Source organism: Chenopodium quinoa, unplaced genomic scaffold (assembly GCF_001683475.1).
Source record: "Chenopodium quinoa cultivar QQ74 unplaced genomic scaffold, ASM168347v1, whole genome shotgun sequence".
In the NCBI taxonomy this organism is placed as follows: domain Eukaryota; kingdom Viridiplantae; phylum Streptophyta; class Magnoliopsida; order Caryophyllales; family Amaranthaceae; genus Chenopodium; species Chenopodium quinoa.
Window position 1 is genome coordinate 1326734 of NW_018742980.1, and position 72089 is coordinate 1398822.

Below are 72089 nucleotides of genomic sequence, written 5' to 3' on the forward strand. Positions count from 1 at the left end.
GCGATGGCGCCTGGCCAGGACGCCGCCACCGTGGCATTGGCGTCTGGCCAAGACGCCGCCACCATGAAAGCGGCGTCCTGGCCAGGCGCCATCGCCACGGTGGCGGCGTCCTGGCTAGACGCCATCGCCACGGTAGCGGCGTCCTGGCTAGGCGCCACTGCATTTATTTTTTTTTTTTTTTTTTTAATTTAATTTAAAATTTTTTTTTTTTTTTTTTTTTTTGTGTTAAAATTTTTTTTCGTTTTTTTTTTGTTTTATTTTGTTTTGTTTTTAATTGTTTTAAAATGTAATGTAAAATTTTGTGTTTGATTTTTGTGTTTTTGATCGCTATGTTTTTTATGTTTATGTTTTTTTTTGGTTTTTATTTTTTATTTAATCTAAAGTTTTGTTTATGTTTTTTATTTTTGTGTTTTGTTTTTTTTTTTTTTTTTTTGAATACTTTTTGTTTATGTTTTTTATTTCTTTGTTTGTTGTTTATATTTTATTATTGTTTTTGCTTTTGTGCTAATGTTGTGTCAAATGTATTAATTTAATCTAATCTTATGTGATTATATTTATATGTTATTGTTGCAGGATTATGGTGGAGACGGAAATGATTATAGTGGGATTTTTGTACACGATGGTCTGTTCGAAGATGCTCAACAAGCGGTTGATTGGGCGAAACATGTTGCAATTAGATCAGGTTTTTGTTTAGTAGTAGCAACTCATAAATCTCAACGGGATGGTAGAATGGATCGCATTTTGAGATGCGACCGTTATCGCAAAAGGGAGGAACGAGATTTCAGTCAAGCGATTCGGTTTGATACAAAGCGGAAAGGTTGTGGGTGTCAGTTCAGAGTAAAGGTTCGACAACAGCAAAGGGGTGACGGTTGGGAAGTGAAGAGTTACGGTAAATGGGGGTATCACAACCATGAGATGATCGCATATGAAGTGGGTCATCGACAGTTAAGTGGCCTAAGTCCTGGTGCGAAACTAATTGTAAAAGAAATGAGTGATGCTCAAGTGAAGCCTGCTAAAATATTAGCATCTGTGTTGGAGAAATTTCCTGAAGACCAGCCAAACCGAAGACACATCTACAACGTCAGACATAAATTGAGGTTTGAACGGTCAGAGGGAAGGAACCCTATCCAGCAGCTTCTACACCAGGCACAAGCACGTGGTTACCTGTACTAGTTTGAATCTGATGAAGACACATCGGAGGTGACTCATTTGTTCCTTGTGCATCCTGATTGTGCTGATATGATTTCGTCTTGGCCATCTGTGATTCTGATCGATTCAACGTACAAGACAAACAAGTATAAGTTTCCACTGGTTGAGATGGTTGGGATGACTCCAACGAACCAAAACTTTTTGATTGGTTATGCAGTTATGAAGGATGAGACGGTTGCGAGTTACCGTTGGGTGTTGGAGAAGTTGAGAAATTACATCGGCCCAAGTGTTCAGCCATCGGCCATCGTCAGCGATTGTGAGGGAGGTCTCTTTGCCCCTATAGCGAAGCTGTTTCCGGAGTCGAGCCATTTACTGTGCACATGGCACATCAACAACTGCGTGAAAGTCAAAGCCTACAACCTTTTCAACAAGAACTTAGATTCAGCAGAGAGATTGGTAAATGGTAAGTGGCGGAAGATCCTGCAAGCTACTACGGAGGCAGAGTACGACCGAGCCTTGGATAACTTCAAGGATGCATACCAATGGTGCCCGGCAATCGTAGACTATGTGATGCAGCAGTGGGTGCCTCAGAGGGAAAAATTTGTCAAATATTGGACAAACCAAGTTCTTCATTTTGGAAACACTACTACATGTAGAGTTGAGAGCGCTCATAGAGCTCTGAAGGACTGGATTGATTCTTCCACCTCTGCTTTGGATACACTGTTCGGGAGAATAAACAAGGCTATTGATACTCAGAGGAACGGCATCAAGAACTCTCTCGAGGACTCCAGACGGCGACATGGCACGATGTATAGCCATTTCATATTTAAGATTCTCCATGGTCGTGTGTCACACTACTGCTTGGGGTTGATTCTGAGCGAGCACACCAGGATGAGGGAGTTGGGTGATGAAGTGGCTATTCGGTGCGGATGTGCTTTATCGGTGACTCATGGACTACCTTGTGCATGCACCATTCACCGCGTAATTACGCAAGATAGGGCGTCGTTACATGTTGATCAGGTTCATCCATTCTGGCGGACGCTCGTTATCGGAGAGCATGCTGTTCCACAGACAGTCAACCGTGAACAGGAGGAGTTGGAGCAGTTTCGTTCGATGTTTGACCAAGTGTCCTCCAGCCACCCTTCAATCATTCGTAGTGCTACCCACGTACTTCATGACATGTTCAACTCGTCGTGCTTGGATCATGAGGAACCTGAGGGGGTCGAGCGACCACGGGGCCGACAACCAAACGCCGCCGCCCAAACACCGCCGTCCAGCCACCAGTCGCCGCCGGGCCACCACCTTTTCCGGTTTTTTTTTTTTTTTTTTAAATAAAAAAATTTACAAAAAAAAAAAAACATACCTTTCCTCCTCCAAACCCCCTTGCTCCGGCCACCGGTGCCGCCACTTCCTTGCCTTGCCGCCTCGACATTTTGAAAAAATATTTTCGGGAGAGAAAGTGAGACTACAAAGTTAAGAGAAGATGAGAGTGTGTTTTTTACTAGAGTAGAGAAAATATAATTTTAGTTCGAGGGCAAAAGAGTCATTTCACTTTTAATTTGTGGGCTTTATGTGGAGATTTGCGGGCGATGTTTAGCAGTTCACTATTAATAAGGGTATATATGTAAATACACTTTTTGAAGGGTATAATTGGTAGCACGCTATTCATAAGAGTAATTTTATACTTTTTATAAGGTAGGGATTAATGGGTACGAGGTTGTGCTCTGCGATTTAGAGTTAGCAAAAAAAAAAATTCATAATCCTGTTTGATCTATAATCAAAATCTGCGATTTCTGTAATTAAATTGTGCTTTTGGCATTTACCTTTTATTTAGTGAGGCCATTACCTATTAATATAGTTTTAATTTTTAATTGGAATTTGCTTGTGTGTAAGGCATTAATCTGTATTAGTTATGGTCATTACGTACAAAATTAATTTTTATTTTTTTTTATTGGAATCTGCCCGTGCTTAGGCATTCGTATGAATTACCTAGCAATTGCGTTTTCATTTTTAATGGAAATCACAATTTTACTATAAGCATATTCAAAAATTAAATAAATAAATAAATAAAGATTTATGTTTTTATTTTTTATTTTTTTTTTTTTTTTTTTTGAGGAAAGATTTATGGAATTCTTATCATATTATTTTAGCAAAAAAGATTCATTGGGATTTTTATCTTATTATTTTGGAAAAGATATTTTTGAAATCTTGGGCTTATAAATTAGTATCTATAATTTTGGTATATTCCTATTTGTATTTTATTCACCTTGTTGTTTTTATGTTATTAGCTATTGTTCTTCCTTCTCAAATCCTGCCACGTTCATTTGTAGAATTTTAATATTTATTTTTCCTTTTTCACTTACATATGTAGAATCATAAGTCCTTCCATCAAAGTTGTTACTGTTGAACTCCAGTCATGGTGAAGAACGCATATTTGTAAGGAATCTGTTTTGATAATGTGTGTCCATGGACACACGTTAGAAAAACCATAAAGTTATTTACCAACAACCTACTTTACTTATAGATATCACTTAAATTTACATTTAATTACAACATTTGCAATTACATAGAAAAATCATGCAATTGTATATATTGTAATTGTTATTATAATTTAATCGTTGTTCCTATTTTGTTAACATCTTCTCCAACTTATAGCCTAAATTTCCACCAACTTCAACTAAATAAATAAAAACAACTTAACAATTAGTGCGTGGTCACTCACCCTATATGTTTGGTATTAACCAATATAATAATATAGGGTTATTACCTATAAACTATATTTATTACACTAATCTAAATTAAAAATGTCATCTTGTTACAAAATTTAAGATTAATCTACATTAAATAGGCTACAACCTAACGTTTGGGGCTAATAACTCCACAAAGAGTTATGGGCTATAATTCATATATGGCATATGAAGTTTGCCTTTGTCTATTGAATGACATGCTCTAAATGGAGATTTCATAAAGATTGAGTATTTGAGTTTATCAAACTACAATAATAATACATATACATATATAAATTGTGATGAGTCCAAGACCTTCCATTATTTAAATTCAACCAACTTCTGATAAATAAATTACACTACTTAACAGTATCTTATATCATTGGTCCTCATTCTGATTTTTTTGGTTATAACCATTAATTTAGAGGGTTATTACCTATAAATTGTATTCATTACAATAATCACAACAATAACACCTTATTAAAAGATTTTGGGTACATTTTTTATCAAAAATTAAAGAAACTAACTATTGGGGCGAATAACTACACAAATATATTGGGCAAAAATTACAATCATTGACACCAACTTTTTGAAGTTTTGTAATTATTGACACCAACGTATATCACCTGCTAAATTAACACCAACTAGCTACAAAAATTACAAAATTGACATAAATGACACTGAACAACTAATTTTACGTAACTTTCAACCCTTGTACAAGTATAACATTTCTTTTCAACAATCATTTGCTTCAAAAAGTTCTTAATGTGTTGGAAAGATAAGACTATATACATGTCATATGTAGAGTATTATTGAATATTTAGTGCCTTTAATGTCAATTTTATTCTTTTTTGGCCAAGTTGGTGTCAATTTAACAAGTGACACAAGTTCGTGTCAATATTTGCAACATACTCTTAAGTTGTTGTCAATGAATGTAATTTTGTCAATATATTACTAGTAACAAAAGTAATATTGGGTACGAAGAAAATACAACACTATGGATAAACTGCTATATATGTTAGTTAGGTAATGCATAAATTAAATATAGGTGATACCGTAAAACATACAAATTTGTAGTAAATAATAAGTTTAAATTCATTAAAACACAAACAAATACCAATAAAATAAATTAAACCTTTAGTTTTAAGTAATGACCAATATTAATACAAATGAATGCCATAAGCACAAGCAGATTCCAATTAAAAAAATAAACATTATTATTTCGGTAATGCCCAAAGTAAACATAGGTAAATGCCTTAAATATAAACAGATTATATAAAACACTGTTTTCCTTATGTAATGACCAAAATAGTTTAGGTCATTACCTAAGCCACAAACAAATTCGCGACAAAATCATTAGATTTTTACGGATCAAATAGAGGGGGCTCGAAAAGAAAAAAAACGAAAGGTTGTCTTCTCCGATTATACAGACAGAAAAACGCCCATCATTCAACCTAAATCACTATGCCGCCAACCACCGCGATATTGCAAAACACCTATGCGATTCTTCCTTAACAAATACTATTGAGATTGTTGTTGAGATTTTTTAATGAACAAAAACCTAAAATCAAAAACTTCAAAAAACGAAACGCAAAAACACGATTGATTTACGAATTTTAATCCCGGTTTTAGGCTGAATTTGAGAACTTATCAACAATTAACAATGATTTTAGGAATGGGTGGCTAAGCTATGACATGAACGAAGAACATTGATGAACAATGATGAAAATTTTTAATTTTGTGATATTTAATGATAATTATAATTTCAAAAATTAATTAATGTTATAAAAATATATTTTCATCATTTATAATTATGTATTTCTTAAAAAAATAAATTTTTAAAAAAAATACAGAAAAAAATATAATTTTAATAAATTATGGACATTAAAAATAATTCAAAATAAAAATAAAAATACTATTTACGGGCCAATCAGATTCCGCCACATCAACAAATTATAATGCCTTTTTTATTAATGACATCGTAAAATTTTCACAAATCTCTTAGTCTCAAATTACTTGTTCATTTGTGCTTTTAGACTCAAAGTTCATCACTTGATCAGGCCATATGTTTCAGTAGCTATATATACAAGTAAGAAGAAAAATAATACAAGAAGTTATAATATATTATAAATTTAAAGACTATTAATTTTAATGTGTATATTCAAGATATTATCTTTATATAATATTATTATTACGCAATAAAAAAAATTCCAACCAAATGTGACTATAGGTTTTTTTTTTTTTATTATTATTATTATTATTATTATTTACTACAGGTTATTCATAAGCAAAATTAATATAAATAATCGTGATGTTTATATAACTCTCAATTTTACATATGATTAATTAAATTTTATATAGGAATACTTAAGTGTTTTTAATAATAATAATAATAATAATAATAATAATAATAATAATAAATATATAAATAAATTTCTGCATGGGAAACTACCTTATAAAAATCAACTAAAACTACCTTGTAAAAAAATATATATAATAAACTACGTTATAAAGTATAAAATGTTGTAAGAAGGCTACTTCTTTCCATATTTAGGGAGTTTGACTATTTTCACACATTGATTTCTTTCCCCTTTTTTTCCTTCTTGTTTACGACATTTTTATTATTAGATAGCTTTTCACAAAAAACAAATTTTACTCACAAAGTTTTAAATGTGGCCGGGTTACTTATTCAAGGGTTTGGTAAGTCAAAAGTTACTTGGTCAGGGGTTACTCAGTCGGTTAATGGTTACTCGGTCGGGGGTTACTTTTGGTCAAGGATTACTCGGTCGATCGGTCAGTGTTTTGGTGTGTGTCAACTGGCTACACAGAAAATGATCTTTTTTTTTTTTTTGAAACCAGAAAATGCTCTAATTTTTACTAGGAAGTTTCCCACAAAATTTTTTTTTTATAATATTGACAATATTATACGGGAACATTTATTTACTTACATATTAATAAATCTTACATTAAAACATTTACTACCTCCGTTTCACATTTTTTGCAACTTTGGAGTCGACACGGACTCCTACGCAAAAAATGAGAAATGGTTAATAAGAAAAGATAGGACATATGATTAAGGAAGGAGAGAGAAAATGGGGATAGATTATGCAAAAGCTAGCAATTGTAGCAACCACGGCTAATTAACCACCCTCTATAACACCCACCACACGGGCCACCACCTTGACACACCACCACTTCACAGCACCACCTAGTGCAAGCCGCCAACACCAACCATACAAGCACCGCCCAACCACCATGCACTCACCTCATAGCCACCACACACCCAAAACCTAAAACCCACCTCGTAGCCACCACACACCTGCACAGTACAAAACAAAAACAACCTAGCTATCCACCCCGCCGCAACCATACCACCCAAACTTTAAAACCCACCTCGTAGCCACCACACCTGCATAGTACAAACCCAAAACCATCTAATCTATCCACCCCACTACAACCATACCACCCAAAACCTAAAACCTACCCTACAACCACCACACAACCACCTCGTAACACCCCACACAAATTGAATCCAACCCACTTACCCTAGCCAACCAAAATCTAAACCACACCCTCTAAAACTACTTACCCACCGACCACCTGGCCTCTAGCACCACCACCTCATCGAAAAACCCACCAACCCAGCTCGCCCTAAATTCGTTCGTAAATGGCGATCGGTTCAACCACAACCATATATAAGGTGAACATTTTGTCTTTGTCGTCCACGCGTAGATCTCCGTCACCCTGGTGGTTTTTCTTCGTGGGGGAGAGAGGGAGAGAGAGAGAGAGAGAGTGTGTCTGATTGAATGAAGGATAGAGAAAGAAATTGAAGAAGAAGAACTTCAAGTCTTGGGTTTGAATTCTGGAAAGATTTGATGAGGGTTGAATGTTGTTTGGTGAGGTTAATTGGGGGGAATGAATTAGATTTTGGGAAAATAATTAGATTAATTAAGTTAGATTAGTATTTTATTAAGTTTTTTTTAAGTAACTAATTGAGCTTATGAAAATTTTAGTAAGGGTGTTTTAGTAATATCATTTTTAAAACTTTACTTAAAATGGAAAATTTTGAAAGTTGCAATGTGTAGCAGATGTTTTTGGCAAAAGTTGCAAAAAATGTGAAACGAAGGTAGTAAGTGAAATGTTTGGTAATTGATAGCTCCAGATAACAAATACATTCGAGCTTGATTGATAATAACATGAACATCAGATAAGACAATTAAAAATAATTTGTGGAAAACGACAACAACGAATAACAAAGCCTTAGTCCCAAAATAATTTGGTATTAGATAATATGAATCGTCATATGGAACCATTCTAAAAGGAAAAAAATATCATAACAAGATAAGCGATTGAACAAAAGTTGGAAAGGGAAAAAATTTGTGTAAAGCGAGTAACAAAAAGAGTATATAAATAATTTTAAAGAGTGGTAAGAGGATAAATAGGAGAGGTAAAACATAACTATGTAAGTATAAACATAAAGGTTTGAGAAAACTGTAGCAAAAGAAATAAGTAAAGTTCGCAAAAAACAAGTTAAGCAAACTATTAAATTAAATTAAACAAAAAATGCACATAAACTTCTTCCAAGTTTTTGAGGTCTTCTCATACCCCTCGTGATCTCAACACTTTGCCACTTTTCAAGCCTTCTAACGGGTGTCTCAATTAGTCTACTTTTTACATGGTCAAATCAGGCCACCTTAAACGATTCTCCCTCATCTTATATTATTCAATGGGTTTGACCCCTACTTTTTTCCTAATTATCTCATTTCTCAGTTGACCTTTTCTTGTATGGCCACACATGTGACACATCCATCTCAAAATATGCATCTCCGCCGCATTTATCTTATGCACATTCATCTTATCATATATATATATAACATAATGCATGTCTAGCTAATTGTTATTCTGTAGAATTTAACCTTCAATCTATGAGGCATGTCAAGATCAACTAAAAACCCCTAGCACTCTTACACTTCAATTAACTTGCTTTGATCCTATGCGCCACATATATCCGTCCAATTCTCCATCCTTTTGAATAATATATAGATCCTTGATATCGGAAGACCTCAACCTTGGACTATTTTCCCATCCAAGGTAATCACCCATTTCTCGCTGTTTCTCACCCTGCTTAACTTACATTCCAAATATTTCTTTTAACTGATCAATGTCTCAAAACAAGAATAAATCTATACACCAATACACCAGCAGAATATAAAATAGTATTTGAAATTAAAAAATTAAAATAAAAGTGCATGATTTCATATTATTGCGAAAAAAAAATGGTCAAAAATATCGGTTGAAAGAACCATATACATGGAAAGCTAAGGGCACCTGAACAACTTGATCCATATTACAATTGGTAGCATTAATTACAAAATAAAGAAGCTAAGGACAAATTAAACAATCTAGGCATGGCGGCGTGGAGGGCACTGGAAGCCATTGGGGAGATCACGATCACAATAGTTCACAAGAGCTTTTAGAGCAACATTGGCATGAACTGCTGTGCAAAGGCAAGCTGCAGCATCAAGATTAATGAGATTACCTACAAGACAGCAACATGAATCCCTCTTAGAAGATCCAATGCGAAGGTGAACAAGCTAGGTCAAGCACATCCGCGCATGCATTCAACTTAAGAGCATCTGAGGGACAGGATTTTAGAGGTCGGGCTACATATGTACCGAAAGCAAGGTTTAAGTAAAACAAGGTTTAATGCAAGAAAGAAAGCAACTGAGTTTGTGTTTCTGGCGGCCATTTCAAATAACTTGGATAAAATTTTCTGCTTTGAAGCTACTAAAAAGAGATTAACAAAGTAAATTATTTGTGTTTAATAAGGAGAAGCAACAAAATGTTGATTTATTTATAGATTTCAAAGATTTTGTTAATATACAAATGTGGTGGGTTATTTGAGACATTGAGTTGGCTAGATGAGTATGAATTATGGAATAATTAGATAATGTTTAGCATATTGTAGGTTGGACTATTGGCTGTTACTTTAAGCTAGCGCGACAAGGTCTCTATTCTAGATAACTATCAATCCATCATAGTACATATCATATTGTGCTATTTTAGGCATGTAATATAAAATGCTGTAATGTTATGTTCATAAATCATAATTAACACCAAATTAATAAATAAAAAATATTGTTATATGCATTTGTCACTTTGAATTGAATTTCCAAACAATTCAAGGTAACATTTAAGCATTAGTAATTGCTTTTGAATATGTAATGTAGTGTATTGTACATTTGTACGTAGTACTCGTAGTATGTTCTATACGACTATACGTTGCTCAAAGTAAATAAAAACATGGAGCTAGAGGTGTTGGTTGGGCCCTCATTTAAGGCCCTGCTCCACACCAATAACTGATAATTGGGTCGAACCCAAAGCATATTTATTGTAAAAAGGTTGGGCTCTTAATGGGGAGACCTTATACGGGCCCTTGACAAGTTGGTGCTGGCTCTGAAAGGGTCATTTCTCTTTATGTATGCCAAATTGCCAATTTCTCTTAAAAGTAAATAAAAAAGGATACAGGAGGGTTTTGAACTTTTAACGTGCATTCCTCCTCCCTGTCTCTCTCCTCAATCGAACTATACTCTGATTTCTTCATTTGTTTTTCTTTATTATCGCATATCAGTTTCACAATCTAGTGTTAATCGTTGATTCAATTCAGTTTAAGGTGGATTACTTATTGATTGGACTATGGGTTATATTTATTTTTTTAAGGTTGAAGTAATGCATTGACAGACTTAGTTTTTTTTAATGATGCAACTATTGTAAAATCAAAAAAGTACTATTAACAAGATTCACAAACTACATTGTTCCTGTAATACTTGGAAAGCTGCTCTTGCCCCTCGGGGTTTTGCCCTTGAAAAACTGCTCTAATGATAAAGACAATATTGGTTCGATAGGGTTATAAAGATAATTTGAGAGTGTTTAGGTTATGAAGAAATTATACCTTCAAAGTCATTTATGTGGAGTATTTATACAATACCAAAAGCAGGTGCCACGCCACATGCCACATGAGGGTCTTGTCAAGTGGATGGCAAGTATCTACGTGGCCGAAAACAGCTTTCCATATATTCATGGTGAATATAGATATGTACTGGTAGTGGACATGGTTCTAATAAAATGATCCAACCCGCTTACCTGGCCCATATTGATAGCCAATAACATCTTGTACATAGCTACATACACCATACCAAGTTGCGGGCTAGTAGTTAAGGGAGTACGAGTACAAGTGAGTAAGTGGGCTATAGATCTCAGTCATTTCACTACTTGGTGGGTGGGATAGGTCGTTGTAATCCATATATATACGTTGGTGCTATAGTGGTATATGAAAGGACATTATTCAACAGTGCATAATCTATTTTTTCAAAAATTACATGAGCCGAAAAGGTATCTATTGAGACATTTAATTATACAAAAAATAGAAATCTAAAATGCCATGTATATAATTATAAAGTGGACAAAATAAAGATTCAAGCCAGCAAAAAAGACAAAGAGAAAAGCATCGGCGGCTTTCGAGTGTTATTTGCTGCTAAAGAAATATAAAATTGATCAGCATTGGTTTTTTTGACGTCTGGGAATCATATGATTGTATCTGTCACCCATGCGAAAGGGCCATGATGCATGAGTTGTAAGGTTGTTACATTATTTCGTTACTTTAGTTACACCAAGTATTTCCAGAAAGGTATTCAACTGTTGGCTATAGTTGTGCAAGGATCCTCTCCACACCAGGAGCCTCTAGCCCTCTACTTCTCATAGGTGGGTCGTATGTGCATTGTGCAGTGCACACTATAGTACTAGTAAGAGTCAAACCTTTAAATATGATGGCCGGATCTGATCTGATTGTTAATAGGGTGGGATAGGGCCTTAAATGGGGCCCCGCCCGTTGAACATATCTACTACTTATAGTAATCCTAATGTGATTAGAGGCGAAACAGTTACCAAATCGAAATCTTACAGAGCAGAACTACTACTAGAGTCAATTGAGGTATTTCCATACAAATCTATATCTATATCATATTAATACTACATATTTTAAAAAGTAAACATTTTCAATAAGTCTTGTTAAGACAAACTTTTATTAATTTTATTAAAAGACGGTTTATCTAAGGGTAAATTTAGAAGATTCATTACAGGGAAATGATTAATTTGTGTTTTCCTTTTATTTTCCATTAATAAAATAATTAAATAACCAACATGCATTTTTCCACCTTTGTATTTTCATTTTTTTAAATCATCATAATCTTTACAAATTCTTTATAATGCTGGTCAACAGGTGGTTACTTTATTAGTATTATCGGAGATACTTAATCAGTGTTATAAGGGTTACTCGGTCTGTGTTGCATAATTTTCGTAGTTAATTTTATTTGTTTCATTTTTCGGACTTAACAAACTCATCAAACGCATTCTCTTCAATTATTTTTTTCAATTTTTTGATTTTACATTTATAAACAATGATGATAAATATATCTTCACATTATATATCCTTGTTTATTCGTATTTATTTCTATTTTTGGTATTCCCTACTAATCATTTTTCTAGCTTTATTTGAAGGGTTGCATTAACCCTATATCTTCTATTGATTAATTTTACAACTTCTTTAACCTTTCAAATCATTACAATATATTTATGTTAATTGTGCATATTCACAGTGAGTCACGATGGCCTCACAAGTTTAATGATTAATATATTTCGTATAATGTCTTGAATAGGATTCACAATGAGATGAATATCAATATGAAACAACTCATATATGAAATAAGGTCATGTTCACTTCATCTTATATTTGCTTAACTGAAATTAAATTTGCTAAATTGATATTATTTTTGCTGAACTAGAATTATTTTTACTGAACTAAAAAATTTTACTGAACTGAAATTATTTTTACTGATTCTCTATTGTATTTCTTCTATGAAGTTACTGATTTTTACTTAACTGAATTTATTTTTATTGAACTGGATTATTTTTGCTAAACTAAACTTATTTTTACTGATCTGAAATTATTTTTACTGAACTGATTACTGAATATTTTTTTTAAAAGATGAAGTGAACAGGGCCTAAGTGTATCTTGACTTTTAATATTTAAAAGTAAGCTTTGGACATCCGGTATACGATTTTTGAATTTTCATTTATGTTAGTGGGTACACAAGTTTGGAATTTAATGTATTGGGTGGATGGGCTCACGATGAAACATAATCATCCAATTATTATAGTCTTTAAAATCAAAAAAATATACAAATTATTAATCATTAAACTTATGTGTTAACAAATGTGTAATTTTTTTTTGTTTTTTTTTTTTTTTTGACGGGAAACAAACGTAATTATAAAATAATCATCTATCAAATAATACTAAAACATAACATGATGGCATCATTTTTGACACATGTCAAGTTATCATTAAAAAAAATTCTGTCAAAACAATGTATGATGTTTTTCTTTTTTATTATTATTATTCTACTTAGCTTATTTTTTGGAAGTAGTACATTGTATAGTTTATATTTTTATTAAGAAAAGTATGCATCATTAATGTAATATAATGTATGTTACTTTTAAATATTTTCAACACAATTAATCAACAATAAATTTTTAATCAAATTTTGGCTGACCTTATTATTTCATTTTTCTTATACACATTACATTTGAATATTCCACAATTAATTATTAAAAAAAAATTATTAATACAGTGCGTTGCACGGCACTAATCTAAGTGTCAACTAAAATTGAACTTAGGAAGTATATTACGGAGTAATAGGTAACCAAGAAAATTGGTAAAACAAATACTTTATAATTATTGCACTTATTTTAGTCAACCAAAATAATATATTTATTTTAAACTTAAAATTACCAACAAATATTATTGAACTTCTTGCTTATACATAGTTTTTAGTTAATTAAGTTTGTTTAGATAATGATTGTGTCAAATAAAGTTTGTTTTGATGATTAAGCAAACTACTCTAATTGTTGTTGTTTTTTAAAAAAAAAAAACTAAAAAAGTTCAAACAATCATAATTTAATAAACGAAATAGCTAGTCAACTACGGAGCACTGTATATGGGTAAACTACTCTAGTTGTTGGTTCATCAATTTTTGTTGTTATGGTGTACAATCATGATTAAAAAAAATAAAAAAATAAAAAATTGTTTAGAGAGCCATAAGAGAGCCATAAGGAGTTAAGTATCGGTAATGAAATAAAATACGGAGTAAGGCTTTGTTTAATTCAACTTATTTTTACTTATTTCAATAAGTTCAAATCAGATCAGATAAAAAAAATAAGTTCAGATCAGATCATCGTTTTATGTGCATTTTTTATCACTAAATATCTTTAATTTCGTAATGAAAAAAATTATGAAAATTACATATTAATAAAATACACAATATTACGAACCTAACAAGATCTCACTTGATGTATTTTTTCCTTACAGATTATTGTACACTTTATGTCAAAGTTTGGTCAAATCAGACAATAAGATCAAATCAGATCAGATAAGATCAGACCAGATTAGATAAGTTCATAAGCAAAAATAAGGTGAACTAAACAGACCTGAGTGTCTCAAAACACACACTGGCCCGAGTGACTCATTTTAATAAAAATTCCATAATCGAGTCCATAATAAACTAGCTCATTTTAATGATCCGAAACATCATTCACTCGTTCGCTTACATATAAATCCTTAAATATACAAAATTTTGTTGTATCATTTACGAATTTAATCTGTTTAATTTTTTTTATTTTTTTTTTTTTTTTTATGCTTGAACTTAACTTATTTTAACATTCATATCTTATTTGAACTTGTTTAAGTTTATCTTTAATCTAGATTATATTATTTGAAAAGTTCTCATTGTGTTTGACTTTTTTGTATGAAATTTGAATTGAAGGTTTGACTCTCGAATCGATTATCCGGGGTGAAAACATTAGATTTTACCAAAATATGAGGATTTTTTATAACAGTGTGTTTTGACAGGTGATTAGGAAGAAAAAAAAGGGTATGGAGGGGAAGGTAGGGGATGGAAAAATAATGAGTTTTTCTTCTAAATCTATACATTTTTGAAGACATTAATTTCTTACAATTTTATTCTTTTATTTCTCTCCCCTCTTATTTCCTTCCTTCCTTATTTATTATACTTCATATATTTAAATGAAAGATAATACATACCTTCATTTTCCTTCCCTCCATTTTCTTCAATCCAGGTGAAGTGTTAGGGGACTAAAACATAAGGAATATTATAAAACTGCTACGAGTATTAAATTTACCGAAAGAGATATGCCAGGTCCGCCAGAAGCAATCTGCTTTCTCATCATTTACAAGGATACAAATTCAAATCGTAGGGCCATACTCGTATTAGATTTATTACTAATAATAATAATAATAATAATAATAATAATAATAATAATAAATAATCCTTGGAATTCAAGTATCTTCTGTTATTTGATGTTTTGCAGCATCAAGTTAGTCTATGTAGTGGGGTTTTTAAATATAGATGATTAAATTTGTCAATTCTCTTCCACGGAGGGCATGGGTTCATGGATAAGAGTACATAATACATGGTTATATCTCCTTTCTGACTCATCGTAATCATATATATGTCGACCCTACATGGTTTTGATGATAATAAGTGATCTTTAATCTAATATCTTCTTAAGTATTTATGTGAAGACAGACAAATACTTAGTGAAAAGTCAAAGGGGAGCTTAGCTTGGAACATAGAAGACTATAAGAAAAACAAAGAGAAAATAAAGGAACCTAAAGCAAGTTGTAGAAATCCGAGCTATTTACTCGAATCTCAAGTTAAAATTATGACTTGATTGAATGTTTGCCTCTCTCTCTCACTAGCGTATGTTGGAGAATATTTTTCTTTGTATTTGTTGTAAAAACGGCGCTCAATCCTCTTGGGGATTACCAAACCTAATAGTGTACAATATATACAAGAAGCCAGTCACTAACAAGATAACACAGGCTGAACAAAAACAAAAAGAGCAGCTTAGAACAACCTGTACACTCAGCAAAGAAACAAACAAAAAAACAGAATAAGAGTTGTACATTAGAGTATAATACAACAATTACAACTTTCGCACATTCGTTTTCTTCATCCCCTCCTCAAGTTGGACTTGGTTGTGAGAAACAAGACCCAACTTGAAAGACAGAAACTTATGTTGTTGTTCTATAAGGGATTTAGTCATGATATTCGCTAGCTTGGAGAGAAGAGCTCACGAAAGCTGTGGATAGAAAACCTTATTCTAATCTTTCACGAACATAGTGACAATCTTCAGAAAGGTTCTTGGTGCGCTCATGGAAAACAGGATTGTCTGCTATGTGCATCACGGATTTGTTGTCACAATATAAGGGAATTGGCTTCGGGATGATGAAACCAAGATCCTCAAAAACTACATCCACCCAAACAACCTCACTTGTGGTCTGTGACATGCTTCGATATTCAGATTTGCAAGAAGACTTGGAAACGGTTGCCTATTTCTTAGCCTTCCATGAAATCAAACTTCCTCCCAAGAAGACACAATAACCTGTTCAAGATCTTCCAGTAAAGGCACATGAACCATTGTCTGCGTCACTGTAGGCAACAACTCTCATAGTAGAGTTGCTGGGATAAAATAATCTGTAATCTGATGTACCTTTCAAGTACTTTACGACATGTAATGCAGCTTGCCAATGTGGTTCTCGAGGCAACTCATGAACTGACTCAATTACTGCACTGAGAAAAAGATATCGGGTCTACTCAAGTTAAGATAGAGCAGCTTCCCTATCAAGCTTCTATATCTCTCAGGATCAAACATCACTTCTCCTTCTCAAGGGGATAGTTTAATGTGCTTTAGAAAAGGAGTTGTAGCAGGTCTGCAGTCACTCAGACCAATATAATCCAACACATCAAACACATATTTTCTCTGGTTCAACAGAGCTCCTTTGCAAGTGCTAGATACTTCTAGTCTAAGGAAATATCTCATTTCTCCTAGATCCTTGATGGTCAACTGATCATCTATTTGCTCCTTTAAAAAAGGAATGTAACTCTCATCATCTCCTATGATGAGTAGATCATCAACATAAACCAGGACAATGGTTTGCTTACTAGATTTTACACTTGAAAACATACTATAATCTCGGGTTGACTGATTGAAATTTCTTTCCTTTAGAAACCTTGTTAATTAGTTCCTTGCTCCACTGCTGGGATGCTTGTTTGAACAGCAGTAGTTTCATTTATTTCTTCTGCAGTATTTTTTCCAGTATTTTCATCATCAATACTCTCTTCACCCTAAAGTTCCACCTGAATATCTTGATTAATCAAAGGAATGCTATTGTATTTTCCTTTATTCTCATATTCTTTCCCTTTTAGGTGCAGAAAAGGAAAGATCTCTTCCTTGAATTTCACATGGACACTGTTAAACACCTTTCTTTTCTCAAGATCATAGAGCTTATACCCTTTTGTCCTAAGGGATACCCTATTAGGATGCATCTAATCCCTCTCTCAACAAATTTATCAGAGTTCTTTTTTGCTTCACTTGCATAACAGAGACAACCTATGATTCTTAGGTGTCTATGATCTGGTTTTTCTTCATTAACCTCTCAAAAGGTGTCACATCTCTCACAATTTCTTTATTTTTCAACAAATGAGCCCAAGTTGCTCTATTGTAATTATCCACTATGGTTAGAAAGTAAGTTGATCCATCTATATTTGGGAGTCTGTATGGCCCCCCACAAGTCAATATGTGTAGACACCTACTTCTAATTCCCTGTCCCGACCGAAAGTGTTATGACGATAAATAATTCCATCTTTGTGCTGGATTGGAGTGAGGAATGCTTATGGACTATTGATTAAGGCCTAAACACATAAACCAACTAGCTTGACCCAAAATGAAATGAACCAAAGCTTGTTAATACTAAGCCCGATCAGAAATTAGGTTTAATCCCAAGATTAAACCTAGTTTTGACGGATTTAGAAGCGCTTAAGTTAAAATCTAGGGCTGCCGTAGGAAAAAACGCGTGCAACTCAAGGAGTCGCGCTGGCCTAACGCACGCAACTCAAAAAGTTGCGCGTGACTCTCAGCGCAACCTCCAGAGATGCGCTTGCGGAAGATTCAGAAAATCATAATATACTGAATCGAATCTTACCATAAAGCCACGCGCAAGTTCAGAGGTTGCGCTGCCTAGTACAGTGTGCCTAAATCACTTACGCGCAGCTGCAGCTATCGTGCGACTAAATATATTGTTAAGTTGCGAGCGCCACCTGCTGCGGCAGAATGTGCGAAACCCTAAACTCACCCGTTCCCTATAAATAGAGGTTCAATACGAGCTTTGAACACACAGAAATTAGCCTAAAAAGTCAGCAGTAACTTTGTGAACTTATGCAATAATCATCCCACTTGTCCTAAACACTCACCCTATAATCGTTTTGTTCTTACGGTGGAGGTTCCTGAACAAGAAGGAGTCCATAAGTGTTCTAAACAAAGATCTAGCAAGGAATAGTGGTAAATTCCCGAGAACTTAGATAAATCACCTTTCTTTTCTTGCTTAAACAACAATTAATTAATTAATTAATTAGTGTTGTTTGATCACCTTAACTAAACTTTAATTAATTAATTTCATATAGTATTCTTGCATTCATCAATACTAGAATTTGAATAATCAATTGATTGTTTTATCACCTAAGCCAAGGCGAATATTGTTTATTTCTTGCTCTTTTCACGAATTTGAATAACAAAAAATAACGACATTCGTTGCAATGTAATCTTTATGTGATTAATGTTTGTAAATAAAATCAACTAACTTAGTTTTAGGAATCACCTTGCATATATTATTCGGTCATGAAACTGTGAATTAGGAAGAGCTAGTAGAGGCCGCACTTGAGCTAGAATAGCGATTCCTCCCTAAAAGGAACATTATTTTAGTACCCTCGCTCCCAAACTCATTTCTGGTACAAGTACACCAATTTGGGCATGGGTAAACTTATGATTCATGCTAAATATCCCTTGAACCCTACTTGGGAGAAAGGCATGAACGAGGTTTATGAGTTTTCCTAAAACTCATTGGCGACTCCTTACTAGTTTCTTACAAAAAAGAGTAATGATAGAATCAATTCTAATTCAAGGTCCCCCAAACAGTCAGAAATTCAAATCCTAACACACCTTCAAAAGTGTAAAGTCCAAGGCTTTTAAAGGGCCATCGGCAAAGACAAAGTGGAATCCCTAACGACGGGCTACCCTCCTCACAATATGCAGTAGATCAAAAATCTCAGAAGCTATACTGTTGCTAGCAGCTAAAGGAATTGAAAGGAATGGTGTCTTTCGAACAAGTGTATTATTCTGATAGAGAGTTCAGAATCAATTACAGAGTTAATTATTCAGTGAAGTCAAGTGATCGGAAAGTCGGGCTAGAGGCCATCTCCGATCAGTGAGAATTAATTATATTAATCTTACACCTTTCCTTTGACTGAACCCAACGGGTCACACCCAAACGTGCAACCGAACTAAGGCGACGAATTAAGCCGAAAGGCTTTAATACGTCAAACAAGAGGATACGTACTCCGACGTTGGATTCGAGCTTAGAGCGTCAAAACCGAGCGTCCTACGTCAAGTCAATTCTAGGAATAAACAAAGACGTAAAATAAGTTAATCAACACATCGTATTAGATACGAGGCCTTGCCGCACCATGACTCATGGGTCAAGGCTGAGCCATTTATTTCGCATGGGTTGGCGAGCCATGCTGCAAGCAATGGCCTAGCAGCGCACCGCAGTAGCAGCATCGCAAGCAAGGCTTGGCATGCTACTGGTTTGTGCTTGCGGGCTGCATGCTTGCGGGGCTAGCAAGCCAAGCTAGCTGGGCCTCGCATACGCTGGCTAGCGCCTAGCAATGGGCTGCCAGCTAGCGCAGCAACGACCAAGCAAGTTGGGCTTGCTGGCTGGGCTTTGGGCACAAGGCTGCCAGCATGCTAAGCCTTGCTGCCCAAGCTGACCGATGTAGTTGGGGAAGGGACCATGTTGCCTTGGTCTCCAAGCACTTGTGGTCCTCCCAACTACCCTCCTTATGTTAGTGCCAAGTATTGATTGCTTATTGCTTTTGAATATTTAATTTAATTTAGAATTAAATTAAATGTTAGATTTTCTCAACTTTGCAAAGTCCCACATTGATAGATTATCAAAGGGAAGGAGATGCCTCTCCTATATGTACCCAAGTATGCCTTGGAAACTATTTGCAAGAGTTGAACTCTATAAAAGGCATCTCTTTTGAGAAAACCTTATAAAGAGATCCTCTTCTTAGTAGTGTTAATATTACCCTGACCGGTAATATTAACCAAAGTTTAGGCGAGTGGGTGGACCGCGTTAGAGGAGTCGCATTTGAAGCTCTAGCTCCGTTCGTGAGTTCGTGTTCATGCTAAGTGGAAAACATGCTTCAAGGGTATGAACGTCTTTTCCATCTTCTCTCTCTCTCTCTCCTTTGTGTGTTTCTTGTTTTATTAATTATATGCATGTTTTAGTTTAGTCACTTTAATTTGTTCTTGCGGTCCTTGGGCGGGTTTTGGTTCCGCGCGGTGTTCGAACACCGTAAAACCCAACAGGAACATTATGATGTGTGGAGATAGAGCAAGTGTCACAGCAAAAACTCTTAATTGATTTGCAATTACTAAATGTTTCATCTTAGACAAAGAACCATGTCCAAGTCTAGCATGCATAATGTCTAAAGAAACAGTGTTATTACAACCCAAAACTTTAGAGTTATTTACCAAACTTGTTGTTAAGACAGTCTTGTTAGTTGCTTCTTGATGTTCCTGCTCTCTCCTTAAAGTGAATTTGTACAGATCATTTGTTACTCTCCCAAAAGCCAAGCTCTCTTCATTATTAACTATCTGCAAGCAGGTACAGAACATCATATAACACAATTTTTTATCCTAAATTCATAGTAACTATCTGCAGCACTCTTTTGATTGTTCCATCTAGTAAAATAACCTTTACTGGTCTTGTCAAACTTCTCAGACTACTAAATAGCTTCTTATTTCCAGCCATATGATCTGAAGCCCTGGAGTCAATAATCTAAGAGTTGCAGTCAAAATTTTCATGAAAGCTAGCAACAATTGAGAAGGAGATTATACCTGCAAAGTTGCTCATAGCATTTCCTTTTCCTTGAATGCTTCCTACTCCTTGATTTTCCTAGAAAACTCTCATGACTACCTTGACCACTGCAGACACTATCCCTATTTCTAGCCTCATACTCTTCCTCATCTAAAGAAGAATCCATTTCTTCTTCCAGCTTGCCCACATTTTCTACATGTCTCTTTCCTTTGTACTAGTCCAGATAGACATATATTTCAAAGCACTCAGACCTTTCATGCCCTTTCTTCTTGCAATAGTCACAAGTAGCATCAGCTTTTGCCTTCTTACCTTCCCTTCTTTGGTATCCACCTTTATTCTTCTTTCCAGGCCGAAATCCTCTTATTTCTTTCTGGACTTGAAAGGCTGATGATTTTGCTAACTCTTGCATCTCACCAGTCACTTTTTTTTGCTTCTCAGTTTTTTGCACCAGATGAAATGATTTGTTGACACTTGGTTAGGGATCCATGCTGAGAATGTTCTCTCTAACATTCTGGTATCCTCTATTTAGTCCCATTAGAAACTGAATCACCCTATTTGTTTTAATCATTCCCAACATCTTCTTGTACATACTTCATGTACACTTAGCCCACTATTCCATATGTACATTCAGGTATTGCTTCGATAATATATATCTCATCCCTGAATTTCTTCAACTTGCAATAGTAGTCTCCTACAGACATCTCTCCTTGCTCAAGCTTCCCTACATCCTTCTTAAGTTGATACAAGAGAGGTATGTTGCTATCTGAGTATCTTTCAACAAGCTCATCCTACAGTTGCTTAGAAGTTTGCACAAGGCTCAAACCTCCAACAACTTGGTCTGTTATAGATCTGAAGATCCAGCATCTCACCATATAATCATTCCTCACCTATCTGTTATAGTCTTTGTGACTAACTGCTGGTTTAGGAATCTTTCCCTCAATGAATCCCTTTTAAAAAATTCTTAGCTCCTAGAGCTAGCTTCACATTTCTGCTCCATATCATGAATTTACTTCCATCAAACAACATTGGTGTTAGAGAAGCAACATGATTGTCAGTCAGAATGTGATAGGAACAAGGGGTCTTGATAGGTCGTTTGAGCATTAGAAACTTCATTATCCGACATTTTGGAAGGAAGAAAGTAAGGAAAACGCAAGAAACTTGATTGAAGATTTAACATGGAAGCTCTGATACCATGTAGAAATCCGAGCTATATACTTGAATTTCAGGTTAAAATTATGATTTGATTGAATGTTTGCCTCTCTCTCACTAGCGTATGTTGGAGAATATTTTTCTCTGTATTTGCTGTAAAAGCAGCGCTCAATCCTCTTGGGATTAGCAAACCTAATAGTTTACAATATGTACAAGAAGCCAAGAAGCTAGCCACTAACAAGATGACACCTAGGCTGAACAAAGACAAAAAGAGCAACTGAGAGCAACCTGTACACTCAGCAAAGAAACAAAAAAAAAAAAAGTAAGAGTTGTACACTAGAGTATAATACAAGAATTACAATCTTCGCATATTAGTTTTCTTCACAGGTTCCCCAACGGCGCTAGTTCATACAAGGAACCTGAAGAGGATCCTCCAACGATACCCAGAACGAACCTTAAGCAGGTTTTCCATCCTACAAGAACTAGAGTGTGTTCCCTAACAAGAACATAGGATGTTCCCTAACAAGTTTTGAATATGGAGTGCTTAGCTTCATAACAGGATTGTAACAGTAAGTTTTGAGTAACGTAGGAAGTTGGTCTGTTGAAAGCAGGGGCAGTTTTTTATTTGCGCGGGCAGGGGCCTGACCTTACCTAAGTACTTTTGAGTTGTTAATGATATCTAATAATAATTGAATATAAAATGTTGTGGTATAGTGGTTAAGTATTGTTATTTTTTAGCAAAAGCTTAGAGGATCAAACCTTGAACCCCAATTTTTTGGCTTACTAGAAAGTGTCCCACATGAGAGAAAGAGAAGAGATAATTTTAGTTTATAAGGTAGAGGAGTTACTCTTACTATCACTAATTAATTTTAGTATGGAACCTCCTTAAGCCTTATAAGTGAATCAAACAGTCCTCTTCTTTGTTCGGTTTGTACAAGCCCATCATGTGTTACATCAAAAATTTAAAATGGTATCATAGCTCAGGCTGAGGGTCCATGATGTCCAATCCCTAAGAAAATTATTATTAAGACCTTTCCACTCCGCTCTAAATTTACAACACTAACAAGTGAGGAGGAGTGTTGAAACACATCACACACTGCAACCACCTGCCACACATCATTGCTTTCGAGATGGAGGTTGAAAATTGGTTGGTAATAGAGGTGTGGGCCTGGTATCAATTGTGGTGGTGTTGCAGTCAAGGTTTGTGGTGGTTACTGGTGGAGTCTGGGGTCAAAGGGGTGTGACATTTAAGTGATTATAAGAGGGGAGGGGGCAATATGATCATTAACTACTGCGTGTTGAGTAATTTCATTATGGCATTTAGCAATTTACAAAAGCACTGCTACAGGAATATGAGTAACTACAGTAATTTCTATTGTTGACAATTAGACGTTGAAAATAGAGGTGTCAAAAACTAACCCTCCTGATCCGACTAGAAATCAACCTGAACAAAACTCAATTCAGATTTTAAATTATATGAACACAATAAATTAGCATGACTCAAATGTGAAATAAACTCACAAATCCAAATATCCGAATTGACACCTCTAGTTGGAAACAAATACGGAGTAGAAATGTTAAGCAAAAATTTAAAAGTCTATAAAAAAAATTAAAAAATTCTTTGTACAATTATGTGTTTGAAAAAAAATAAGAAAATTAAAGAGCTGGATGACAAAAAAAGAAACGGATAGAAAGGGAGTTGAATAGGAAAGACCCTTTCGCAAAAACATGTTGAGCAAGTAACAACGGTGACATAGATTGAAGATATCTTGACTACTGTACGGACTTTTTAGTTTTTAAAATAATAATTTTAATTTCATGTGGTATGCAGATGATGCGCTAATATTTGGTTGTTTTTTTGTTTTAAAAGTTGAAAGAGTAATTTTAATTAATTAATGTAAATTTTGTAGTATAGTGAGTACATAGCTTGGACAAACTCGCCCAGCACTCAATGTGTGAATGCCTGGCAGTTGGGTCATTTCAACCCTCATCCCCCCATTTTGTAAATTAATAATTAATAACAGTACTGGTTTCCAATATTATGTACACTTTTTATTTTTTTTATTTATTTTTTAATGGTTTGATAATGACACAAGTCACACCACCCTAATAATTTGGTAATTTCAACCATTTAGACTCACAAAGTGAGATAATTAGAACCAGTGGCGGATCTAGGATTTTCGAATTGGTGAGTCACCATCAATTATTGATCATATATGAAAGTACAAATTTTTTTAACGGGTCTAGTTCATAATTGATTACAATCCAAAAATTACATTAAAAAAAATTAGTTTACAACCAAATTGATTTCAATCCAAAAATAGGACACAAAAATCTATACTACAACCAAATAGTACTTAAATCCATCTTACAAGGCGAAGGTACTGCAAATAATATAACAAACAAATAGTACCCACCTATTACCCTTCATATTAGCCGGAAAAAAAAGTAAATTGACCTTAGAGACCGGTTATTTAATATAAACAATCTCTTTGACCCATTACTCTTAGTAGTACCAAAAAAATAAAAGGACCTTAGAGACCTGTTGTTTAAACAACCGGTCTCTTTCTCCATTAATGTTAATAGTACCAAAAATAAAATAAAAGGACCTTAGAGACCTGTTGTTTATACAACCTGTCTCTTTTTTTTTTTTTAAAAAAAAAGAAAAAGGCAACGGGAGTCAAGAAAGCAACGTAAGTCAATAATGCTAGCATTTAAGAGACCTGTTATTATGAATAATAGGTCTTTTTTTTTGAGCTGGTGATGCACATGCATGAGTGTGCACCAATGTAGCTCCGCCCCTAATTAAAACGTATCCTTGGTAATGCATGATATATTCGTAAAAAAGATACAAAATGATATTAGTGGTACTCCGTAGAAGTTAGTGGGGATGATGGTTATTGAGGTGATACTTCATCCATTTAATAATGAAATGATGTTCTCATTTAGAATTTTTTGTATAAATGAAGGTAAGAGAAGAATGAGATATTGGGATCACTTTCCAAAATAACATTGAGACTATCTTTTTTGGATTAAGACCATTAAAATGAGGATAATATGAGAACATAATAAGAACATGTGAGGAATTAAAATTGGAAGTAGGAATATCAATTTGAAATACCTAAAATGGAATAGGAACATCATTGTGGAATAGTGGGAGTATTATTTTTTGGATTTTTTTTTGAGTTGATAAAACTTGAGTATTTGAGTTGTGGAGCTACGTGGTTAAAACAGACAAGAAGATTAATACAAAATATATTGATAAATAAATAGATGTTATTGGAAACATTATAATTTATACTTCCTCCGTTTTTTTACTTGGCCCACTTTTACTTTTACAGTATTCATCATCCTTTCTTTGAGCGTTTTTTTGTGAATTATTTATAAACATATTCATGAGGAATCTTGTTAGAATCGTCCCAATAAGTACTTTAATAATTTACTTCCTCTGGTCTTCTTTTATTGCACCATAAAGACTTTTATACTATTCATATAATGTTCTTTGACCATCATTTGTGATTTATTTGTAAGGAAAAACATAGTCATGTGGGATTTAGTTAAATTCGTCTTAAAATCTACATTTCAAATATCAAATTTTTATAATTTTATAATAATATACTTCCTCCATTTTTCTTTTATTGCACCATAAAGACTTCTACACTATTCACATAATGTTCTTTGACCATCATTTGTGATTTATCCGTAAGGAAAAACATAGTCATGTGGGATTTAATTAAATTCGTCTTAAAATCTACATTTCAAATATCAAATTTTTATAATTTTTATAAAAATGTAGTTAAAAATATTAATAGGTAAAGTAATGCATTGACAAGTGTAAAATCACTCATGGTGCAATAAAAAAGGAACGAAGGAAGTATAACTTTTACAATATTCACTTATAGAGAATGAAAGTTATTGAAAGTTAAAATTTTACATTGGCAAGCGTGATAAATAAACACATCAAGTAAAAAAGAACGGAGAAAGTAATTATTACCAAATATCTAATCTATTCAATAATGTAAAGGGTTAATGAAAATCAAATTTCAAACTTTATGATTAAAGAGAGTGGCCATACATCCAATTATTTGGATGTAATTAACTATAAAAATATTCAACAAAACCAACCAAGTGAAGTGACCAACTCAAATTTTTCTTTAACTTTGTGATTTTGTGTGGATGAAATCATGAAACCCTGAGTATACCCTCCTTTTTTAAAAAAAATAAATAAATAAAATCTTTCCGTTCATCGTTTATTTGGTCAAATTTTAAAAATTTTGGCCGTAATTTGTAATTTATTTATAAGATGAAAATTATCATATGGAATGGTTAATTAAAATTGTTTAAGTGGTTTCATTTAATATATTTCCTTACGTGGTACTACTTCCGTTTTTTTAGTTGACACGTTTTAACTTTAGCACTATTCACACACTCTCTCTTAATTTTGTTTTGTGCTTTATACGTAATGAAAAATATAGTCATGTGATATCTTGTAAGATTTGTCATGATAAATGTTTCAAAATATCAAATTTTCATAATTTTTGCTTATTGGTAATTAAAGATATGAATGGTTAAAGTTGTGCATTGCCAACGTGATTAAAGAAACGTGTCAACTAAAAAGAAACGAAGAAAGTATTAATTTAGGAATACACGACAAAATGACGCGCAAAATCAATGTAATTAATGTTATATTTTCATTTGTATATTCTATTTTTAGCTTCTTATATGTAACCCTAAAGGCATTGTATAACATTTTCCTAAATTAAGTAGTTTCATAATATTAAGTTAGGTTTTTAATATCTTTACAAATATGAAATTAAATACGGAGTATACTAATAGTTAAAGTTATACATTTGAAATCGTGCAAAATGTGAATGAGAGCATAAAAAATGAGCGGAGGGAGTAGTTTTTTGAATGTATCTTCTGATAAAATAATACAACTTCTTTGAAACATTAATTATCTTTAATAAATATCCTTTAACTTTGTGACATTTGGACTATATCAATTATTGTGGAATGTAGTGAGGAATTACTTCAATTTTGTATATCGAAAATATTACACATATTTATTACAATATTCAATAGTGAACAAAATTATGTCAGTATATGAAAAATCGAATATTTAAAAGGCTCATTCGATATCTTAAACTTAAAAATCAGAGTGATCATACGTCTATTTTAAATATATACGAATCATTTTAAAAACATATGTATCAAGTAAGTGAAACGCAATTTACGTTTTCAATAATTGATTGAAAGAAAAGAGCTCTTCCATTGCTCTCATTGGTTTATACATTTTCAAATTTAATTTAATGCTTTAATCCCTCGCGCACTCTCTAGTTTGTTCTATCAAACCAAAAAAAGAAAAAAAACTTTTTTTTTTTTTTTGGGGAGAGGGGTTGAGGGTAGTTGATCATAACCAAATAAAATCCTACCAAAGTAACACTAGCAACAAACATTTAAATATTCTAAGCCAAGGTGTCATTCATTCACAATACTTTTCAAATCCCTTTATTTTTTTCTATTTATTTATTTATCCTTTTAATTTATATTCTTTTTACAGCCTAACTTTCAATTTTTAATCTTTAAAGCTCCCCTCTTCACCCTCACCCGCATTTCCATCCACACCACACTATTTGTCCAAACTTTGTTTAAACGGATCACCAAACAGGGCACAAAAAAGAACCAAACCAAACCAAAATAACCCTCACTTTCTCTCTCTTCCCTCACTTTCTCTCTCTAAAACTTAAAAAAAAGTAAAAGTCGACCCACCAAAAAAAAAGATAAAGTGGAGAATTCAAGGACTAACGGAGGCTTCCTCTGTGGTCTCTGCCCAGGAGAGAGAAACAACAAAAACAAGAGAGAGAAAAATAAAGCCGTTGATAAAACAACCGTTGAAGTTGAACAACAACAACCACCACCGTTAACTATGCAGAAATCCGACCACGCGCCGCCGCAACCGCCGCCACTTCCGACGATTCAGGGCATCACGAATTCCGGAAGTCTGAGCTTCAATAGTTCTACTAACATGAATATGGCTGATGAAGAGATCACTCGCTCTGCTTTGTCTAATTTTAGGGCTAAAGAAGAGGAGATCGAGAAGAAGAAGATGGAAGTTCGTGAACGTGTTCAGGCTCAACTTGGTCGTGTTGAAGAAGAGACTAAACGCTTGGCTTTGATTCGTGAGGTGAGCTTTCTCTCTCCTTTTTTTTTTTAAAATAATTTTTTGGAAATATCTTCCAATTTTAGGTGTTTATTTTACTTGCTCATGTTTTAATTTCTCTGTTTTTCTCATCTTTTGGGTTGAATTTGTTTTTTTTTTTTAAAAAAAAAAAATTCAAAAGAATTTGAAAATTCCTTGTAACGGTCTTATGCATCTAGTAAAAATTTCAAATTGTGTGTAATTCTTTCCATTTATTAGTTGTAAATTTGCAAATAAACCGACAAAATGACGAACCCATTTTTGGGTTTCTATACTTTTTCTGCTAGTTTTCTTTTTTCTAGGGCTCAATTATTGTTTTTAGTTTATTACTGTTTGTTGTTGATAGACGGAGAAACCCATCTTAAAACTCCTGAATTCTCGAGTTTTGTGGATTTAAATTTCAAACTGTTACCTTTGAGGATGTGTAAAATAGTGTAATTTGCTAGATCTGTGGAGTAAGATACCCGTGTTGGATACTCGACACTAGGACATGTTCATATTACTAGAATCATGCAATTTTCAGGTAAGATGGCCGTGTCAAACACTTCTAGCTGAGTCCGAGTAATATAATGTGTAGAAATACGTGTACCCGGGTTTTTGTTTGATGAAATTAGTGTTATAAACCTTGTTTTAAGTAGAAAATTATCGAATTTAAAGGGATCTTTCTCTTGTTATAGCATAATCAAAAAGGGAATTTCTGTTACCTTGTGAACAAGAGTAGTTTGAATTAGGTAGAAAGGTTTAATTGCCTTATTTTGTTGGTATTTTTCGTTTAAATCATATTCCAACTCTATCTGCAAGTTGTTACCGTTGTAGAGAATTGACAAGTTGTCCTTTAGCAAATATCAACGTCTATCTGACGAGAATCAGAGGTTATACCTTTTCTTTTGGCTAGAAGCTGAGAAAATATGAGTGTGTTTGTTTCTTGTATTTTCTACTTGGTTAGTTGAGAAGTGAAGTAATTATCTTTATTTGGATATTTTCCTTATTTGCAAAAGGAAATGTACAACAACCTAGTTTGAGAAGTGATTGAACTCGGGCTAATTTGAGCTATTAGGTTATCTGACTTGTTTCGCCGTAGTATGAAGGCTTGGGAGGGTGGATTATTAAGCTGTATACGGCTTCTTTCGATATATCTGCATGTGACAATTTGTAATCTTAATAAATAATGTTGTGCAACAATAGTAGAGAAAACTAGCCTAGTGTGTTGGATGAGTACTTTCTTCAATTTGAATTATTTGGTAACTGTTTCCTCCCATATTATAATTCCTTATTGAGAGAATTAAGGGGTGAAGGGAGGCAAAATTGAAAGAAAATGATTTGCTAGTAATGGAAAAATGTGGATGGAGCAATTGTGATTAATAATGTTTGAATTACCCTGCTGTGTCAGCCACAAACAAATCACATATAATATTGAATGTACATACACATTTAACATTATTCTCCGAGTATTTCTGCTGATCGTGAAGTGTCTTCTTTTTCTCTTTGCTAGTCTCCTAATGTTTCCTAATGTGGATTTGTGTTCCTTGGAGGTTTTAAAGATGGAAGTTGAAGATATTTGCCTATGAAATATTTGTGAAAACTGAAAACTAGATACTTTATTCTCGTGATTTATATTTGTGAAAACTAGATACTTTATCCTCGTAATTTATATGTGATCAGTCTGTGTTGTCTGCTGGATTATACTCAGTGTATCACTTATTATGTCGGTTTTGTGTTCTTGTACACAAATTCTGTCTGAGTGTAGTTAATATTTTTCTATAATATGATTCTGCAGGAGCTTGAAGCCTTAGCGGATCCAATGCGGAAGGATGTGTCTGTTGTGCGTAAAAGGATAGATGTGGTTAACAAAGAGCTAAAGCCACTTGGTACAAATGTCCAAAAGAAGGTACCTATTCATTCTACGTAAAATATATCTTAAATCCTCACAAATTGTTAAGTTCTTATAGATATAACCCCCTCTGTCTAGAATTAATAAATCACATTATATGTACAGTTATAAGTTCCTACTTGCAAAAAGTGTCACCTTTCTTAACATTGTAAGTATTGGATTTTCTAATATGCCTCTATTTAAATTAAGTGATCGGGAAAAGATAAAGAGTTAATATTTGCATGTTACATATACAGTTACAAGTTTCTGCTGCTAAAGGTGTCACGTTTCTTAACATTGTAATGGCTTATTATTGGATTTTCTAATATGCCTCTATTTAAATTAAATGATCAGAAAAAAGATAGAAATCACAACTACTAATGAGATATATGCTCCCCTTTGTATTAATGTTATATCGCTATTTATGACTGTTAAGAGGGGTCGAGAAATTCGACTACTGATTTCTAATGGTGGGATGGTGGGAGCAAATGCAGTATTAATATGATTTTAATTTTGAAAGAACTGTCAGTTAATATGTATCAATCACTCATATTGCCCTTGAAACCCCAACTTTTGACAGGAAAAGGAATACAAAGATGCGCTGGATGCATTCAATGAGAAGAACAAAGAAAAAGTACAGCTCATAAACAAACTGGTTGAGGTAAACCATTCCCTACATGAATGTTTGAGTTGTGTACATATCTTTCTTTACAATTGAGGTTACATTGTACTTCCACTTAACAATTCATCTGTTGGCTTACCTTTCTTGGATGGTCTTGCAGCTGGTAGGCGAAAGCGAGAGGTTGAGGATGAAGAAACTGGAAGAGTTGAGCAAGAGCGTTGAATCTATGCAATAATTGACTTGAACAGAACTTGTCCATAGATAATTAGGTTTGTGTGATGTAATTTAATTCTAACTCTAAATTTTTTTTCTCCCTTTTTCTTTATGTATTTATATATATGGGTGCCTGGAGTTTGGTGTATTCTGTGTACCCTTTTTCTATTTTTTTTTTGTTTCTCCCCCAAATTTGATTAGATCTTGATGCAATATCTGCTGATCTAGTAAAAGGGTAATATCTACCCAAATAGACAGGTTTGTAACTCGTAACATTTTCCAGACTTAAATTCGCCTCACCTTTGATTTCTTTTTACCTGGTTGTTTAGAACTTGTTATTTATAAGCTTTTAATTCGTTGTCCAATGTGTTTTCTTTCCTTCTGGATAGTGGGGCTTCTTTGTTGCCTCCCAGGTGAAGGTTAGTTGGTACAAGGTGCACTTTTGAGTGTATAATAACGTCCACTTATTGCATGTATTAAGAAACGAAAGAAGTTTATTAAGAAACGAAAGAAGTTTATCAACCACCTTGCACCTTTCTTTTTCAGGGTACTTTGTATCATGTATTTGATGTGTTTTCGGACTTGTAGAAATTGCTTGTTTGTTACTTAACTTGAAAAGTCCTAATACCTGCATATACTATATATGGTGATAGCTTTAAAATGAAAGCGGACCATATTAGCAACTTCTTTACAGGACCAAATAATTGCATTGTGTCATGTGCACATCAATTATATACGGTAAAGTTTGAGTACATTCATGACTTCCAACGGTGTGAAAGGCGATCAATCAATTTCAGTCTTTCTTTTACAGTGGAAGTGAGTTGGCTGGAATCCTTTTTAATAACCCCATTACATACAAAGTGTCTAGTACTCAATTTGAATGAGTATTATATACTCCACTCCAAACTTTTTCACTTTCGATTTGGTATTTCCCGGGCGAAATTGATTTTATTTTGACCTGAAATTATAATCTTTTGTACTCCCTTTGTCCCCATACTAATGTAGCGGTATAAATGTTTTATTTCAAATAAATAAAAAAATTTGCCTTTAACTTCTCATTTCACTTTTTTTAAACTATAATCTTTTATTGTTTGAATATGATAATATAATATGGTGTATGGATGTTTATACTATTGGAAATGGTAAGCTCTATTACATATTTTCTACTTTAATGATTATGAATTCTAATAAAAAAAAATTCATAATAATTAAATCATCATTGTACCAGGGGTGTACCACCCTTTGTAAATCTACAACAGTTTTTTTTTTTTTAAATAAATGTAACTAATTCCTTAAAGCATTATGTTATTCACTTCCATATTTATACCTTTTTAAATTAGATTTTCGCTACATTCATTCATTTTTGAATTTTAAAAACAGAGAGGAAAAATAGTTAAGAGAGAAATTGAATATTTAGATAGAGAAGTAGAAGGTTAATAGCAAAAACGGCGGTACGGGACGAATTTCGTCATAGTTCGGATCCCTGATTTGCAATGGATGATTATGAGGAAGAGTAGTTTTGATGATGATGGTGATTTTGTTGAGTTTGAATCCAAAGGAGAAGGTAATTTTTATATATTTACGTATCTAAGTTTTTTTTTTTTTTTTTTTTATTATTTTTTTTTCCTTCAGAATTTAGATCATGTGAAATAATCAATATTGATTTTGGTTTTGATAATCAATAATTAATTTTCAATTATTACTAGTTTTTGCATTTTTTTTGAATTTGTGTTATTTTTCAGAGGTTTAAGACGATGTTCCTCGGATTATGATGAATGTTCTTTTTCATTTTTTTGATACATATTTAATTTTTATCATTTAAATGAGTATGTTCTTTAAGTTTGATCAATATGTTTTATGAGTCTAACCTATATGTTCTTTACATTACAAATTATATTATTCAAGGTATGTAGATTAAAAATACTCTTTTGTTAAACTTTTATGTGCTTTAAAGGCTTACGTTCTTTGAATTATCTCTTATGTTATTTGAACTTGACCCTAATATTCATATGATTTTTATGAAATTTTTAATTATTATAATTATTATGATATTTTTTTAAATATCATTTATTAATTATGTATTATTTGCATATTTATTATCATCTATTTTTTTTTTTTTGTTGAAATCAGGATCATGAAGCTTGATAATGATATTTTTTTGGGACCTCCTCTAGTGATAAAGAACATTTGTAATATTAATGAATAACATAATTATATTATGTAATCAACATTATGTATATTTACCCATCTTGATCCAAAGACAAAATTCAAAGAACATTTCACAATAAACAATGAACATTATATGACGAAAAAAGTACATCATAAAAGTTGAACATGATAAGGATACAAAATTCAAAGAACATTTCACTATAAGTAATGAACATGTGACTATAAAGAATTAACATATAAAATAGTTTATTTCAAGGATATAATAAAGATCATTATAATATCAAAATATACATATGAAATAACATAATGTTAATAATTAATTATACATGACAAACAAATATAAAGTACATCATGTTTTCAGATAATGAACAATATTAAATCATGTAAAGAATATCACAAGTAATAATACACATGAAAAAGAAATATTGAAAAAAAAAAATTAATTTTGAATTACGATTTTGAATTATAAAATTAAATCTTAAATTATATTTAAGTAAAAATAATATTAGGAAATGATAATTATTCTAATGAGGAACTGATTTTTATTTTATTTTATTTTTATTTTTTATTTTTTTTTGGGGAAAGAAAGGAAATGACTGGGATGAAAGTTTATATTTTTGAAATCTACACATTAATTTTGGGTAAAAAATATTCCGTAGTTATCTTTCCTATATTTGAAATATTCCCTCTGTAAATAACACGTTCTTTTCATTTTGCCTTATATTCTTTATAGATGTACCAAATATGATACACTTGGATGTAGAAACCATGCACGGTGTGTTGACAAAACCATATATCCAACTTTTTTTGACAACCAATATATCCAACTTTTTTTTTTTTTTTTTTTTTGAATAGACCGATATGACCAACTTAGTACTTTGTAGTTGGTATGTATTAAACATTAGTTTTTGTTATCTGGTTGTCTCTATTATTGAGTAGTTAGGGAGAAGAATACTTCACGGAATTTTGTTATCTTTAATTTAATTAGGAATATAAGAAGAATTTTTATACAAGGTATGCTTTCCCTCTAGCTATTTGAATTCTTATATAGCACACCCATTTACCCAACTATTTTTATAAGCCATATGTGGAAATCAATACTTTGTATTACATTCACATTATCACAATTTTTTGTATGCGGCCTGCTGTACCTTGCGACAGGAGTTACTCAAGTTACTCCTGTCAAGGGTTACTTGAGTTGTCGGGGTTATTCGAGTTTCTCGGTCAGGGGTTACTCGAGTTGCCGGGGTTACTCAAGTTACTTGATCAGGGGTTACTTGAGTTACTCCTGATCGAGTAACCCCTGACTGAACCCTCAAGCAACCCCTGACCGAACTGCTTAAGTAACCCCTAACCGAATTACTCGAGTAACCCCAGACCGAACTCCTTAAATAACCCTTGATCGAGTAACTCGAGTAACCCGTGACCGAGTAACTCGAGTAACCCCTAACGATTATCTCGAGTAACCCTGACTGAGTAACCCCTCAAGTAACCCTTGACCGAGTGAACCCCTCGAGTAACCCCTATCCGAACCCCTCAAGTAACCCTGACCGAGTAACTCGAGTAACCCCTGACTGAATAACTCGGGTAACCCCTAACAAAATAACTCGTGTAACTGAATGTGGGGAAAATAGGTCATTGACTAACCTCCTAACGGTCAAATAAATTTATAAATCCTAAAACTAACCCCTAAACAAGTCTAGTGGTAAGTTCGGAGTCGAACCACAAGGAACGGTAATGCTAGATTGTTCTTGATCTAATGCTTAAGCTATGCCGAAGTCGGTTTATGGATAGAGGATACTACAACTACACCAAAACACATATAAAGAACAAGGTATGATAAAGTCTACTAGGGGAAAAGATTCACTTTGAACATTTAATAAGCAAATGAGAATCCATTTGATAATCAATCATGCAAAGAAAGAATTAAAATGGGAATTAACTACACTAAAAAATAATCTCTCAAATTCCTAGCCTAGCTCCCCCATTGACTAGGTGCATAGAAGAAATTTTCCCAAAATGCAATCAAATATATTAATTCTAATTCACAATCCCTTGTCAAACTAGAACCAATATGCAATTAAGTTTGCTATCATGGGAGATCAATCCACTCTAAAACAAACAACATGCCATCATCAATCCAATTAATTTAATCACACAATTATCATCAATTTTATCTCAAATAACTCAATTAATCATTACAAAATTTCACTCAACACTTAGTAGAAGGGAAACTACTCAAATATGATGAAAGCAATTAAATAAAGCATAAAGAGAAGAGAGAGTAAGAAATGCTCATTGATATAAATGGAGATCTTCAAATCATCGAATTCCTCCTTTGATTATCCAAAATCCATGAAAACCGTTGTGTGTCTCACTTTTTCTCTCTAAACAGCTAAAACTAACCTAAAAAAACTACTGAAAAAATGAATTCCTCCTCTAAAATGAGCAAAAAATCTATTTATACCCTTTACTAAATTGCCTAGGAAGCTCCGTAAAAAGTTGAGCAGCACGTATAGGAGAGGGCGCTCCAACGTCAGTGCACGGGCGCTCCTAGCTGCAACAGTGAAAAGTAGAATCGTTCCAGAAAGTTTGGAGCAGGCGCTCCTCTTAGACTGCGTGCCCGCTCCTTCGCGCTGGACAAAACTACTCAGCTTCAAACGAACATAACTCTCTCGTTTTACATCAGAATTGAGCATATGACCTGTCTTTGGAAAGCTCTTAAGATAAGCTTTCATCTCCAATTAGAATCACTCATAAATGTTTTTTAGATAAAAAGTTATAGGAGTTCGAAGTTCGATCTTTGCAAATCAAGTGCACATTTCTTCATTACTTGTTCTTTTATGTTTTATATTTCTATAATCTTGAGCAATGAACTTATCTAAGTGTTCCTAAACATAGAAATAAACCAATAAAGTTTAATCTAATGCAAGAAGCAACCAAAAATATGCAAGAAAAGCCAAAATTGATCAATAATGACATTTCACATGCAAACACGACAAATGAAATAAAACCTTATTAAAACCAAGTAAAAAGATGTCAAAACAATAAAAAAAAACTAACTAAAAACTCCTAAAAAATAGTGACATAAATGACACTTATCAAATTCCCCCAAGCTTAACTTTTGCTCGTCCTCGAGCAAAACAAAACAAACACAAGGGAAAACGATGAATTTTATTTAAACAAATAAAACTAAAAGAGAAAGAGTATACACTAACTCACTTTCGTAGGAATCATGAATATATTTAGCGTATGCATCAAGCACTTTAAACCCCTTAGATCGCTCTAGAGGACGAGTATGCTCTCGTAAGGGTATCCTAAGAGTTTAACCCATAACTCTTGACAAAAATCAAGGCAAAGCAATAAATAAATAAACAAAATAAATCGAGGTAAAATAGAGGTTACAAGAGTTCTTGAGTGGACTTTTATGATGGAACAAGCACTAAAGAATGTCAATCTTTCTAAAAAAATAAAGGTATTGATGAGTCTATTTTATATACATTTTTATTCCCGACCCACGGTCATATTTGTGCTTATTTGAGCTCTGCGGAGCTATTTTTATTACTAATATACGTTTTCTAGTGTTTTGGTAGAGTTGATATTATTTTGTAGGAATTTGCAGATTTATGACAATTTCCGAGCTTATTAGACCACTACGAAAATATTGGAGTCGGATCGTATTTTATGACCGTATATTTGAAGCCCAATAATTAAATCAGATTTGAAGATCACTCAAATGGACGGATATCAGCACTAGGCTACTTCAGCTATTGGGCTTGTGCATTCTTGGGCCCGGTTGCTTGCTCCTGTTGCTGATGATTAGTGAATGACGATTTAGAAGTAGTAATATTAGTTAGTGGGAGTAGTAGTTGGGCTTCCAAAATAAACTCCACTTCATTGTTTTATAATTATAATAGGAGTACGTAGGAATCAGGGGATAGATTTTGGTTTCTCAAATTTTATCTTTTAGGCTTCATACATATATATATACTTCGTATATATGTAGCAGTAGTAGTTGCCGGGGGGGGGGGGGGGGGGGATTACTTTTGCTTTTCCGTAGCTTTTACGTAGTAGTTAGGTAGTTTAATTTGATTGTTAGGTAGTTTTGATTTTTAGTTTTATTATTGTTTTGCTTTATTATTTTTTATACTATTATTCTTTTTATTTCATTATTGTTTTTATTATATCTTGCTTAATTATTTCGTTTAGTTTAGATTTAATTATGTGTGAGTAGTTTTATTCCAAGATTTAGGGTAGCCCAATTATGATTGATGCATGATTTAATTCTTTAAATTCTCTAATAACTATTGCAATTGTTATGCTAAATTGATTGTGATTATGCCAATATTAGATTAGAGATAATTAGTATTGTTATTATTCCATAGTTTCAATCACAACAAGAGTTGGGTTTTAACGAAATTGAGTAAATTAATTTAGGGTTTGAAATTCATCACGAGAGTAGTTGAATTGATGATTGGGAAGTGAAGTAAAGTGTTTAATGTCTCTAATTTGCATGATTCCATGAGAATAGACTTGATTGTATGTTAGGGAAGCCATTGATACTCGAGAGAGGTCCTTGGTATTGATTAGGGTTTACTTTTCCCCATGTTAATTGGAATTGTATGTTAGGGGTAGATATATAATTGCATCGATCGTAATTGTGGTGATACTTGATCTTGGATGTTTTAGCTTATTGATTCATTATATTCTTTTGATTTATTCTAGTTTTCCATACATTAGCTCTTAGTTTATTCCATCATTGATTGATTCTTGCTTGGTGATTACTTGAGTCTAGATAGTTTAGGTGAACCTTAGTCTCTTGGGATTCGACCCTTACTTGCCCGACTACATAGTTAGGAGGAATAGTTAGGTTATTTTTGTTAGGTACGCGACACGCCTATCAGGTATGCACGTTCTAAGATGTTCAAGGTTGATTGAAACATAACATATGCTAAGCATAGAGAACTAACGGAAACACTTTCCACCTTTTGTTCCAACTAATCAAACCATGTCCCCTCTACAAGTTTCAAATCCACTTTCAAGTTAGCTTCTCATGATTCCACGAAGGAACCGGAAAATAAGTAAGAAATTCAAAACATGAGAAGGTTACCCAACATCTTGGCTATGCAAACTCGCTCTATAGGCTTGATTCCTATTTCCCGCCACCATTAAATAAGTTAACCCTTTAGGATTAAAAGGACTTTCAAGGTTGTAATATACAGGCTAGGAGAGTAAAGGTGTGGGAAACTTTTGAAATTGGTGGTAAACCTACATGTGCAGCTCGGGTGGAACTTTTTCCACAAGATCCAAACGAATCCAAAACAAAAGTACCAACTATGCTCATAAAATAAATTTTTCCCAGGCTTATTTGACACAAAATAACAAAATAGGGAAAAAAAAACAACTATAACAAAATCTTTTTGTGCTTTTCGTTCTTATTTTACTTTTTTTTACGATTTTTTTTTCAAGCTTTTCCTTTTTTCATTTAATGTCCTTGCCTCTTTTAACTTTGGACGGATTTTTCTCAAAATGCATTTGCTTTTATGCACAAACTTATATACAACACATACTTGCTTAGCAAATAAACTCATCATTCTAAACTTGCACCATAAACAATAAAACAAGCTCGAAAACTAAATTGCTTCACAAAACTAAAGGTAGAAAGTGAAACCAAGGCTTCAAGGCTTGTATTGTGGCTAGAGAAAAGAAGGTATATGGCTCAAAAGGGCTAGCAAGAGGGGCAAATGCAAATCAAATCCAAAAATAGAAAATCTATCCTATATAAAGAAATATAAGAACCCCGAAGAAATGCCTTTGTCATCCCCTAAAGTGGCTCAATCGCGATCTTGGGAGTTAAAAGTCAAGTTCTAGATATGAGAATGCAATAGCCAAGGATCCAAATATGCCGCTCAACAAAGTATGATGAAGGCTTGAATAATTATAGCTCACTAGGGATAGCAATAACTCACTCTTATAGAGAGCAACTCCATCTTACCACAAGCAAGTGAACTAGGGCTTCATGGTCCCAAAGTTCTTAACCAACTACCTTAGCATATCATATCCTAGAGTCAACCTAACACATTCTCAAACCGTGCACACCTCTAAAATTTAGGAATAAAGACATTCAAGAATACATGTCCAAGCGTACTATGTCCAAAGTAAGAACAAAACAAAACACATTGCAAATTTGCCTTGATAGAAACAAAATCTTTTTGGAATTTTCAAACTATAGAAAATGGAAATGCATATACAAATGTGCATGGAATATATATGAATCAAAAACATGATAGAATACCCTCCCCCAAGCTTGAATGAGGCAACATGCTCAAACTTTAAACCAAAGAATCCATGGGAGGAGAAAAGAAAGAAAGTCATCCAACCAACCAACATATGTCCAACAACCCACAAATCATTTCTGGTCGTCGAGCCTGATCGACCCAACTCTAGAGGAAGAGAAAGGAAGGATATTACCGGATATTACATAGGTGTAAATACCCGCAAATGACCCAATTAAACCTTCTTGAAGCTGACTACCTCTAAAATTGAATCTTGTTTTGCATGTGCTAGCAAAAGTGGAGTCAAATTTCCTTAATTCTTGATCTAAATCAATGCATAAGAATATATCAAGTTATGTACCTAGCACAAAGCACAAAATTTTTTTGCAACGATCGCAAGAGCTTGCTTAAAATTTTGCAAGAGCTTGCATGAGTCAAAACCTATTCTAAAAAGAAAAGATAATGAAAGCAATAAAACACAGGTTACTACCCGAGAAAGGCTTGCTTAAAGTCCAAGCTTGACCGCTCTAGTAAATATTGCAACGATCGCAAGAGCTTGTCAAATGCACTACTACACATTTCATAAGAAAGAAGTAGGAAAATGACGGGAAGATGACGTGCAACAAGGATAGTGCACACAAATGAGGAGAGAGATACCAAGAAAAAGAAGAAGAATCAAAAGAAAATTCAACAAAATAATAATAATAATAATAATAATAATAATAATAATATTAATAATAATAATAATAATAATAATAATAATAATAATAATAATAATAATAATAATAATAATAATAATAATAATAATAATAATAATAATAATAAGAAGAAGAAGAAGAAGAAGAAGAAGAAGAAGAAGAAGAAGAAGAAGAAGAAGAAGAAGAAGAAGAAGAAGAAGAAGAAGAAGAAGAAGAAGAAGAAGAAGAAGAAGAAGAAGAAGAAGAAGAAGAAGAAGAAGAAGAAGAAGAAGAAGAAGAAGAGTAAGGCAAACTCTCGTCAAAATGTTTTTTGGTGGCAAAATCACCCTTTTCCTCAATAATCGATGAATGGGGAGCTTGAATATCACAAATAGAAAGAGGGTCCCCAATAGGCTCGTTGAGAAAAGAAGGGAGTGACATGGGATGGGAGGGAATATGATCAAATTTTCTTGAAAATGAAATATGATGAGGTGGGGGGATAGGAGAAATGGTCTCACAAATGATCTCTTTTTCACCACCTTGCCTCACATCACTAATAAGGGAATGAAAATTATTCATTGAATTCTCAAAAGAAGAACACTCATGATCTACATCTCCCTCAAACAACAAATCTCCAAGAGAAACAACCTCATCTTCCCTATCACGACGATAAACAACATTTCCCTTAGAAATCTCAAAGCCCAAGATCTCAAAACCATGCATGAATGGATGCAAATTCATCTCAAACTCATCTCTTTCCCATGAAGCATTATCAATGAACTCACTCAAAAAGCTATGGTTTTCATTTGAACCTCACAAAATATATGGGACATAACCTCAAATGAGTCCAAATACTCATGAATAGAAGAATCACAAACATGCACTTCATCAAAATAAGAATGGGGGTTTGGATTCACAAAATCATCATTTAATTCATTCTCAACTCTTTTTCATTCACTCAAAAGCTCACTATTGTCTTCCTCACACTCTTTTGATTGCACAAAAACATCATCATCATCATCTTCAATACATACATGGGATTTGAAAGATTCAAGATCATGCAACAAAGATGACAATTGACTTTCTAGCTCTTCCTTTCTGCTTATTACCTTTTCAATAAGCTCTTCACTCCTATTCACCATCTCCAATTGACTTCTCATGGAATTTAAAAACAACTCCTTACTTGGCCCAAAAGTAGAATCAAGCTCAACACACCTAATAAGGGATTCAAAATAATCAATCGGAGACTCACAAGATGAAGAAATTTGAGGGTTAACAAGGGGAGAAGGATCACAACCAAGATTGTAAGCATCAACTTTAGAAGGATGAGTATAATCATCATCATGGGGAGAGGGGGCACAATCAAGCATATAAGATTCATTATTGGTAGAAAAAGGTACATCACAAGAAGACATGTTAAATAATGAAGAATATTGAAACACACCATGCTCATTAACATTGGAATGCACCTCATCATCATGAACAATAGGGGAAATAGAGTTGAAATCATTTGTTCTAGGTTCACTAATGAGATCATGTGACAAATCATGGGAATTCATGCTAACAGTAGAAGAATTGACACATTACACATCAATATTAGAAACATGATTACCCCTATTATAAACATTCCTAGAAAACCATACGTAAAAATCCTAAGCATCATCAATTGATAATGCTCTAAATTCACCATTATACATGCTTTCAACAATATTTCTAGTTTTCTCATTTAAACCAAAAAAAACAAATCTCACAAGCCTCCCAAAGACTACAAGAATTATGATCTACAAATCCCTCAAGTCTATTGAAATAGTCACAAAAAGGCTCATTATCATAGTGAGAAAATGAGAAACATGCCATTTTTTTAATTTTTTTTAACAAAAACAATCAAACAAACAAAAAACAAATTAAAAAAAAAATAAAAACAAAAGTATACACGAAGACCTAGACAATAAAAAACAATCAAGCATTGATACCGTTCCCCAGCAACGGCGCCATTTTGAACGCTTAGGTCGTTGACTAACCTCCTAACGGTCAAATAAATTTATAAATCCTAAAACTAACCCCTAAACAAGTCTAGTGGTAAGTTCGGAGTTGAACCACAAGGAACGGTAATGCTAGATTGTTCTTGATCTAATGCTTAAGCTATGTCGAAGTCGGTTTATGGATAGAGGACACTACAACTGCAATAAAACACATATAAAGAACAAGGTATGATAAAGTCTACTAGGGGAAAAGATCCACTTTGAACAATTAATAAGCAAATGAGAATAAATTTGATAATCAATCATGCAAAGAAAGAATTAAAATGGGAATTATCTACGCTAAAAAATAATCTCTCAAAATCCTAGCCTAGATCCATCATTGACTAGGTGCATAGAAGAAATTTAACCATAATGCAATCGAGTATATCAATTCTAATTCACAATCCCTTGTCAAACTAGAACCAATATGCAATTAAGTTTGCTATCATGGGAGATCAATCCAATCTAAAACAAATAACATGCCATCATCATCAACTCAATCAATTTAATCACACAATTATCATCAAATTTATCTCAGATGACTCAATTAATCATTACAAAACTTCACTCAACACCTAGTAGAAGGGAAACTACTCAAACATGATGAAAGCAATTAAATAAAGCATAAAAAGAAGAGAGAGTAAAAAATGCCCATTGATATAAAATGAAGATCTTCAAATCATCAAATTTCTCCTTTGATTATCCAAAATCCATGAAAACCATTGTGTTTCTCACTTTCTCTCTCCAAAATTTGAAACTTTCTCTCTCTAAAAACCTAAAACTAACCTAAAAAAACTATTGAAAAAAATGAATTTCTGCTCTAAAATGAACAAAAAAATCTATTTATACCCCTTACTAAATTGCGTAGGAAGCTCCATTAAAAGTTGAGGAGCACGTATAGGAGCGGGCGCTCCAACGTCAGTTCACGGGCGCTCCTAGCTGCAACAGTGAGAAGCAGAATCGTTCCAGAAAGTTTGGAGCAGGCACTCCTTTTAGACTGCGCGCCCGCTCCTTTGCGCTGAACAAAACTGCTCAACTTCAAATGAACATAACTCCCTCGTTTTACATCGGAATTGAGCATATGACCTATCGTTGGAAAGCTCTTAAGATAAACTTTCATCTCCAATTAGAATCACTCAGAAATGTTGTGTAGATCAAAAGATATAGGCATTTGAAGTTTGATCTTTGCAAATCAAGTGCACATTTCTTCATTACTTGTTCTTTTATGTTTTATATTTCTTCAATATTGAGCAATGAACTTATCCAAGTGTTCCTAAACATAAGAATAAACCAATAAAGTCTAATCCAATGCATGAAGCAACCAAAAATATGCAAGAAAAGCCAAAATTGATCAACAATGACATTCACATGCAAACACGACAAATGAAATAAAACCTTATTAAAACCAACTAAAAAGATATCAAAACAATGAAAAACTAACTAGAAACTCCTAAAAAATAGTGGCATAAATGACACTTATTAGTATTCCCTAATAAAATAACTCAGATAACCCCTGACACACGGTGTGGCCTGCTGCACCAAAAAGTTGTTGTCACATTATTCTTATGGACATAATATAAGTGCTTTATATGTCCTTGATTACTAACTTATAAATTGGCATGAATCCACTTTCTTTCTTTCTTTTTTTTTTCTTTTTTTTCATTTATTTATTATAACTTTACTATACATTAATTAAAGTAAGATCATACCTCTAATTTCACTAAGAGTGTGTTCTATTCACTTGAATTTACTCATCTAAAATTATTTCAGCTTAACACCCCTTATTAGCTAATGTGTTATTATTAGCTAAATTTGTCTAAACTTAACTTATTAGATTTGATTAGCCTTGATTTTTGTTATATGTACTCCCGATTAAATGTGGTCAATTGAAACTTATTATTTTTAAGAAAACAAAACATCTTACTTTAGTTGGTATTGAACTTAGATACTCCTTATTTACCCTCATCATAACTTGTTTTTCCTAAATTTATCTTATATGAACTTATTAACTCTTATCAAAACGTATTTTTCTAAAATTATATTTATATAAATTCTAAACTTATTAACCATTAAACAAAATTTTCAACTTATTAACCATTAAACAAAATTTTCAAAATAAAGCACTTAGTGTATCAGTTCATGCACTATACAACCGATTCCAGTTGTATCTAGCTAGGTCAAACCGATGGCAATTATGTAATTATGCGAAAGTGATTTTCTAAATATTTACAAATGAACAAATAATGAATAAAAGGTGGGATTGTAGGTGATAAAATGAATAAAAGATTTCCATAAAAGGAATAAAGTAAAAGTGAGTATAACTCAGAAAAACGAATGAAAACGCAAAATGCGTAACACTTAGTAAAACAGAGGAATTATATAAGGGTAACATTAAATACTTAGGGCATGCTTAGATTGAGGGTAATATATTAAGGGGGGTAATAAAAGTCAAACTTGAAAAAACATAAGTAATTAGAGGTATTGTTGTAGGGAGGTATGGTGTTTACAAATAAATTAAGGTAGTTGTTTCATGAGGAAAAGAGAGAGATGGTGGAATTATTACTCTCATAATGAGGGCAATAGTTACACACCCTCCCCCCTAGTGTAACTATTACCCCCAAAATGAGCCTCTTTCTTCACCTCATACCTCACCATCACTTCATAATTTTTCTTACAAGCAAACCATCACTATCTCCTCCTTCCCTATTTATATTCTTTTTGCTTAGTTTGACTTTTATTACCCTATTAATACATTTCCTTCAATCCAAGCATACCCTTAGGATTACTTAATCTGTCTTAAAATTAATTTATTAAAGTCCATCTATTTTATTACAGTAATAAGTTTATGAAAATAAATAACAACCCGTTTTAAAATTAATTTACTAGTATTAAAGTCCATCTATTTAATTACAGTAATATGTTTATGAAAATGAATACCAAAAACCCAAATATTGGGCTAGTTGCTAGTTGCTAGTTGGTTGCTCTTGGTTGAAGAATATATAAACTACCATGTCAAGCCCAATCAGCATAGAAGTTTTAGGCTCAACTAAAATGTAAATGGCCTGCTATGGTAACCGACCTATTGGTTACTTACCCAATAGATAACCCATTTTTTGTTTGGGCCGAACATAAGCATAACCCAATCTAGTAGTATATTCGTGCAACTTACGTAGTATATTTTTGTCAAAAAAAAGTAGTGAAATGAAATAAATTCATACCTTCCTTACAAACGATTTATGCCACTTGATAGGTTGAGTTTAAGGACGTCTTATTCATCTAATTTTTAATTATATAAATTTATCTAAATTAATTATATTTAAAATTTATTGGCAAATATTTATTATAGGAAACAAACTTCTCCGCAATTTACATGTACTTAAAAACTACTTCGTATAAGAAAAATAGTAAATTAGTTAATTAGCGTAACAACCCTACACTAAGCCAAAATCTCATTGATTCGTAAAAAAAAGAAAAAAAAAATTGTTATTAACGAAGTATACCCTTTGGATTCCACTGCTTTTTGTTTGGTTAATTTGCGTGAATAATTAGCATTATTTATTGTATAATGTTTTAAATATTATTTTAGTCTTTTAAGTGGTGGATTTAACATTCGTTGATGTCAGACCGACTCAGACTGTAACTATGAGACTAATGAAAGAAACATGCAATCAATACAAGTGAAAAGAGACAGCCAATAAGATCTTTTTTCTAACTGCCAAAAAAGAACACAAATTTTAATCAATTTCTTTCGGGAGAATGAGAGCATGGTATGCAAAACATGGAGTTATTGTTTAAGGTAACAAATTAAAATGTTTTCTAAGAACAATTGGATGATTAAAATTCCCTTCTCTCTAGCTTTTTCCCTTGAGGTTAGCAAAAATAGTGCTTTTTAGGCTAGACTAGATAGTTACCGAGTATATTTCTTGAGAAATTATATTATTCTTGACGACCCTCTTGTTCTTATCTATACATGGTATTCCTAAAATTTGAAACAAACATTTGATATCACGTCCTAGGGCTTAAGGGTGAAATAATTGATCCAAGTAGAGTTGAGGTGTAATATGTTTGAGCCAATCTTTATAGTTTATAAGAACTATCAATATTTGATCTAGCTCGAGTCTATAAGTGAGCTGTTAAAATTCTTAGTCGAAACTTAAATTGTTAGAGATTTGACTTGTTTAAATTTATATTCTAGTGATCAGGTGTTATATAGGGATTTTTCAATGACAAAACTGAGCCAGAGGCCTCGAGGCTTTGGTGTGGTGATTAATCATTTCTTTAAGAAATTTGATCTAAGGTTGAAGATTGTTGCATGAGGTTGGTGCCTCAAATTGATGATACATTGCATTGCATTAAAGAACAAAACTCATTTGGTATTCATTATATGTATATATAGTTTCTTACGGAGTATTTGGTACGAGTTTCTGCCAATTTGAACTAGTCCCCAAGATGTGGATTGTCTTAAATGACTTGTAGCTCGATATAATTAAGGGAACTTGTGCCTATAGTAGTTCGATTCAATACACTTTATGCCAAGTCGTTTTCTCTTTTATTCCAATTATAAAGAGAGATTTATATATGTTTTTATTTTTTTATTTTATTTTATTTTTTATTTTTTATTTTTTATTTTTTTTTATTTTTTTTTATCATAAACTGATAGAGTATATAAATCGATCTTGGGTTTCAACCACCAGCTTAATTTTTTGGTTGAATTGATCCTCTAACATATGGTATCACAACTTTAAGTTTTCGATCTAGCTTCCACAAATTTTATTTTTTTGTCTCTTATTAGCTATTCTATAATAAATTCACCAATTAATTATAATTCTGTAAAAATTACATTCTTGCTCATCCATTTATATATGTGTAAAGAGAATTTTCGATCTAAAACATTATTGAAAGACTGTAATCTACTTAATCCTCCCATCCTTGTGTCTTAGCTTGCCTTATAATGGAGTTAGCTTGCTCGTTAACGTTTTATGATGTTTTCTCACTTTGAAGGTTTTCCACATTACATATTATTGAGCTATCTTATTGCTTTCTAAATATCTTTATTGAAATTATCTTAGCTTGGATTGTCAAACATAACTCCTCATAGCACTACACCATCTACAATTTTATCTTTGTAGATTCGGTCATGTATATAATACTGTACATACCTTAGATCTTATAACAACTTTAGTGTGGCAGGCCACACCGTGTGGCCAACTAACAAACGAGTAACCCCTAATTAAATAACCCTGACCGACTGAGCAACCCCTTACCAAGAAACCTCTCACCGATTACCCCCTGACCAAGTAACCCCTGACCGACCGAGTAACTTCTGACCGAGTAATCCTTGACCGACTGAGTAACCCTTGACTGACCGAATACCCCTTTTCTCCATCATCATCATCATCATCATCTTCTTCTTCTTCTTCTTCTTCAATAGATCTCCTTTGAAGCTACTCCAATGTCGCCGAAGAAGGCAACGACGACGAACAACCCCAACTCCAACTCCAACCCCACCAAACCAACCCAGAAACCCAACAAAATGACAAAGAAGACGAAGACGAACAAGAAACCTCAATCATCTATCTCCCATTAAAATCCCACCGTAATAAGAGTAATCGATTTCTGCGACGATTTGGTATCCAACCCCACCGTAAAAGGAGCAATTTCGCCGGCGATTTCTATGGTGACGAAGGTGGCGACGGAGGTCGTGGAGGTTGGGGTTGGAAGGAGGAAGGATTGCTTAAGAGGATGAGGGAGTCTTGAGGATTAGGGTTTGAAGGTTGTGGAGGTGATTAATGTGGCTGGCCACATATGAAAGTTTGTCTAGATCTTATTATTTTCATTCCTATATACAAAAAATAACTACATGTTAGCTACAATTTAGTCTAATATCTTTGATGAAACTCATATAGATTCTCTTATGTGTCATACATAGGACAAATTAAGGTACACCATTAACTTAGAAGAGTTAGAACTTAGCTAGTTTATATTGCTCCAATAAAAAACAAAATGGATAAATTACGCTAATCTCTCATCATATTTTCATATATATCATAATACTATGAGTTAATAAAGACAAGATTCTTTCATATCATTGCTGTAATTAGCATATACTTATGACTAATTAGATTATGGCAGCATGTATAATTTGTTAAAAAGACTCAATTGAAAGAGGTCAATCAATAATTAGGTAAAAGTGGTCCATAATATTTTCATTATGTTAAGAACGAAATTCTTCTTTGTCTCAAATGCACTAGACACCAAAGATTAACAAGTAAATTTATGTATTATTCGACTCGGTAGGCGATGAACACTATTATGGATTAGTTGAATTGAATGAGTGACAAAGCATATATAATTATTACTAATTACAATCCATTTGATTTGGTATAAGGTTTTATTTATTAAGTAATATTCCCTTAACTTTGTAGATATTAGCCGATCACCTTTCATTCTATGTCCATTTTATTGTCCCTTAACTTTCTCGATTTCCACTATTACTATCATAGTATTAATTAATCTCAATCAATAAACTATATTCCCTAATATATAATTGTGGAGGAATATACGTACACGAAGCATCATATATGCACTTCCTACGTATTCGTTTTAACACGCAATTTAATAAAGGGATTAGAGATTGTGAACATAATTTAAATCGTACTCCTCCGTTTTTAAATACTTGATACATTTCTCTATACGCGGAGTTTTAGGAGAAATTGGAAAAAGTAATAAAATATGAAGGTAGTGGGTAGGTGAAAGAATAAAAAATTATAAAAAGAAAAAGTAGTTGAGAGTTGGAAGAGAGAGAATATGAAATTAATAAAAATATGATTTATGTTGGGTCCACTAGTTCAGAGAAATAAATTAAATATTGTAAAAGTTTTCCAAATAAAAAAATGAGGCAACTATTTAAAAACAGCCGAAAATGGAAAGTAGAGCAAAAAATAGAGGGAGTATAACATAGAAACTAAATAATTCTCGAGCCATGCTCGGTTTTTTTAAATTATTAATAATTGAAATATAGAAGTTTCTAGAGAAATATATTACAACAGTCAATTAAATAATAGTCTTCAAAAAAAATTATAATAATACATAAATATAATGAATTTTTTAGGCAAATTAATACTTCCACACACACAAAAAAGAAAGAAAGAAAAAAGAAGAAGAAAGGAAAAAATATATATATATATATACACGCGTAAGAGTTTAGTATAGAGTAGTAGATATTGATGATAAGAGGAGTAGGTTGACTTAATAAGGTTTTGATTTATTTTCATTATTAAATTGTCTATTCTTATTACCTTCATAATATCACTCACAACGCTTTTTTTTTCGTGGCTGGCCACACTGTGTGGCCGGCTGACACATATTAAAATACTGATTGGGTAACCTCTAACCGATTAATCTCTTAATCCCTGGCCGATTGAGTAACCCTTGACCAATTAACCCCTAACCGAGTAACCCTTGACCAAGAAACCCCTAAATGATTGAGTAACCCCTGATCAAGTAACCCCAGCCATACGGTGTGGCCAGCCACATATGAGACTTTGTGTATCACTCATGACTTCCTATAACTGCATTGTGTGCCAAAAGATAAGATCTTGTTCTTTTCACCTTATTTTTGTGGAAACAAAATTATTATTATTTTTTACTAAAATTAAATTACTTTTAGTAAAAAAAAAAAAAAAACTTATTTTTAGAGATTCTATGTTATGTTTGTTCTTTTTAATGATTAATTTTATTTTTATTGAATTGAACTTATTTTTATTAAACTTAAATTATTTGAACTGAACTTAATGAATAAGGTGATGAGAATAGAGCTTAGATTTAACTCCGTCAGTGGGTTTCTCGCTGCCAGTCCCAAGCCTGGATAAAGGAGGAGAGTTTTAGTAGGCTAGTGACACCCAGTGTAAAACATTGTCACATCCCATGACATGAGTCAAACTGATATTTTCGTGGGGGCGTTCCCTACTCAACGACGCACTACACTTCCTAGACCCGAGTGTAGTGATAAGTATGCAAGGGTTGTTAGGTCGTCGCCCGGAAGCGATGCGCCACATTGCCCGAGTGTGGTGTCAAATGAGCAAGGGCGTGCCATTGGGGCGTTTCCTACTAAGCGACGCGCTGCACTTCCTAGACCCGAGTGTAGTGTTTAGTATGCAAGGGTTGCTAGGTCCTTGCTCGAAAGCGACACACCACATTGCCCAAGTGTGGTGTCAAATGAGCAAGGGCTAGTAGTTGGGGGCTCGAGGGAGCGTGGTAGGAGGGAGCAGGTGAGGAAGGACTCTAGTTTGCGGATTGGTTCTTGGAATATGGGCTCTCTGATGGGGAAATCAGCAGAAGTGGTAGAAGTGATGAAGAGAAGACGCATAAACATCATGTGCCTCCAAGAGACAAGATGGACGGGAGAACGAGCTCGAGGCCTGGTTTTAGGGTACAAGGTGTGGTACGTTGGACAAGAAACGAGCCACACGACTAGGAATGGTGGAACTCATAATGGAGTTGGTGTGATTCTCGATGAGAGGTTGTCAAAAGAGGTAATTGAGGTCTATCGGAAGATTGATAGGTTGATAAGGGTAAAGTTGCTATGTGGCAAGGAGATTGTGAATGTTATTAGTGCCTATGCCCCCCAAGTTGGTTTAGATGCAGAAGAGAAACGACAATTTTGGGAGGATTTAGATGAGGTGGTATAGGTGTCCACCATACAGAGAAATTATACATTGGAGGTGATTTCAATGGGCATGTTGGGGTGAGCCGAGATGGCTTCGAGAGTGTTCATGGAGACTTTGGTTATGGGCAAAGGGACCCAAGTGGTGAGGCTATTATGGATTTTGCCCAACCATATGATTTACTTTTGGCTAATACTTGGTTTAAGAAGCGAGATTCACACTTGATTACTTTCCGGAGTGGAGCAAATGCAACACAAATAGACTTCCTGCTCACAAGGAGCACGGATAGACAAAGTTGCTTAAACTACAAGGTTATCCCAGGAGAGAGTGTGGTCATCCAACACCGACTTTTGGTTATGACCATTCGTTTGAAAGAGAAGGCGAAGAAAAAAGGAAGACAAGAGGAGCCAAGGATAAGGGGGTGGACTTTGAGGGATGCAAATGCTAAGGTTTTTACAGAAATGGTAATCAAGGTGGCAGATTGGGATAGAGAGATGGATCCAGACATGACTTGGGTACGAATGAAGAACTGTTTTATGAGAGTGGCCAAAGAGGTCTTAGGGAATCAAAGGGGAGAACTTCGATGCAAAGAGATAATTTGTATTGAAATGAAGAGGTGAAAGTAGTAATTAAGCAAAAAAAGGAATGCTATCAAGCCTTGGAAAAATGTAGGAGCGACGAAACCTTTGCAGCGTATAAGAAGGCTAAGAGTAAGGCAAATGCAGTTGTTCATTAAGCGAAAGAAAAGTCTTATATGAGGTTTATGAAATGCTTGACTCCAAGGAGGGAGAAAATATCATTTATAAGATGGCAAAGAAAAGACAAGAGACAAGAAAGGATATTGGCATGGTAAAGTGTGTCAAAGATAAGAACCAAATTGGTCTAGTACAAGATGAGGACATCAAGGACAGGTGGAAGGGGTACTTTGATGAATTGTTTAATGGACGTAATGGAGGTGTGATAGGAGATACCTCTGTTAGTGATGAAGAATTAACTTGGAGTATGTGCGGAGGATTAGGGGAGTAGAGGTGGAGATTGCACTGAAGAAGATGAAGCCTAAGAAGGCGGTTGGTCTTGATGGTATACCGATAGAGGTGTGGAGGTGTTTGGGTAAAATCGGTATTGATCGGTTAACAGACCTTTTTAACAAGATATGGAGGGCTACAAGGATTCCACAAGATTGGAGGAAGAGCACCTTGGTCCCGGTCTATAAAAACAAAGGAGACGCCCAAGATTGTTCTAACTATCGAAGGATCAAGCTTATGAGCCACACTATGAAGTTGTGGGAAAGAGTGATTGAACATAGGTTGAGAGCATGCAATAGCATTTCGGATAACCAATTTGGTTTTATGCCTGGGAGATCTACTTTGGAAGCAATTCATTTGATAAGACAAATGATGGAGTTTTATAGGGCAAAGAAGAAAGATCTTCATATGGTTTTTATTGATTTGGAGAATGCATATGACAAGGTGCCAAGAAAGGTACTTTGGTAGGCAATGTTGAAGAAAGGTATCCCGCGAAGGTACGTGGATCTGGTCAACGAATGTGAGGACATGTGGAGGGTTGACAAAAGATTTTCCTATTACAATTGGATTGCATCAAGGGTCTGCATTAAGCCCTTTTCTTTTTGCATCGGTTCTAGATGAAGTAACTAGACCAATTCAAGATGAGGTTCCATGGTGTATGTTGTTTGCAGATGATATCATTTTAGTAAATGAAACTAAAGATAGGGTTAATGCCAAGTTGGAGCAATGGAGGCAAATGTTGGAATCTAGAGGGTTTAAGTTAAGTCGGAGTAAGACTGAATATTTGGTATGCCGATTTGGTACTCGGAGGGGGATAAGCAATGATGTGGTAAGTTTAGACGGAAAAGACTTGACCATGAGTGAATGTTTTAAATATCTTGGGTCGATCATCTAGAAAAATGGGGACATTGATCAAGACGTGGCTTACAGGATTAAGTCAGGGTGGCTTAACTAGAGAGCGGCCACATGAGTGTTATGTGACCGAAGCATTCTCTTATAGTTGAAGGGAAAATTCTACGGGACTGCCATTAGACTAGTGTTGTTCTATGGTACAGAATGTTGGGTTTCTAAGAAGGAGCACATTAAAAAGATGGAGGTTATAGAAATGCGCATGTTAAGGTGGATGTGTGGAAACACTCTAAGAGATAGTTTTTTTTTAAAATGAGGTTATCCGCAAGAAAGTAGGTGGCAGGCATTGCAGACAAACTAAGGGAAAATTGTTTGCGTTGGTTTGAGCATGTAAGACGGAAACCTGAGGGTGCACCGGTACGAAGAGTGGAAGGGTGGGACCATGGAGGGGTTAAACGAGGGAGAGAGAGACCGAAAATGACTTGATTGGAAGGAGTTAGGAAGGTTGTGAAGTATATGGACTTGCATGAGGGTGAGGTATTGGATCGTAAGGGATGGAGGAGGAAGATTTTTGTGGACGACCACACGGAATAATCATTTTTAGTTCATGTAGCCGACCCCATTTATAGGATTAATGCTTTGATTGATTGAATAGAGCTTAGATTTCATTTTCGTTAGAATAACATGATGCTTCCAAATTAGTATTATCAATTAGATGTATAGGAAAATTAGACAGTATATTTGATGGGGATTAATGGTACTTCCTCTATTTTTTATTTAGTTTGTAATAATTTTACTTTAATGGTTAAGTTGTCGATGCATAAATTCAACCGGTAATATGTTTACCTATTTATTACGATAACAAATAAAAATTGTAAAAAAGCTAATAGTTTGAAACTATACATCAAAATGATGAATTTAACAAGATTTCAAATGACTTTTTTTTTTTTTTTTGTTAATTATAGCTTAAAAAAATAGGTTAAAGTACAGTTTGTAAATAGTGTAAAAATTAAAATAATGCAACCGAATAAAAATGGAGGAAATTTTATTTATTTTAAAAATATTTTCAAATATTAATAAATGTTTAACACAGAGAATTCGAGATACTATTGTGTACAAGAGCACTAACCAAACGCCACCAACGAATGTGTACACACGTTTTAAGCGTTCCGTGTTGGGTCGACATAGAAAGGGTAAAAAATCCTTATAGACCATCAGTCGAAAATTCCATATCTACATATCTTGTACTTACTCTATTAGTAATTTTATTTCTTTATTACTTACACCATATAGATCAAGGGGTAATTAAATACAAGTTGATCTCTGAGATTAATAATTTTTGTTTATCACATGTCATTTTAATAAATAAATTAATAACTTTTATTTTAAAATGGACCCTACGGTAATGATAAGTGAATAAACTTGTTGGTTTATTTACAAAAATGTCATATGATAAACAATTTTTGTTTATCACAGTGATTAACCTGAGCTTCCTCTTTAAGTAATAAGTAAATTTTTATTATCTTTACTAAAAGAAAATTTCTTCCAAAAAAAAAAAAACTATGTATACAAAGTTTGATACCTTGATGACGGTATATATTGATACGAATTTAACAATGTGTATATTTTTAATTACTTTTTAGCTAATAAAAATTTAAAAACTTGATACTTTAAAAACATACATTGAAATGCATTTTATAATTAAAATGCCACAAAACTATATTAAATCACAAATTATGGTTATAAATGTGTAAATAATGTAAAAGTTCAAATTGTACAAGTGAAAATATGGAAGAAATACAAAATACATACTAGTATACATTTTTTCTTTCTTGACGACATGTTAGACTTGGATTTTGCTAATAAAGAGTTATATTACAACTTATATACATTTATATATTTAGAACTTAGAAGATAGGTTTCAAAAAAATAAAATATACTTCGTATTAAAAGATACAAGTATATAACAATTTACCATACACAACAATTTCTAATTATTTATATAAACCGAGTACTCTTTATGAAGTTAGAAATAATCCGATCCAAAGAAAATTTCACAATTACTCAAGTATTAATAACATTGATTTATGGTTGATTTGTAGTAAAACCTAAAATTCAATTCTTAGGTAGGAATTTCTTTGAAGTTACGTATAGCAAAACGCCGTATAAAAATAAAAGAAGAATTAAAAAAATGAAGTCCCATGCATGCACACGGCGCAGGAAATAAATCATATGCTACCAAAGATTTATGTGTCGTTTGAACGACAAAAAAGAAATAAAATTTTTAGAAAACGACAAAAAAGAAATTATAAATGCACCGTCAAATATATACATAATACATGTAGTTGATGTAGATGCAATTCATAAGACCAAATTTCCATTTAAAATTTGTTTGATCCATTTTTATTAATTTTGGATTTACACGTGTTGTTGAAATTGCACCATCCACGTCGACGGTAATTTGTCAGAGGTGGTCGGAGAATTGCGGGGCACCAAATATGTAGTGTATCAGTGTGTGTATTTGACTAGCGTTGTATTTTGTCCGTATACTACACCAATCTACGGCGGTAGTTTTAAATGTGAAGCATGATCTATGAATCTATTATAACAATATCGCCTACCACAGCTTATAGGCTCTTAGAAATGTTGTAATGTACTCCAAAATATGGGGGAATTGTCATATGGTCTATGGAGCATTTTTTAACTTCATGCATAACAATACACTGGCGTGATCGAGTAGTTGGCGAGACTCTTGAATTTTTCATAGGTTATGTTTAATTTGTCGTAATAATATTTATTTCACCCTTTTATCACATATTTAAAAAATAAATAAATAAGTTAACATAAAACAAGTTTAGAAGAAATAAATTTTAATATAGGGACATCTTAAACTAGACTGATTTACAACTAAAACAAGTTAAATTAAAAAAAAAAAAAAAAAAAAAAAAAAAAAAAAAAAAAAAAAAAAACTTAAGTAATTTTTAATAATATGTATTTCAGTTAACGTGACAAAGAAAATCTCCCGAAAATTTTTTAGTGCCCATTTCGGTCAACCGGCAATGCATCATGCATGAACCAACATATATATGGTAATAACTGAGGTCGATACCAGAAACTTAAAATCAAATCTTAACCAAGCTATCTTATCTCATCGACAAATCTTGATTATCTCGTGGATAAAGCTACGACATTGTTCTTTATAAGCCTCGCCGCTGTCTTTAGAAGAAATTGTAGAGAATGCGACAAAAAATTTCCCAATAACTTAAAATAGTATGAAATTTATGAGCATTGATTATTAGGTTACAGAAGGAGAGATATTAGTTAGTAAATTATACGAATAATCTCGAAAACTCGACGTGGGAGTCCTCAAGTCTTCCTAGGATTCTGTCATGGATAATTGTGCGTTTACGCTCTTATGCTGTTTTGTTTATTGCTGTGTTGCTGGGGTTGTTCAATTATTTGATTCCCCCCTTTTCTTGGGTTGTGTAATTACAGCATGACATAAAACTCTTTTGTAATTTAATGGTAGTTGTGGTTAAAGGATATCATTTTCTAAGATACTTCCATACAAGTTATAACTACCACTTCACTTGCCCTATAGGAAAGGGAACTTTTTAACCCAAATTATGATGCACTTCAAAAAGTTGAAGGTATCATTAGAACGCTTAATTATTTGAAGTTTTCCTTTTATAATTAGCAAATAAGATTTTCTCAACAAGTCTAAATAATTTGTAACATTTTAAGAGTTACTGTCTCCATCTCATAATACTGTACTTTATCCGTTTCAAAATGTATTTTTTATTTATTTATTTTTTTATATCTTGACTTTCATGTGGTTAAACTTTAAAAATTTTGACAGAAAATTCTCATTAATATGAACTTCGTATAAAATATATAGCTATGCGAGATATGGGCTATATTGTGTTAGTCATCTCAATGTGTATGTAGTTTAAAATTATCAAAATTCTGTTATTACATAATTAAAGACGTTGATGGTCAAACATACATCTTTAAAGCCATGTAAAGTTGAAATAGAAACATCAATTTGATGTGAACAAACCCAGAGAGGATGTGTTTCTTTTGAGTTTTGTAAAACATTTTACTCCCTAAACCAATATAAAACGAGAGGATACTTGTTTAAAATATATCCAGTTTAATCTTATTTTCTACTCCCTCCGACCCTTTAGATTCTTCCCATTTCACTTTAATATGTTTGCCAATACAAGTTTCAAATCTTAAATATCTCTAATCAAACAAAATCCGACCACTTGACTATAGTACGTATTTCTTACGCTAGTAATTAAAAAGAATTTAAAACATTCTCTCAAGTTGTGAATAGTGTCTAAATTTTCCCATAAAAAAAATAGTGGCTAAATTTAAATGGAAAGAAATATTACAATTAATCTTGCTACAATTGCCATTTTAAAATGTTGTTCCTAGATATTTTTTTATTTTTTTTATTTTTTAAAAAAAAATAAGATTTTAATCAAGAATTGAACAACATCTAAAAACATATAAATTAATTAAATTTCATTTTACGTATCATCACACTTTTTATGTTTATTTTTTAAAATGTGAAAGGAATGAGGTCTACTCTATCAACGGTAAGTAGAATTGAAGAACTAATTAAAAAGTAAATAAACTTTATAAAAAGCAAAATTCAAATCAAAATCATGGCCACCTGAAAAGGAAAAATTCTTCAGACTTGAAGTGGAGGTCAATTTCTCCACCCACTCGTGTTCTTGTGTCGATTTCAGGTACTAAAAGTGTAGAGAAAGTGCAAAACTAAATTCTAAACTATTTTCAAACATTCCTTCTTCTTTTCATACTACTAGTAACATTTTTCCCTTCGCGCCTTGTCATTTTTATTTTTATTTTATACTTCCTGTATTTTTAATGTCTTACAAGTAAATTCTACAAAGTAAAGAAAAGTTTTTGAGGAGCTGACATCTCACATAAGTTAATCTGACTCGAATTAATGTGTAAAATCTATTAATAGCTCGTCATGAAGAAGGTAATAAAGTTCCCTCAGCTCCCCCAAAGAGTACATAATGAATTTGATTATCCATCCATATATTTTTAGTGAAATGCAAAATTTTTTTCAGTAGGCCAAGTCTTCATTTCAAGTTCATAACAACTATATTCACAACTTTAACCATTAATATTTATGAATTTATTTTTTTATTTTTAATAAATGTATTACTTGTTGTAGGGAATTTTTCAACTCATCATTGAGCCCTACTGTGATTTATGCTTTTAGGCATAGCGTCGTTCCAAGGAAAAAAAGCTAGAGATAAAATAGTCGCCAACAAGTTTTAGGAACATGTAAACCGTTCAGGGGTGTGAAGGTTACATCCCATTCACGATCACGGAGATCGCTAACTCTATAGTGGTACGGAACCATGACTGGATATTCGGGAATGATAGTACAAATCCAACCTAAAAGAGATTGAACCCGTCCTAAATAGGCCTCTACTCAATTCTTATGATATTCATGTGCGCTTTTCGGTCAACATACATACATCAAGTTATTCCCAAACATGTTTAATCTACGTTGGTTAACTATGAATGCACAATCAAATCCATTATTAGTAATCACTTGAATTAAAATCATTTAGCTTAAAATCAAATATTAATTATCTTATTAGGCGTGATTTCAAGTACAAATTCCCTTTAAACCTGCAAAAAGGGGCGTGATAAAGCAATAACAATAAATCATAATAATCAAGCAACATATGATTAATACAACAGTCATCATCATAACAACATCATCAAAATATCGTTAATAGTAAGATACTAGTCATGATACTAAACGGATTAATAACAAATCCTAACATGTCACTATAACAAAATCAAAGTGTTATCCTAAACATCATACTAGAAATCATAAAGACATTCTAACATGATACTAGGAATTAAAATAACATTGCAAACATGATTTCTACTCCAAAATCAAAGAATAATAATAAGGGTGATTACTCACTTTGATGCCTCAACCTTCTTATTATTTAAATAATACAAACGTTAGTAAAGTTCAAGAAAGTTAAATCAATAAAGTAAATAAATCAAATATGAATTGAAATATAGATTTAGGACCAAACCCTCAGAACTATCAACCTTTCACGCCGAGGTTGAAGGCAATGTCGAGGATAGCTAGGAGTATTCGAATCTCGTGAATGAGGAATTATGACTGATTGGGGAGAATATCAAGGATGTGTTTAGGCTAAGGCTAAGAACATGGGGATCAAGAAAGAGAATTGATGACTATGATGATTGTGATGATTGTTGATTCTAGCTGATTTGAGAACGGGAAAAACGACCTCTATTTATAAGGAAAAAAGAGAGTCTGAAATATTAAAAAAGATCAAAATTTGGAACGAAATAAAGCAAGTTTCATCGCGGGGTGACAGGAGTATCGCGGTGTGATAAGACTGTCGTGGCGTGATGGTTCTGTCATTCTGCGATGATTTCAAAGATAAAAAGGTCATACGGAGTTTGATTTCCAATAGAATTGGGTTAGCAAAATACATTTGTACGTCTTTGAATTTGATCTGGATAAGGACTATTAAAACAAAAGTTTTATTCGGCTTCGAACTCTTTTTATCTTTTTCGGAATGGATAAATTAGAACCTTGTAGAGGATTCTAGAAGCTCCTAATGAATCCTAATTTTTTTAGGATTGGGAATATGGTATTTGGAGTCTCACATGATCATTGGGTCGTAGGTAAGGTGGACCTAGGTCCGGTTTGAGCTTGGTTTAGTATTTTGGCCATAACTTGTTCGCTTTAAGTCGGATTTGGGCTTATAATATATTGTTGGAAATCTCTTTTCAATCCCCATCCAACTAAGCAATAATTGGACCGAGATTATGGACCAAAATAATCTGATTTGGACGTTTTTATGACTTGGACACAAAATGGACAATTTTAAGGACACTAAATAAATTATTTTGGGTTTAAAGTCACGAAATGAATTATTTTGGATTAAAAAGTTTTAGGTAAGGTTAGGAATACGGTCAAGGCTTAAGGGGACTTCATGAAACTCTTCAACTCTTTACCAAACTCATTAATCAAAGATGTGAAAGGTACTCATACTAGGCTTGGTTTTTAGGGAGACACAATCAGGTGTCTACAAAAGCCCCCACTTTGACTGAGTTTGGAGAAACGTAAGTTTCGAAAACAAAATTCAAAGTAGATTGAAAGGGACGGAGAATGATTCAGAACGTTTTACGATCCTAAATCATCCTTTTAAACGTCAATATCTGTAGAAAGCGTCAATTCAACAAGTAAAGGAGTTAAGGGAAGAAACGTGTTTCTGGAATTGCCGAGCACACGTCTCTAGGTGACATCAAATCAAAGTTTGTTTTGTTTGAAAACCTCCACATTCCCAGGGAGCGTTGTCGAAGACCGCTACGCCTTGAGCCATCTTCTCAAATCAGGAGTGACAACCTTCATATTCTCAGGGAGTGCTGTTGAAGACCACTACACTTTGAGCCGTCTTCAAAATTTGTCGCCTTCAAGCTTTGGAAGTGATAGTTTCTCACGCTACGGAAAAACCTATCATAAAACCTTACTCCTCAAGATTTTAGTGAGCTCAAATTGATTTCCGTAGAAATTTTCCATCCTAGGAAATTGTGATTATAATCAACCACTACTCAAATGCGCTCAATCTATATGTAATCAATAATGTGATCGTCATCAGGCCGGTCATCAATCACAATCAATAAATTGCTCATCAATCATTTATCACGAGAGTAAAAAAAATGAATTTTTCATTACGAGGCTCCGAAAGATCAACTGCTCATCACGAGGCTTGAGTGGATAATAATATGCCAACAATTCATCCTGTAGGACCCTCAAAATGTTGACGTGGTGACATCAGGATCCATCGCGCAGTGATAGGAGTATCGCAACGCGACAGGGATATCACGCCGCGTAGGACTCGTTTTTCGGGTTTTTAAACCCCTTCTTATTCATCTTTCTCTGGTTCATTTCGCTCTCTCAATTTTGGCTTGAATTCGAACATGTTTTGTGCGAAAATCCCAAATATTCGAATTGGGGTTTCTTTGTTTGCTCAATATTTGTTGAAATTCTTGTCATGAATTTGCTTGTATATGATTGTATGTCGGTTTGTGAGCAATTTGAGACTATAATTGCTTGATTTAGTGAAGAAATGAATCATTTGCCGTTGTTGAACACTCTTAGTTTCTGAGTACAATGCGGCTTGTTCTTTGTGATTTTTCTTGCTCCTCTGCTCTTGATTTGTTGCAATAATTGTCATAAACTTGTTAGAAATTGTTTTGGTATGCAAAATCATTGTTTTTGTGCGAAGTAAAATCATGCTCTGTTTTGCATTTTTCTACTCTATTTTCACGAACATTGTATCATGCGTATAGGCGAACTTAGATACTCTTAAACAAGTAATTTATTATTGTTATATCAGAATAGCATGCTTCCACGTTGTGGTGGCTCCGGTTCGCGTTCCCACTCTACTCACCGAGAGGATTCCCCTATTCGAGAGGGGGAAGGCGATGAGGGTCGCGCTTCTACTAGCCGGGGGTGGACTTTCCCTGTTTGGGATGAGCACATTTTGGCTTTTGAGCCTGTTCACCATATTTCCTAGCAGGATTTGCTGGGTTTGTCTGAGGAAGGTATGCGTTACCACGGCTCGGGCAACGAGATTATCTCGTCTCTGTACCTCCGCATCACTAGGAATGATGCGGTTAGGAATCTTTGGGAGTCATGTGGATTGAATTCCTTGTTTCGCGCTGCTGAGGCTTTCCAGACTTTCCAAGAGAGTCGTTTCATCATTCGTGGTGTCTCGGAGTTTTTCTGGGATACTACGAACATTTTCCACTTTCCGTGGGGTGAGATGACTATCACCCCACTTGACTTCTCTACCATTAGCGGACTCGAATTCCGCTCAACTCTAGTTTCTATGGATGATCCACTACTTCTAACGTCCCTAGAGACGAAGGCTCTTCTAGGTCCCATTGTACATAGGGCCATTGCTTACGCAAGAGAGAAGAGTTCGAGCATGAGATCGGTTCGTACTCGGTTGCTGGTTCGCGGTTTTGATGACCACAGGACTACGCCGGAGCAGCGGGTCCGCATTTTCATTCTTATTCTCTTGTCGTGGACCATCCCTCCTAATAGGGGGAGCCATACTTTGCTATGATACCTACGCGCGCCTTGTGCAATCTTATGCGGGTTAGCACCTTTGACTGGGCCGACATTGGCTATGGCGACCTTCTCTCGAGTCTACGGCAAGGATGTCGCCAGCAGAGTAGCAGGTTAGAGGTCTCCGTCTATGGTCTTTGGAAGGTCGTAGAGGTATATTCTAATCTTGTGATTAAAACTCAAATCTTGTTGTTTACTAGTTCTCAGAATTCTTGGATTATTCACAGGTCTGGCTCTACGAGTATTTACCTTCGCTAGCTTCGAGGAGGCCTAGGAGTAGGGTACTCCCGATAGCTCCCAGCTGGCAGGACCGTGTTGCCGGTCTAGCCTCTACTGCAGCTACCGTTAGGGCTGCTATTCTTGAGGTAAAGATGTTTCTTACTTCCTGTTTTCCTCGATTTGTCGCAAATTGTGACGTGTCTTTTTATTTTAGCGCCCTGAGGTACGATATTGCCCGTGGCTAGAGTTGGGCGATTTGCGGCGAGCTTTTTAGCTGACGATTGAGAGGCGTATTTTCTGAGGCACCTTTCACGTAGTATGGTATCTTGGTGAGAGGGTGGCCCTCAAGAACTCTTCAGATGTGCCTCTAACTCCTGAGGATCCTCCCAGCTCGATGATGAGTCAGGAGGCGCCCAGGACGTATACTAAAGAGGGCGTCTTGTTTGTAGACTTTTAGGAGCACATCTACACCGACAGATCTTACGAGGAGGCAATGCTCCCCATATTGGCTCGTCCGCCTTACTATGAGGAGGTTTGTAGTCCTACTCATCTTCGGTTGTCTTTTTTGTAGCCCCCAAGCGGCGCTAATTATTGGATCATCTTGCAGGAGGAGAGAGAGCCTGAGGTTTTCAAGCCCTACGCATATCTATTCGCTACCAAGGGTTTCATGGCCCTATTAAGGATATGATCCCTCCAGCTCTCGAGGAGTGGCGGATGGTGGAGCGATCCATTCCTCGTTCGACGAGATGGGTAAGTTTGAATCTTTTCCTTAGTTTCATGAATATATCATTTTGCTTCTTGACCCTATATGATCTTGCAATTCTTGAGAGACCGTGGTGCAGCTAGCAGCTGTTGTCGACGCCTGTCGATATCAGCTGACGCGATGGAGCCATCAGATGTCCCGCCGACGTACGGATTGAAAGGAATGTTGTCCTTCGAACAAGTGTATTATTCCGGCAGAGGGTTCGGAAATAATTAGGAAAGCTAATTATTCAGTGAGGTCAAGTGATTGGAATGCCTAGTTGGAGGCCACTTCCGATCAGTAATAATAATGTATAATTAATATTACAGCTTGCTCTTGATTGAACCCTTCGGTTCACACCCAATCGTGTAACCGAACAATGACGACGAATTAATCCGAAGGATTAAATAGGTCGAAAAAGATTTTACGAACTACGACGTTGGATTCTAATCTTAGAGCGTCGAAGCCGAGCTTTAAGTGTCGAGTTAATTTTCGGAATCGACAAAGACGAGAAAAATAATATAAACGACACGAGGGTCAAAACCTTGATCGTAGCCCTGCATCGGTCTAGCATGGTGTCAACCATGCGGGAGTAGACCAAGGATAGCTAGCCGATGCCGCAAGCATGGAAGCTAGGCCGGCTAGTCATGCGCGCAGCATGGCAGCCAGCCTAGCACAACATGAGGGGTATGGCTAGCAGCTCCTAGCTACGTGTGTGTGCCAGCCCGTACGCTAGCAGGCCGGTACGCACACTAGCCCATTAGCCAGCCGTGCGCGCTGAGCTAGAAGTAGCTAGCAAGCCCAGCCAAAGGGGTCAGGCCGCAAGCGTGGCGTGCCTTGGAGCCCAAGGCTGGGGCTGCCAGCTGGCTGAGGCTATGGGAGGCCGGGTATGCTTGGTGAGCAAGAGAAGAGGAAGTGGTCCTCCTCTCTTGTGGTCCTTACCTACTCCCTCCTTAGTTTTGTGCCAAGTGTCGTTTAATTGTTTGTTCATGCTATTTAATTTAATTTGGAATTAAATTAATTGCTTACTTTCTCATTAACAACTCTCCCACATGGAAAGATGATTGAAACTTTTTGGAGCATTTCCCTATAAATACCCACCTTGGGTAATGGGATTACTCGCTTCAGTTGAACTCAATAAGGTATCTCCCAAAAGTGAGAAAGCCTTTAAGTTCGTAATACTCTAGTTCATTTTGGTCTAGCCTCGTCTAAGCTACGAGGTAGGGGCCGATTCGGGCGCGAGGGTGTGAGACAAAGGAGGGCTTGCACTTGCGGGTCTCAAGGTTTTCCGTGTTCGTGCTCGGGGATCGAGTGAAGCACGCGTCAAGGGTGAGCTAGTCTTATCCTTACTTTCTCTCTCCTGTCTTTACGTGTTTATGCTTTCAATAATTGTATATTATTTTATTTAGTTATAATTATTATGCATGCGATCCTTTTGCGGGTTCTGTTTCTACGCGATGTCGGACACCGAAAAACCTAACAGATGGTGTTCAGCCGGTATGTATCCTTATCTATGCACATTTGTTCCATCTATTTGCTTTTAACTGACTTGCATTTCTTTGTCTTTGTTTCATTCGGGTCCTCGGTGACGCACTCGCTCGAGGCAGGGCGGATCGAGGGAGGAAGGAGCAACTCATCGCGGTACTTCTTTGGAGATCCCGGGCAGACAAGAGACTGCTTGCCAGGCAGAGGGCAGTGATGGTGATAGCTCGGGTCGTGTGTCCTCCTCGACCGAGGTGTTTCCACCAGGTTTTGGTCCTTCCGTGGTGCGGTCACATGTCGTTCCTGATTCATTCGAGGCTGGTTCATCATCTCAACATGTCATGCCTCCTCCTTAGTTCACTGGTAGGATGTACGAGGTTGGGTCATCGTCGTAATAGCCTGTTCCTCCTCCCTTCGCAGGCAGGAGTTTCTACTAGTACGGTTGCCAGGGCGGTCCACAGTTCACGCAGTGGAGCGGTCCTACGATCGTGATCCTCGCGGCAGGTGTTGCTAGTTCCAGTCACGAGGTGACTCCCCAGACTCAGGAGTTTAACGAGTTCATGGGTCTTTCTTTTTGGGAGCCTCGTCCGCCAGAGTCTTAGTTGTACCTGCATTTTATGTTTCGAATTACTTGGACTTTGCTTGATGTTTGTATACTTTATTCACACTTATGACATTTATGTACATTCATTCAGCCTCTTATGTATGTATCTATTGACTGTGTTTATTTTTACACTTGCTTTATGTGCATATGAGTGTGTGCTATGAGTGTGCCATGTGAGAGTGTGTGATTTTGTGACACATTTTGTGAAAAAATTCCGTCATTTTTATTATAATTGGAGGGTATCCAACTTTCTCCCCAAAAAGACAAAATGAAAAAATGGAAATGAGGGAAAATAAGTATGTAAATATTTAAGTTTAAATTCGTAGAAAAGAAATTCCAAATCATCAAATAAAGGATTAAATCAAAGAGGTTGAATTGTCATAGGAAAAGGTGAATAGCTTTGGGATAAGATAGGAAAGGTGAATATAATTTGGATCGAAAATCAGATAATCAAAGTATGAGTTTTATTAGAAATCAAATCAAAGAGGAATTAGACGCGACAGTTGAATCGCAGACGCTAGGGATCATCGGGCGCACTGGTTTTGATAAATCGGACTCTGAATAAAATTCATCTTCTGCGTCGATTTTGGTTACAAAAAGCCCCCGAATACATCATATTCAGCATAATTTGACTCTTTAGCTTCATATTCTTCTAGGTTCTATATTCTAGCAATCATGGCTAAATTTTTTAGTGAGATTACTCGTGAGTGGTGTCAGTCTTTGACCAATAGTGAGCGAAAAGAGCTTGAATTTTTCAATATGAATGGCCTATTGAGTCTTAGGAGTGTAGAAATTGATAGTGATTTCATTCGTACTGCAATAGAATATTGGGACCCCATCACTCATTGTTTTTGGCTAAGAAACGATGAAATTAGCCCCTTGCCAGAGAAACTTGGAGCTATTTTTTGCTTTCCTCCTAGGCATCTTGCCCTAATCCCTACAATATGTGAGTATTATTGTAAGGATTTTGAGCGTTTTTATGGTCTTAAGGAAGCCGATTTAAATTCTATAATTCATGGAAAAGAAGTAGATCTAAGAAAATTTACTTTCTTTTTTTTCTTTAATAGACCTAAATCTAGTTCTTTTCATATATATAGAAGAAGGGCCTTTCTATTTTGCATGTTTAGTTAAATTTTGCTCACTAATGGTAGTAACCATACGGGTCCAGCCATATTAGTATTAATTATGGAACAAGTTGATGCTGGAAGAAATCCTATGCCTGCAATTGTTGGAGAAACAATGATGAGTATAGATGAATTGAAAAAGGATCGTAAAGCACCAATTCGAGGATCTCCTATATTATTACAGGTATTAAATCAATACTTTTAATTACAGAAATAAAAAATATTTAATTTTGTAATGTAATAATAATAATTTAATATCTATGCTTGCATATTTGGCTAATGGAGCGACTGGGATTGATTAATCCTCTTGATAATGTTGAAAAGTACGCTCCAAATTGTCTTGTGAGAAGGAAGAAATGCTTTTCCATAAACATGGGCTATTGGGAGTGGAGCAAAATATTCGAAACTCGCAATTTCTCCATCAAGTGGGTTGTTCCATGGTGGAAGATTGAGAAGATGAATGGAGTCAATACTCAACCTTTCTGTCGCATTCCAAGCTTATCAAAATTGACCTTTTATTTCCCTTCTAAAGTGATGAGGCAGTATGGACTTGCACAAACTATCCCCTCTGGTGATGATCGTTATCCTCATGAATATTTTGTTTCAAAGAATGTTGAGAGGTTAGATGATTATTGGTACGCAAGACCATTATGGACTGTTGTATCTGATAGAGTTCCTCCTCCATTATCTCGGGAATACAAACAATGGCTACTCGCTCGAAATAAAAAGGACAAGAACAAGGCTCAAACATCAAACTCTAAGGGTGTAGAGAATAGTAACATAAAAGACCGCCTAGGGGACAAGAAGGCTCCACCTAAAGATCGTCTGGGTTCATGAATTGAGTTCAAGACTCCTATCATGCCTAAGAAGAAAGGTTTTATAGAGGGTAAAGGGAAGAGAAAAGCTATTCCTACAGAGAAAGAAAATAAAGTTTGGGTTGAGAAAAAGGTGGGGGTCTTTGCTAAAGGAGAGACTTCTTCCTCAAAGGTTTCAGTTCGCTCATCTAAGGGTTCACTACTGGTAAAAGAATTATCAGATGATGAAAACACAGATAAGAACTAAAAATGGCTCGCAAGGAAAAGGAAGAGTAGATTTAGAGTATTGCTTTGCTTTTAATTCATTAGACAATTTTAATTCAAAGTTAATTTCATTTTTAAGCTTAGTGTCATCAATAATGTAATTTCAACTTTTATTTAATTATTAATGCAATTTAAGCTTTTAATAAAAATTAAATTTATCCCTATATAATCTTATTAGAAATAATTTTCCAAGTATGGAAGTTGGGAGCAATGGAAAAAACTTGGGTAATTCAAAAATAATCTGAGTACTGAAGTAGGAAAATTTTGAACCAATTCAAATGCAAAATAAATCGCAATTGTTCGCATTTAATCTGTAAAACCGAGCTTTTTATCCCGGCGTGATGGTGTCCATCGCGGCGCGTTGGTCCTGTCGCGGCGTGATGATACTTGATGTGATGCGATAATGAAGCATCCATTTTTGCGATTTTTGTATTGATTTATTGTTTCCAGAGGCAAGATTTTAAATGTTTAAAGTGGCCACACCCTACGGAAGGGTTGCCTACGTATCCTTAGTATTAAGGAATCAGGTCAAAACTAGCTCTCTTGAGTACGAAACTCCTTAGATTATGGGTAGAACTTCTTGAGTTGGTCAAGGTTTGTCATATTTGAAAATTCATTGCCATCCATATCTGTTAACTTAGTTGTGCCTCTAGACAGGATAGCTTTTACGATGTATGGTCCAGACCAATTAGGACTAAACTTGCCTCTTGGATCTAGAACATTCTTTATAAGAGCTTTCAACACCAAGTCTCCTTCCTTGATGTTTCTTGTCTTGACCTTTTTGTTGAAATGTCTAGCCATGCGATTTTGGTAGCATTGGACATGATGTAAGACTTCTAGTCGTTTTTTCATCGACTAGAATTAGCTCTTCATATCGTGCTCTTGTCTATTCAATCTCATCAAGTTTACTTTCCAATGCTATGCGCAAGGAATGTATTTCTAGCTCTACAGGTTGTACGGCGTCCATTTCATATATTAGGGAGAACGACGTAGTTCCTGTGGATGAGTGGACTGGCGTGCGATAACCCCAAAGAGAAAAATGGATTTTAGCAGGCCAATCCTTGTAATTTTCCGTCATCTTTTCGATAATTGTCTTTAGATTTTTATTGGCTACCTCTACTGCGCCATTTGCTTGAGGTCTATATGGAGAAGAGTGGTGATGTTGAATACCATACTTTTGAGTAGGTCTTCACACTCTGCTTGACATTGAGTACCATTGTCACTTATCATTCATGTGGACCCCATATCAACATATGATATTTCTTTCTATTAAGAGTGCACATGTTTTGCAGTGAGTTTCACGTAGGATGGATGCCACTTCAACCCACTTGGTGAAATAATCAATGGCGATGAGGATGTATTCATGGCCTCCTATTCTAGGTGGAGTGATTTTTCCAATTATGTCTATTCCCCATGTTGAGAAGGGCCATGGAGATGTGTAAGTGTAAAGGAGGGATGGTGGAAAATGTTGCAAATTGGCATATATTTGGCACTTTGCACACCTTTTCACATATTGATGGCAATCTCTTTTCATGGTAGTCCAATAATAGCCTTGGCGCATGACTTTTTGGACTAGCATTTTACCATTCATGTATGTTCCACATGCTCCTTCGTAGATTATTCTCATTGCCTTTTGTGCCTCTTTTTTGCCTACGCATAGGAGAGCTCTTCCTTTCGGTACTCTTTTATGGAGTTCACCATCTATAAGTACGTAGTGTGAAGCTAAGAGTCTCAAAGCACGTTATGCTCTTCTGTCAGTATTGAGTGGATATTCCCCTTTAGTGACATAATCGAGGATGTCTATGTACCATGGTTCTCCCTCGTCCTCTTGGACTTCTTCTTCATCCTCGAGGGCTTGAACATAGGCGAGCTTATGCCTTTTCTCTATGGTTAGAGGCATTTGTTCTGTCTCCTTAGGAATTCTAACCATTGAGGCTAGTCTTGCTACGGCGAATTGGTTTTCCTCTCTTGGTAGGTATGTGTACTCTACCTTTTTGAGTTGATTGGTGAGAGTTTCCAAGTAAGTTTAGTATAGAGCTAGAATTTCACTCCCCACTTTCCATCTCTTGGAAATCTAGTTGATGATAAGGGATGAATCTCCGAATATTCGAAGCTTTTTGACTCCAAGTGCTAGTGCTGTTTCAAGGCCTACCACATATGCTTCATATTCTGCAGCATTGTTGGTTACACCGAAGTCAAGTTTTATTGAGATTGGGATGTGCTCTTCGTTAGGTGACATTAGTAAGACTCCTACGCCACATCCTTTTTGGTCGGATGCACCGTCAAAGTATAATATCCTAGTGTCATCCTCATTGACCATTAATTCTTCATCCGAAAACTCATTTTCTTGCACTGGCGTGGAGTTTTCAAGTCGAAAATTAGCCAAGAAGTCAGAGACTAAGGATCCCTTGATAGACTTTTGAGGCACAAACCTTAAGTCAAATTGAGCTATGGTGACTATCCATCTTGATATCCTGCCATTAAGGGTGGATTTTTCGAATAAATACTTGAGAGGATCCATTCAAGACACCACATGAACTGTGTGAACAAGCATGTTATGCTTTAGCTTCTTTGTGGCCCACACAAGTGAGAGGCACAATTTTTCAAGTGGTGTATAGCGAACTTCATATTCAAGCATCTTCCTACTTAGGTAGTAGATGGCGTTTTCTTTACCTTCTACCTTTTATGCAAGCATAGCCCCCATTGTTTCCTTGGTGACTGCCAGGTATAAGCAAAGAAGAATGTCTGGTAGTGTCTGTGCTAGTACAGGAGGATTCGCAAGATAGGCTTTGATCCTATCAAAGGCTTCAATTCTTGACACTCATCGTCCCATACTACTAGTATATTCTTCTTGAGTTTCTTGAATATTAGCTCACTTACATATTGTGGTAAGTTTCGATATGAACCTACTTATGTATTGCAACCGGCCAATGAATCCTCGAATTTGTTTCTTGGTCTAAGGCGGTGACATGGACATGATAGCCTTAATTTTAGTAGGGTCTATTTTAATCCCTCTAAATCTAATGACATATTCTAGAAGTTTTCCTGAGGTAACCTCGAATGCACACTTAGCTGAATTTAGCCTCATATTGTACTTGCAAAGTCTTTTGAAGAATTTTTGCAAGGCTGTCTGGTGACCAGGGCAATCTTTAGATTTTACAATCATATCGTCCACATAGACCTCGACTTCTTTATGCATCATGTCATGGAGTAAGGCAGTTGCTGCTCTTTGGTATGTGGCACCCGCGTTTTTCAACCTGAATGGCATCACTGTATAGCAATAAGTGCCCCAAGGTGTTAAGAAGGTAGCCTTTTCCATGTCTTCTTCTGCCATGAGAATCTGGTTGTAGCCTGCGTACCCATCCATAAACGAGAGAAGTGCATGATTTGTATTATCTACTAAGATGTTGATGTGAAGTAGAGGGAAATCGTCCTTTAGGTTAGCCTTGTTAGATCCCAGTAGTCGACACACATTCTTACTCTACCATCCTTATTGGGAACTGGTACCACATTAGTGACTCATTCTGGATACTTGGATACCTTGATAAAACCTGCAGTTATTTGTTTTTGGATTTCTTCCTTTTTTTAAGTGCTACGTCGGGTTTCATTCGTTGTAACTTTTATTTTACAGGTTTCATTCCCGGAATTAGTGGTATAGTATGTTGAGCTATTTCTCTACTTATATCTGGCATATCTTTATATGACCAAGCAAAGACATCGATAAACTCAACAATTAGATTTATTAATTTAGCTCTTTCATTTTGACTTAGAGTTAATCCAATTTTAACTTCTCTTTTAATGGTGGGTTCTTTTGAGATGTTAACAGTCTCAACTTCTTCAATTACTGGTGTTTTATTCTCAAATGCTTTCATTTCTTTAATTATTTCTTTGTCATTTTCATTATTAGAAAAACAATACTCGTCATCATTGGTAAGGGAATAGCAGGAAGAGTAAGCAGAAAAAGTCATATTATTAAATTCTTGAACCATTACATCAAAAAGAGAAAGGTCTGTGGGGACCTGACTATTAACTATTCTAAGGGTAACCTCTAATCTAGGATGATAGTGTGGGGTGAAACAACAAGGAATTTGGAAGACTCAAGAATAGAAGAGTCTAAAGAGGATTTAGACTCAGAACTAGACGACTCAAACTCATCAAACATAGGGCCTTCTCCCGTTATTATGGCTATCTTCCTTACGCTTTGTGCGGTCACTTTAACGGTCTTGCGCCATCCCTTGAGTAGTCCTTCTGCTGGAGTGATGAGCTTGGAGGGGTCAAAGTCCTCGCTTTGTAAGACAGTTTGTATAAGTGTGGAGTTGTCGTCGACACACTTAGGCCCGTTTTTCTCGTACCCAAAGAGGAGACCCATGACATTGAAGTCAAAGCATTAGGGTGTGCGTTCCTTATAGGTAGGATTGGGAATCTTATCTAGAAGTTGCAATCTAAAAAGATCTCGAACCCAAGCTGGCGTATTTCATTCTTGACAAATGGTTCAGGGAATTCATAGCATGGGTAATCTTCTCCTTCTTTTATAAATTATCCATTCAAAGTGAGAGGATATGGATCTATTGGTAATTCATTCTTCTAGTTAGAAGCTTTTCTTCTTGCATTGGACTTGTCCAAGGCTCACTTAAGGTCTTCTGGAGTCGGCTCAAATCCAAGCCCAAAAGTATCCCCCTTAGGGAGGTTAGGTAGTCCCACGCGCTTGGCTATTCCTTTCTTCTTTCCTAGAGTCATTTTGTGAAAGTGTCCTTGTATTTTTAGGATAGCATTGACAACGAGATCTAAGTCAGGGTTATAGTTAAGAGGGGTCTTTTCATCTTCGTCGATAAAAGAGACCTTTTCAAGACCCACAAATCTTCATCATGCTCATTGTGCTCCACATGAATGATTGGTTTGTTAACCGCTTAGATCCTCATTGGGGAGGCATCGTTGTAAGAGAAATTCCTCCAAATATGGCCTTTACTTATTGATGGA

General features: G+C 34.6%; 2 protein-coding genes across 2 annotated transcripts; both read left to right on the forward strand.

The window, feature by feature from the left end:
* The first annotated feature begins 27660 nt into the window (after positions 1–27660).
* On the forward strand, positions 27661–31318 carry LOC110729362. The gene is made up of 4 exons (XM_021909097.1): positions 27661–28282; positions 30075–30185; positions 30748–30828; positions 30950–31318. Exons 1-4 carry the CDS (start codon positions 28025–28027, stop codon positions 31022–31024), a joined length of 525 nt encoding a protein of 174 aa, XP_021764789.1. The 5' UTR covers positions 27661–28024; the 3' UTR covers positions 31025–31318.
* Positions 31319–50453: 19135 nt separating this feature from the next.
* Positions 50454–50834, forward strand: LOC110729420 (craniofacial development protein 2-like). The gene has a single exon (XM_021909158.1). It carries the CDS (start codon positions 50454–50456, stop codon positions 50832–50834), a length of 381 nt encoding a protein of 126 aa, XP_021764850.1.
* Positions 50835–72089: the final 21255 nt, after the last annotated feature.

Coding starts and splice junctions, on each gene's coding strand:
- LOC110729362 (XM_021909097.1), top strand. CDS start 28,025: ATGCAGAAATCCGACCACGCGCCGCCGCAACCGCCGCCACTTCCGACG. Junction 28,283..30,074: donor GCTTGGCTTTGATTCGTGAG/GTGAGCTTTCTC, acceptor ATGATTCTGCAG/GAGCTTGAAGCCTTAGCGGA. Junction 30,829..30,949: donor TCATAAACAAACTGGTTGAG/GTAAACCATTCC, acceptor ATGGTCTTGCAG/CTGGTAGGCGAAAGCGAGAG.
- LOC110729420 (XM_021909158.1), top strand. CDS start 50,454: ATGGGCTCTCTGATGGGGAAATCAGCAGAAGTGGTAGAAGTGATGAAG.